The 72,089-nt window shown below is 34.9% G+C and overlaps 4 protein-coding genes, 1 long non-coding RNA gene and 1 pseudogene across 8 annotated transcripts; 2 read left to right on the top strand and 4 right to left on the bottom strand.

Annotated features, from left to right (window-relative positions):
• Positions 1-36,047: 36,047 nt before the first annotated feature.
• Positions 36,048-38,868, bottom strand: LOC147533768 (E3 ubiquitin-protein ligase UPL5-like). Its single transcript, XM_086650905.1, has 2 exons — positions 36,976-38,868; positions 36,048-36,801 (listed from the first exon to the last, which is right to left on the bottom strand). Exons 1-2 carry the CDS (start codon positions 38,450-38,452, stop codon positions 36,128-36,130), a joined length of 2,151 nt encoding a protein of 716 aa, XP_086507031.1. The 5' UTR covers positions 38,453-38,868; the 3' UTR covers positions 36,048-36,127.
• A 3,554-nt stretch (positions 38,869-42,422) lies between these two features.
• On the top strand, positions 42,423-44,950 carry LOC147533767 (cytochrome b561 and DOMON domain-containing protein At5g47530 pseudogene; annotated as a pseudogene). The gene has a single exon (XR_015228068.1). The product of XR_015228068.1 is annotated as a cytochrome b561 and DOMON domain-containing protein At5g47530 pseudogene (transcript).
• A 330-nt stretch (positions 44,951-45,280) lies between these two features.
• Positions 45,281-49,059, bottom strand: LOC147533766 (uncharacterized). The gene is made up of 2 exons (XR_015228069.1): positions 47,221-49,059; positions 45,281-45,806 (listed from the first exon to the last, which is right to left on the bottom strand). It is a non-coding gene; the product is annotated as an uncharacterized LOC147533766 (long non-coding RNA).
• A 7,201-nt stretch (positions 49,060-56,260) lies between these two features.
• Positions 56,261-57,879, top strand: LOC147533765 (NEP1-interacting protein 2-like). Its single transcript, XM_086647850.1, has 5 exons — positions 56,261-56,795; positions 56,910-57,088; positions 57,177-57,260; positions 57,353-57,520; positions 57,619-57,879. Exons 1-5 carry the CDS (start codon positions 56,639-56,641, stop codon positions 57,739-57,741), a joined length of 711 nt encoding a protein of 236 aa, XP_086503976.1. The 5' UTR covers positions 56,261-56,638; the 3' UTR covers positions 57,742-57,879.
• LOC147533764 (beta-adaptin-like protein B) lies at positions 57,849-64,644 on the bottom strand. The gene is made up of 15 exons (XM_086647846.1): positions 63,527-64,644; positions 62,565-62,762; positions 61,768-61,881; positions 61,386-61,636; positions 61,040-61,175; positions 60,710-60,889; positions 60,538-60,630; positions 60,240-60,451; positions 60,093-60,156; positions 59,826-60,005; positions 59,566-59,658; positions 59,092-59,489; positions 58,806-58,995; positions 58,520-58,723; positions 57,849-58,374 (listed from the first exon to the last, which is right to left on the bottom strand). Exons 1-15 carry the CDS (start codon positions 63,824-63,826, stop codon positions 58,075-58,077), a joined length of 2,913 nt encoding a protein of 970 aa, XP_086503972.1. The 5' UTR covers positions 63,827-64,644; the 3' UTR covers positions 57,849-58,074.
• A 1,023-nt stretch (positions 64,645-65,667) lies between these two features.
• On the bottom strand, positions 65,668-69,395 carry LOC147533763 (putative protein phosphatase 2C 60). 3 transcript variants are annotated; one of them, XM_086647848.1, is made up of 5 exons: positions 68,891-69,395; positions 68,013-68,445; positions 67,507-67,874; positions 66,942-67,178; positions 65,668-66,722 (listed from the first exon to the last, which is right to left on the bottom strand). In XM_086647848.1, the coding sequence occupies exons 2-5, from the start codon at positions 68,329-68,331 to the stop codon at positions 66,453-66,455; spliced, it is 1,194 nt and encodes a 397-aa protein (XP_086503974.1). In that variant the 5' UTR covers positions 68,332-68,445; positions 68,891-69,395; the 3' UTR covers positions 65,668-66,452. The 3 variants fall into 3 exon arrangements, with proteins under 3 accessions (XP_086503974.1, XP_086503975.1, XP_086503973.1); XM_086647849.1 differs by having other exon boundaries at positions 68,711-69,113; XM_086647847.1 differs by lacking the exon at positions 68,891-69,395 and having other exon boundaries at positions 68,013-68,463.
• Positions 69,396-72,089: the final 2,694 nt, after the last annotated feature.

Genomic DNA, 72,089 nt, shown 5'->3' with positions numbered 1-72,089 from the left:
AGTTTAATAAAATTTAAAAGTATTAAACTGAAAAGTATAAGAAATTAAAAGAATCCTATTCAAGAATAAGAAATTTACTTCTTATGCAATGGAATGAAACTGTGTTCGATTAAATCGATCAACCGAGCCGAACTAAACAGGATCGAACATGTCGGTCGACCAAATAATCGATTCAGTTTTGAACGGCGATGTAGTAAAACTGTCACTTATTGGTTCAACTTGGGCTGAAGGTAAAAAAAAAAAAAAAACTCATTGTTCCTCACTCCTAGGAATTAGTCCAAGCCTCCAAGATGACTTAACTAATGCATCGACGATTAAAGCTTCTAAACCTAACACTCACTTCACGTGGGTATACGAAACCTCTTCATCTATCGGTAGCTAAAAATACACCTGTAGTTAATACGGTGTCTTCATCACTATCATAGTAGCAGGTGTATAATATGGCGTATTTATCTTCTTCTTAATATTCGGGCCTTTCTGGGACTTCATTCTCGGAAAAGAGAAAGAGAAAGAGATTCCCCTTTTCTCACTTCTTCTCTCTCCATCTAGTTTATCTCTCTAAAACCTAGTTGGCACTGGTGAGTCGTAAGGTAGAGATTTTACAGTCATGTCGTCTCAAACTAGTATAGACAAGATGAAGATACGTCGAGATTACCAGAATCTTTGGCACACTGATCTGTTTGATACTTCTGATGAAGTTGAAACTCCTTGTAAGTTCGAGTTTTTTTTAGAATTGAGATTACCAAAATCTTTGGCACACTGAATGTTTAAAACTTATTAGGTTTAGAAACTTTAAAGTATTGAAACTTTTAAAGGTTTGGACATTAAAAGTCTTAGATCATTAAGTTGTTAAATCTTTTTATCAAGTTTTGAAAATCCTGAACTTTTTGTTAAGACTTTAAAAATTCCGTTTTAAATCTAAACCGTCCAAACTCATAGCTGAGATTAAAACGAAAGTAATATTATTTTAAATGTTAAACTTTAAATATTAGTTGTTTACTTCTCTTCTTTATCTTCACCGAACACAACCATTGTTTTAAGATTAAAACTTTAAATAATTCAAACGAAAATTAAATACTTTTAAGATTAATACTTTAACTATTAAAACTTTAAATATTAAATTTTTTAAGATTAAAACTTTAAATGTTAAAACTTTTAAGATTAAAATTTTAAATATTTAAACTTTTAAGAATAAAACTTTAAATAATTAAAACAAAAATTACGTTTGCTTAAAAACTTTAAATATTAAAACGAAAGTTATACTATTTTAAGATTAAAACTTTAATCTTACAAGGAGAAAGTCGATGTGGAGATGTGGAAAAAGTCGATGCCCTGAGTTTTGCCTTTGCACTGAGGTACGATGTCTCAGATTTTATACTTTATATCTTATTCGATGTCTTATTCGATGTCTCAGGTTTTCCCCTACTTTAGACATTCAGTTGCATCTACTCGATTTATGTTGCAAGATCAGTTCAATATACAGACGACACAATGCGATATTTGCATTATTGTACTCTCTCTATGACTCTCCCTCCATATATATATTTTCTTTTATATTTATTTTTTCCCCATCTCAATTCCCAAAGGTGTTTTTTAAGATTAAAATTTTAAAGATTTGAACTTTAAATATTAAAACTTTTAAGATTAAAACTTTTAAAATTAAAACTTTTAATCTTAAAATAGTATAACTTTCGTTTTAACATTTAAAGTTTTTAAGTAAACGTAACTTTCGTTTTAATTATTTAAAGTTTTAATCTTAAAAGTTTAAAATATTTAAAGTTTTAATTTTAAAAGTTTTAATCTTAAAAGTTTTAATCTTAAAAGTTTTAACATTTAAAGCTTTAATCTTTAAATAATTAAAACGAAAGTTACGTTTACTTAAAAACTTTAAGATTAAAACTTTAAATATTTTAAACTTTTAAGATTAAACTTTAAATATTTTAAACTTTTAAGATTAAAACTTTAAACAATTAAAACGAAAGTTACGTTTACTTAAAAACTTTAAATATTAAAACGAAAGTTATAAAAATTCCTATTCTTGTTGAGATGAGTTTTGTACATGATATTTGTCTAATTTAATCAAGTGACCCTATAAAATATTGTAGTGTGTTATTCGGCTTTGAAGTGTCTATTACATTAATAGATTATCCTCCACCAGGTGGCTACCTAACCCAAGTTACCCTCTTTGTGATTTCTACAATAACAAGATTCTATTCATGATTTCTCCATATGCTTAAGAACTAGTGGTTTTAGTGCGACTTTTCTTGTTGAGATTAATCCTTTAAATAATTAAAACGAAAATGAAATACTTTTAAGATTAATACATTTTAAGATTAATACTTTAAGTAATAAAACTTTTAAGATTAAAACTTTAAATATCAAAACTTTTAAGATTAAAATTTTAAATGTTAAAACTTTTAAGATTAAAACTTTATATATTAAAAATTTTAAGATTAAAACGAAAGTTACGTTTACTTAAAAACTTTAAATATTAAAACGAAAGTTATACTATTTTAAGATTAAAACTTTAATCTTACAAGGTGAAAGTCTATGTGGGGAAAGTTATACCCACCACCTCCTCAACCTCAAGGTTATCCTCCACCAAGCGGTTATCTATCAGCAGGTTATCTTTCTAGGTGATTTCTAGAATAACAAATTCCTATTCTTGTCAATGCAAAAAAAAAAAAAAAAAAAAAAAAATTCATATTCTTGTTGAGATGAGTTTTGTACATGATATTTGTCTAATTTAATCAAGTGACCCTATCAAATATCGTAGTGTGTTATTCGGCTTTGAAGTGTCCATTACATTAATATTCGGTTTTACTATATCTAATTGGAGATGTTCACTTTGTTATATTGTATTTTTTCTTTTGGATCTGTTTTTTTCTTCTCGACTATGTATGATATGCGAGTAATAATGAGGGAGCGGAAGATATATTAGAAAAAAAAAAAGAGAAAAGTGCACAAACTACACTAAACAGAAAAACAAAACTGTTATCGAATCATTGATAATAAAACGTTGTTAATGTGACTTACAATTTAATATTCATTGTCTTTTTCATGGATATTTAAAGAGATAGAGATCAAAATGCCATGATAATTTGAAAAACAAATAAGCTTTTTAAGTGAATTCTCCTATAAATTGAACCATTTGTAAGCATAAGCTTAACAGTTTGTAATGTTACATTGGTAATTTATAATCTGAATTAAGTAAACTGAAGGGTTATTTCTTAAATTGCCCCCAACTTTGTGACCAGCTTCCTGCCTAGCCCCTACTTTAACAAAAATACCTAGATGGCTCTTTTCAGTTACCGTTAATTCTCCGTTAACTAGTCATCACTTCTCTCTCTTCCATCTCACCACCTCTCTCTGCCACCTCATCGTCTTTACCGGCGAAGGTTGTCGACCAGCCAATTTCCAGCCAGCGACCTTCTAACATAATTTTTTTTCCTCTCTTCCTCTCTCTCTCTAAAAAAAATGTAAATTGAACAGACCTCCATTGGACGTCCGAACAGACCCATTGAAGGTCTGCTCGGACCTTCAATGGTGGTCTCCACTCTCTCTAGATCTGATCTAGAGAAACAGAGGAGAAGAAAAAAAATTACATTTTTTTAGAGAGAGGAATAAAGGAAAAAAAATTATGTTAAAAGGTCGCCGGCCGGTGAAGACGATGAGGTGGCGAGTACATGAGGTGGCAGAGAGAGGTGGTAAGATGGAGGAGAGAGAAATAATGACTGGTTAACGGATTTATAACAGGAAGTTGGTCACAAAGTTAGGAGCTATTTGGAAAATAACCCTAAACTAAATTGATGAATTGACTTAATTACTTTACAAGTTAGAATGTTTGTTTTTGGGATCTGAATAGTAATGTCTGAATTCTTCTTTTTGACATTTATGCCCTTATACATAAATAAAGTGTTGGGTTATCCTCGAATCTAACTCATTTCTTTCCTTGATTCTCTACCTGCCGCCTCTTCACCTCCCCATTCTCAAGATCCAACCATTTAAACCTGAAGAGGGTCTTTAAGTAGCAACAACTGTGAAAAATCAAGTTCGGATCGAAAAAGGTTCATTGAAAATACTTCACAACAAGGAAGTTTCTGTTCTTGAGAGAAGGCACCAGTGAATAAAATGAACATGTGATTGCGCACCATTCCATTTTTTACAAATAAATTTCCTTCTTTGATCTGAGAAGAAGAAAGGGTTGTTTTATACATACTAAAACTAGATCTATGTTTATTTAGATGTTCAAAAGTCACCATCCCAACCTTTGTCGATTTAACCTTGATCTTTGAACTTTACTCTGATTAATCTTTTATTTGGTGAAAGATATATTTGTTTTCTCCTCTTTCTGCATTACATTGTGTGAACTTTTCGAAAGATTGAAGCAAGTGTCGTCGGTGGTAGTGGTGATTGACGGTGGTTGTGGTCATTGATGATGGTGGTGGTCCGGGGTGGTGGTCTGTGGTGGGGGTAGTGGTGGTCTGTGGTGTCGTGGTGGTGGTGAGGTAAGAGATGAACATGGGGATAGGGGAGTAGGTTCCTAATATTCATGGGGGTATATAGGTCTTTTGGATGTTTTTCAGATCATGGGAGCCCATTCCGGACTTGTTTTGAAGTCTAAAAAAATTGGGCCCTTACTCAGCTCATTCAAACATGAAATCATTCAGTCTAAATTTCTAAATGAACAAAACAAACATTTGAAATCTGAACTACTCCTAATTCAGATTTTAGATCTGAAAAAAATTAAAAAACAAATAGTTGTAGTAAGAAAGACACTTAGTGTTGTTACAAAATCATTTACCCCAACAAAGAATAGATAAAAGAGAAAGAAAGACACTTAGTGTAGAAAATGATGTAACTATTTCATAAAATTTAATAACAAAATTGGAAGTATGCAAAAAACAATCATAAGTTGTACTCGCTTCTTTTATATACTTTTCTCTCTAATCAAGTGATTTTAAGTATGTTCCTACAATGGTTTATGTTTGTTCCTGCAATTTATTTGTTTTCGGTAAAGTACTTGTGTTTTCATTTAGTCAAATTTGGTTTTGCGCATTATGATAATGAGCATTTAACAATGACAAGAAAATTTATGTTGGTGTGTACTTTTGTTCTTGAATGCATAATTGTTTAAGAGTATCACATGACGTTTTAGATGACTAAGTTATGAAGACAGACCAAGCCATTTTTTTCTTCTCAAAAAAGTTACTCCCTCTGTCCCAAATTAAGAGTCCCGTATTCCTTTTTGGTCCGTCCCAAATTAAGAGTCTCATTTCTTTTTATATCATATTTAATCCCTACCTTTTTCAAGTATACCCTTGTATTGGATTTTAGAGTTATTATTAGCTAATTAGGATATTTCTTAGTAAAATGACACCAAAATCTAGCTCATTCCCGAATAAAATATCTCCCTTTCCATAATAACTTAAAACCAACAAAAAAAAATACCAAAACATAAAATACTGCCAATATTTGCTACCAATTTTAAATTTTAAGATTATCACATTTTATTGTGTTACTAATTTAGTGCTTCATTTTATTTTCAATAGTTGGTCACTTAGAGTAAGTGAAGTGAGAGAAATAATACCCTACCATAATTCCTTGAATTCTAAAAGAGATATATTAAAGGGTGCGTCTATAGGTGCCTCCCAAAACTACTGTAGGGGCCTCCCCTCTGTAGGCGCCTCCCTAACCGACTATAGGGGCCTCCCGAGCACCTCCCTCTTCTCCTCTTCTTCGTTTTCCTCTTCATCTCTCTTTACTTTCAATCTGAAAATTAATCCCAAATCTGAAAATCAACCAACTAAAACTCATTCATCTTCAAAAAGATTAAACACAAAACGATAATCCATTTTCTATCACCTTTGGCTTCTTCCTCTCTCTACTTCCTCTCTCTATTTCCTCTCTCTATCTTAAACCATCTTAAACACAAAACTGAAAACCCTAGATTGACCATCCAATTTCGAAAATTCGGTGAAAAAAACCCTAGATATGTTGTCCAATTTCAAAAATGTGAAGATTTAAAACAAAAATTAAGCAAAAAAAGATCCATTAATCTATAAAAAAGATCAAACCAACAATAAGAAATAACCAAATCTCTATATTTAAAAGTGTAAAAAAAAATGTAGATTTTGATTGATCTTAACCTAAACTGATTGTTGATGAATCAAAATGCTTTTTGATATTAGAAACAAGTTTTTGGAAGATGACGACTGTCGGACTCTCCAGTCCGATTTGTTTCGGGCTGGGCCAGTCCGAAACAAAGTTGTGGGCCTCGGACTGGTCTGCCCGAATGGGGGGCGCCTATAGGTGTCGGGTGTTGACTGCTGGTCAAACAGCTATGGGAGGCCCCTATAGCAATTCGGGGAGGCGCCTATAGAGGCGCCCTATATTAAATTAATATGGATAAAATTGGAAAAGCAAAACTTGTGAAAAAAAGTTATATTTTCAGAGTGGGACTCTTAATTTGGGACGGAGGGAGACCACTATACCAACAATACCAGTATACCAGTAAACCAGTGACAATTATTTTCCAACAAGCAAATCATTCTACCAGATAATTCATCTATTATACTTGAGATAAAAAAAAACACCTAAACAGAACCGTACAATATTTCTAATAATTGTCATAATCCAATTTAAAAAAAAAATAGAATTATTTGGAACCACTTGAGATTCTGAACCAAACAAGTACTAGCAGGCCCGTGTGGTGGGGGGTGCGGGCCGTGCGCCCGCACTGGCCCCCCACCACAAAGGGCCCATTTTTTTTATAAGCTCTTTAGCCATGTTTAGTATTAATTTATAAAAGTTGGAATTAACATCGAAAATCCATAGTAGCTTGGTGGAAAAAGTATTTACATTATAATCCTAAGGTAGTGGGTTCAATTCCTCTTGTTTGCATTTTTTTTGTATTGAGGGCAAATTACTCACCTTTCCCCTAGGATTCGTTTTAAATCTCATTTTTTTACTTTTACATTCAATTGGAAATAGTTTTTTTAGTGTCTAATAAATTTTTTTTGTTGAAAGGTAACGTCTAATAATTTAGTTATTACGTTTACAACAAAAAAATAGTTATTATGGTAAATCTCGTGTCTTGTTATTGTTGAAAGGTAGCGTCTAATAACTTAGTTATTACGTTTACGACAAAAAAAAATAGTTATTATGGTAAATCTCATGTCTAGTTTTTTCCCCTTTTCATGTCTCTTTAATATCTTCATTTCTCTTCATTATATATGTGTATACCAAATGTAAATCTGTAAACTTTATCTTTGAATTGTGTGAAAGGACAAACGTCAACATCTTAACATTTTAATTGTTGTTACATAGGGGAGTTTAAGTTTTCCAGTATTTTCTCATATGTTGATACTTGATTTCTCATCAAAACTTAATCTTGTTTTCATGGAAAATTGATTTTTCTATCCATTTTTTTTGGTGCGATCAAGATAACCTAATAGTTTCATTCTTTATTTCGAGATTTTTACTTACTTCTCTTAAATTCTAAAAATTATATTTTCTGAGGAAAATCTACAATAAAAAGTGTTTTATACTTTGAAAAACATTAGGTCAAGCATATAGCAACATCGCTGCATCCATACGAAATTTAATATATTTTTTATAATTGAAGTTTTTCAATTTTTAGTTAATTGCTCTACTTCAAAATAAATTTAAATCTTATGTTTTTCTCACAAAAGGGCCCTTATTGAAATTTGGCACTGGGCCCCTAATTTGTCAGGCACGGCCCTGAGTACTAGTATTTCTTTTAGTTGGTTCCACAACTTGTGCTTCTTCGCAATAAATTTAGCATTCTTTCTTGATCATAGCACAAGTAAACCCAAAGTGATACCAAAGTAATTTTTATTATTGTTTCCAACAACATCATATTTTTGGTGTTCATTACCTTGGCATGATTGGAATTGTGGCCGAAGAAATCACTAAAATTTTGGTCGATATAAAGTTGGTTAGTAAGTGCAATGATACCATATGCATACCGACTTAATACAAGTTCCTAACTATTGTTCGTATGAGCAAAGTTAGTGTGACTCGGAATTTAATTTTCTTTTTCTTTTATCATAGTTATTGAGAGAAAGAGAATAAAAATGTTACGAGAACTCAAAAACCAATCAAGCTTTTAAAAGAGTTATCCTACACATTTAATCATTTGCAGGTTCCTTTGGTATATGGTCACAAAGTAGTCAAATATAAATTTAGTCATTTGAGATGGTACATTGGTTTCTAATAATAGCTAGAAATGCTTAATTTATCAATAGTTATTTTTTCTTCATTGTATTTCAGTTCAATTAGCAAATTAGAGAAAAAATAGTTGAGATGATGGAGCAAATTGGATTCAAAATCTTAAAAAGATCCTCACCAGCGCTGCTACAAACACCCGACCAAAATGTTATAATCGAACGAAAACTTTCTTGAGTCGGGTCAATGATCATTGACAAATCAATTTCGTATTCATTTCTAATAAGATAAAATGATCATACTCATTTCTTTCTTTGAATTCGCTAGAGTTCACCAACTTCATCTCTATTTCCTGATTTATCATTCATGATAATGGAGATTGCAATGGATACTAGTTTGGTGGTAATATGTAATGTCTTTCGAATAAGAGATCATGATTCAAACTTAACCCTTTCTAAAATACAAATCCCTCTCAAATGTTGGTCAACTAGAGTAATTCGTGCCCGTCGAATACAGACAGTTCAGTTATGCACATTATGATAATGAGCATTTGCCATTGTCAAACAAATTTTACATTTGTGTGTATATTCTTCTTTGAATGTTTTACAAGAATGGGTAACTCTCTAGACAATCACATGACGCTTTAGATGAATAAGTTATTAATTTTGACCGAATTATTTTCTCGTCTGAAGGAAATTAAAATTCTTGGAATTTATATTGTGGTGATATTGAAAAGTGAGACCACTGTACCAATAAACCAATGACAATTTTTTCGCAACAAACACATCTTTCTGCTTAATGATTTCTCTATTATACTTGACTGGCAGGAAAAAAAAAAACACCCAAACAAAACTATACAAAATTCCTAATAATTCTCCCACCCAATCCTTCAAAAATAGGAAGAAATTGGAACTACAGCTTAAATTTTGCTTCTGCATCTTGTAACCCACCAACAAATTCAACAATGTCTTGATGGTTCTTGAATGAGTCTCTGTTAACCTTTTCTCATTTTGATTCTCCTTCCACTCTAAAACAAGTTTGTTTAGTTGAAGGTTAAGTATGAAAGAATCATGGGTTTAGAGAATGAAGAAGACAAGATGGGTTCCTTCTGAATTTCTCTATAAATTTAGAACTTGTTGAGTTTTTTTCTTTAGTTGCTAAACATTCAAGTTTGGTTCCACTGGTTTGGTATTTGTTTGTTGTTATTGGGTGATTGATTTGTGAGAGGATGGTCTTTTTTTTTTTCTTTTTCGTTTAAGAAGATTAATACAAAGAATGATATTGTTAAATTGTTCCTCCAAGGTTGTTTTTTTAACTGATATGCCAGTCACATGCCGGTGGGGCACCGGGTAACATTGTAATTTGACAAAAAATGAAAGTATAATTCATCAATTACAAAATCATTTGACGATGATAAAAACACACAATGTCGTTTTTAGAGATGGATAGTTAGGATTTTTCAAAATAGAGTGTTAGATAAGCAAACGATTCAACAGAGTTGTTGGGTTGTTATTGGTGGTTTGTTTATCTGTTCTTGGGTTGTTTATCTGTGACACAGAAGGCAAGTTTGAGAAGGAAAGGAATGATTCGTTTTTAGAGATGTGCCTAATCAAGGTCACAACAACCCATCTTTCGGGTAAAGAGAGAGAGAGAGAGAGATAACGGTAGAATGCTTCTGACGGTAAAACGAATCATTCCTAACTTTCCTTATCTTGGTGCTTTGTTTATCTGTTCTTGGGTTGTTGTTGTTGTTGTTCTCTTTGACGAGTTCGGATAGTGGTGACTAGGAGGAGAACTTTCTGGTGAAGAAGAGATTGGAATATCATGTGATCTAGTAAAGCAAATACCCATTTTGAAAGCAAACACAATTTGTTGGTGTAAGATATCCCATACTAGAATTTACAATGATACAAAAACCCCTCCTCTAGGTGATCGCTCCGCTTACGTGCCGAATAGGTCTAATTACGATGGGTGATGCTTGAACGAAATTCAAAGAGGTTATTGACATGTTTAGTACCAGTGAGATTAAAGGATTATCGTGAGGCCCAGTCGAGAAGATACCAAATACAGTACTAAAGTCACAAATAATAACAATGTGAATGGCTTAGTCACAAGACTTGGATATCTTGTTCAGCATTCTTCCAAGTTCAACCTCAACTCATTTTTACTAGATAGACTAAAATTCTGACTAAGTCACAAATAATAACAAGGTGACCTATGTTTTTCTAGTTATAAAATTCTGAGCCGACTAAAATTGACTTGTTTGAATCTAGTGATGCTTAAAAGACCGGTCGGGTCGGGCCAGTAACCGGGCCGGGCCTAGCCAACCCGGGTTGAAAGTGTCCCGGGCCGGGCTCACCCCGGGTTGGCTATACAAGGGCCCAGCCCGGGACTGGGTATCAAGGAATGAAACTTCGGTTTCGGTAGAAGTTTCGGTAAGTCCAAAAGTGGAAACGTTTCGGTCAGTGTGAAAATGTTACAAATTTTTGGAAGTGATAGAAATATGATTTAGTTGTTTACAAGACTCTTTAACCATTATTAAGCACATATGGGTCAACAATAACAAAAAAGTAGTGGATTTGTAACATAAGTTGTTAGTTGGAGAAGTAATCTTCAATTTCACACTTAGATCGGGGGGTGGAGTTGAATATATTTGACTTCCACAGTTATTTTAGGGGGTAAATTACTATACTAAACAATTATGTTGACTTTAAAATAAAAAATGACGGACCAGAATACAAAAGATAGTTATATAGGCACTCCGCATAAGTGTTAAAAGCACCTCTTTCCTACACCCACGAAAATGTCTTGATGGGCGTTTTTAACACTTCAAGTGGGTGCTTTTAAAGTTCCTGTAGAAAACATAACATTAGGGTTTCACAGAGACCCTTCTTCCTTCTTCTCTTCCGCTCTTTCTCTCTCTAAGATTTCTGAAGTGATGAAGAACACGAATCTCTTTAATTTTTTTGCCGTTCCAATCAAGGAGATGACAAGTATAGTAACCAAATGAAGAAGGAAGGGAATCGACCAAAATTGTTACTTTTGTTGAACGGATTTGGTATTTTTCGGTCTGATTTCGAATATTTCGAAGTTCCAACCGAAATTTCGGTTAATGTCGGACGATATCTTGCTCGAAACATCTGTAAGTAGGGTTTCGTCTACCTAATTTGAAAAACCGAAATATTTCGACCATTTCGGTCGAAATATTTCGACATTTCATTCCTTGCTGGGTATAGACCCAGGCCTGGCCGGGCCGGGTTGAATCCGGGCCGGACCAGCCAGAATTTTCTATAATATATATATATATATATATATATATATATATATATATATATATTTTTATTTGAAAAACCAAAATTTAAATTAAAAAAATACAAATCTATTGTTTATTTTGAATATAAAAAATTAAAACTTTAGAAAGGATTTTCTATAAATAATGACATGATTTAGAAATGACTTTTGGAAAGATTTTAGAAATAGTTATTAGTTAATAGGATATAATTTTCATAAATAAGTATAGAAAATATTTTTAGAAAGAGTTTTTTGAATTGATTTTAGAAATTACTTTGTGAAAATAATTTTAGAAATTAGTTAATGAGAAATGATAAAGAACAAGAAAATTCAGACATACTCTAGACATACATCCTATGTGGCTTGCCGTGATTCGTTGTGTAGTGAATTAGAATCATCAAAAACACGAATCACAGCAAACCACATAGGATGTATGTCTAGAGTATGTCTGGATTTTCTTGTTCTCTATCATTTTTCTAAATAAATAAAGAGAAATGATAAAGAACAAGAAAATTCAGACATACTCTAGACATACATCCTATGTGGCTTGCCGTGATTCGTTGTGTAGTGAATTAGAATCATCAAAAACACGAATCACAGCAAACCACATAGGATGTATGTCTAGAGTATGTCTGGATTTTCTTGTTCTCTATCATTTTTCTAAATAAATTAATAAGTTTAGGAAAGATTCTATGAAAAGATTTTTGGGAAATGATTTTAGAAATTATATTTTGAAACTAATTAGTAGAGGATGATTTATATAAATAGAAGATGATTTACATAAATAGGTTAAGAAGTTTAAGAAAGATTTTTGAAAAGATTTCGTGAAAGTGATTTTAGAAATTACGTTTTGGTATAGAGGATGATTTAAATAGATAAATTAACAAGTTAGGAAAGATTTTTCGAAAATATTTTATGGAAATGAATCTTTTAGGAACGATTTTGTTGGATAGATCTTTTCGAAAAGGAATGTTTTCAAATTCTCTATGCAATTTTTAAAATAAGGCATGAAAAAAAAAACAGGTTTTGACGGGTCAGGCCTGACCCGTCGAGCCCAAACCATAGGCCCAGCCCGGGACCGGAATAGAACCCGGGTTAGCCAGGAAAGATTAAAAAAGATTTCTAAAATAGGTTAAGAAAGATTTTTGAAAAGATTTCGTGAAAGTGATTTTAGAAATTACGTTTTGGTATAGAGGATGATTTAAATAGATAAATTAACAAGTTAGGAAAGATTTTTCGAAAATATTTTATGGAAATGAATCTTTTAGGAACGATTTTGTTGGATAGATCTTTTCGAAAAGGAATGTTTTCAAACTCTCTATGCAATTTTTAAAATAAGACATGAAAAAAAAAAAAAAAGTTTTGATGGGCCGGGCCTGGCCTGGCCCGTCGAGCCCAAACCATAGGCCCAGCCCGGGCCCGGAATAGAACCCGGATTAGCCAGGCCCGTTTTCCGTACGGGCCGGTCCCGGGCCGGCCTGGCCTTCATAACAACACTATTTGAATCTAATCATTTGATTAGTTACATTCACAATAGTCATTTTAAGTCATTCTAGATAAACAGATTATGTTAGACTCTAATAGACTAAACCAATCCGAGTCCGACAACATAAACACACGAGTCAGACGAGAAAGGACATTTTAGTGAAACTAGAATTTGTTTGGACTTCATAATCTATATTTGGCATTGAAAAACACCAGGTAGTTTATTGTAATTCAATATAGTCTACCCTCGCACACAATTTTTTGTTTTGGGTTCCCATTTTAATTCCTTCCGGTGGGCGAGACACTCAGATGACCACAATCACTTAAATGCTTTCTCAAAGTATGTTTATATTTCGAAAATCTATGATATAAGGGTGTATGTGATTTTATTTATAAGGGGGTATATATTTCATGGTATACTAGTATTAGGAAAACCCAAAGTCAGATGATCCTATCCACAGAACTGGATGTTCTTTTTCTTTTTATTTATGTTTCGTAGTTAATTAGAATTAATTTGATCCATCTTAATGGCATGAGGTCTATTTCTCTAAAATCAATAAAACTAGATGTTTTTTTGTAACTTAAGATACCTTTTATCTTAATATGTCAACAATGAAAATGTATGTTTTACTATTTTCAGGGTTAAATTTTGTGGCCTTTGATTTGTGATCAAACTTACTACTTTTACCTCCATGTTTAGGTTTACATTTTGATCCCTGTTAAGTGGTTGGATTTTATTTTGGCCCTCAAATTTTGTCTCATTTTTTCCAACAAAGTTATTTTTTCTCAACAAAGAAACAAAACAATTCATTTATCTTTCTTTTTGTTTCTTCTAACACAACTATCTCTAACAGAGAGAGAAAGTTGACAAGTTTTTAGTCAATTGATCGTCATCGTCACGTTTTTGGTCTGCCATTTGACGACTCTTTGTTGATGGTGGTGGCGGATGTGTGATGAAGGAGGGGGAATAAAAATAAAAATAAATTATTAAAAAGAGGGAGATTAGAAATACAAAAAAGGAAATATGAATTACAAAAATTGATCAACCACTTGTCATGTGGCCGGACAAAATCAATAGTGCATACTATGGGAGAATCCACATATAGTTTTGTTATTTTCATAGGCAACTAATAGTTTCTACAACTCCCCTAGAATTTGGTAAAAGGATATTTTAGTATGAGCTTATAGAACTCACCACTCTTTCTATTTTGAAAGAGCACTATTTTTTTTTACCAACTTGATAAATGTTTTCCGCCAACGGGAAAAAACTTGATAAATGTTTACCAAACAATCGTATTCACGACCATTTCAAGACACATAAGACAATGTTCAACAAAAAAAACACACATATGACAGATGTGGGTCCATGTATCCCTTATATTGAATACGCTCAATATAAAGACCCCTAAGCAAATTCTACGAGAAATAAGAGCTCACATGTTCATCCTTAGATCTTATTTGGAGATTTAGACATTCACCCCAATTCTTTGAGGGGTTGACCCAACACTCCAAAAATTGGGAGTTAAAGAGAAAGAGATCCATGACAGTGAAAAAATTAGTTGCAGGTCCACAAATCAGTTCCTTGTCAGTTTAGAAATGGAAAGTACAAAATTATTTGTACTTTACACGATTTTTACGGATTTGCCATTAGAAAAATTCCGTGTTTCTATTGTGTTTCTGGTAAAATTACATATTTGCCATCCACTAGAATAATGACACGTCATTTTTTCTTTTTCCAAGCTGAAATCTTTTCTCTTTCCAAAATTACTTTTTATTTTTTCTCATTCTAGCTATTTTCTTTCACTTTCTTGGAAGAAAGTATAGGGAAATTTCTTAGGTACAGTACACAATCGAATGTCCTATACATTCCTTCCAAAATGTAACTTAGTTTAATAAAAGTTTACAAGACATTTTATTATGTAAAATACATAACCAAAAATATTAATGTACATATGATTAGAAAGTATGGGAAATTTTGTTCTGTACTGGACATTTTTATATGTACTGGGAATTTTGTTAGTACTGAACACTTACTGATAAGAAAGTGTAGGAAATTTTGTTATGTACAGTACATAATAAAATTTCCTATGCATTCCTTTCAAAAGGTAAACTATTTCATTGAAAATTCATGACATTTGTTATGTACTAGACATATTTTTATGTGCTGGTCATTTTGTTATGTATTAGACACTTCTTGAATAGAAAGTAAAGAAAATTTTGTTATGTACAGTACACAATCCAATGTCCAGTACTGTACATTACATTTTAAAAAAAAATTATTCACAAATTCAAAGGAACTAAATATGATAAACCATATTCAAACAATTTCATGAAATATAGTGAAATAAATTTGATTTCATTCTCCTCTAAACCCAACTTTCCGCTTTGTACACAATTTTCCCCCTGTACCCGAACATATTTTCTGTACACAAATTTCTTTCTTGTACACAAATCTATTTCCTAGACAATTCTAATTGTAGTAGGGGCAGTTCGATAGTAATACAAGTATGTTACATTCTAATTGTTCTTCAGTAACCTTCCTCTTCGATATATCTTGTTGGCTCTAATCTACTTGGGCTTCTTGTAACGAATGAATCTGGTGTACATGGAACAAAATTTTGTAAACATTAAAACACAGTAAGTTCATGGGCATATGTATAGGGATGCCTAAATCATATAACATTTTCAAGTGAACAATGTACAAAGAACCAAATGGCACATTTAGTACATGTTGTAATGTTCTCCGAACAGTTGGGTGGATAGAAAAAAAATCAATGATAAACTACTAAACAAGTCAGATGCCAGAATGCTCCAGTACGTCCATTTATGTACTGTAAACTTATTTATTAGAGGTACACGATATTATGTACTGTAATCGAGATATAATCTAAGTTAATGGATACTTGTACATGAAATTATTTACCAAAAAAAAAATAGTTTACAGAATCAGAAACTATGTACATAAACGATCATACCAAAAAGCTTTGGCGGATCTAGGTTTCTTCAATAAAAATAAAAAAAAGTTTGAAAGAGGAAAGTTTTTTCAGATTTAAAAAAAATCAAAATGAAAAGTTTTTAAGTTTCAGAGTTCTTGAATAAAAATAAAACAAAAAGTTTCTTCGATTTAGGGTTTTTAAATAACAATCAACACGGGAAAGATTCTCAAATCAAACGAGAAAGTTGACATGATTTAGGTTATGTTGACGAGAGAGAAGGATAATCCATTTTTAACAAACTCAAAACCCCATCTGAAAGTTTCTTCAACAAATCAACAAAATATTTTCTTTTCAAGTTATGAAGAAAAATAAGAAAGATGCTTAAGATCTAAGTGGATACTTACAATTCTATCTTTTTCTTCCCCAAATCCAAACCTCTTTAATCTTCACCCAGAGAAAAAAATTAAACTGTATGGTTATCAATCTTCATAAAAAAAATTTAAATATAAACTTTATGCCATGAAATCTTGATGGGAGCAGTTGCTTTCTTGAAGAAAAATCAAACACCCAAAAATCTAGATCTGAAGATTTGTTTACTGGAATTTGGAAAGTTAGAGTAGAGAGATAAAGAGAGATAAAAGCGTAGAGAGAGGAACAAAAATTAAAAGAGAGAAGAGGGTAGATAAATAAGCTTAAAGGGTGTTTAGGGTAAAAGAAAAAATGGACTGTCATTATTTTCTTGGGCCCAACAAATCTGAGTGTTTGGACCTGCGCCTTATTTTTTCCTGGGCTTGGACGGTTAGCCTATTAAGGGATGGTTTTATGGATCTTTGACTCATTCTTCCTTATTTATCCATATTAGGACTATATCTAAAATGATAATCATTTGATCAGGAACTCCCAATAGCTTATTTCGCCAGAATTTTTCATTCAACTCGAACGGAGTGTAAGACAATTATTTAACCGATTACGTCTATCTAGTTGGGTCAACTTAGGGATCTCTGGAGTCGTCTATCTCTCCGGCCGGACACTATTAAGTGTTTGGGGGCTCATTAAGTTTTAGTCGGGCCTATCCAACCCCTAAAATTGGTGGTCCAGACACTGGTAGGTTCCTTTACCAAAGTCCGACAAAAAATCCCCGAACAACAAAGGTTAAATAGATCTAACGACTTAGATTACGTGCCACTTCAAGAGTGAATCGTAGTTGTTGATTAAGAACGTGCCTTAGGTTTAGAATGTGTTTGATCAAAGAGATCAGTTCATCTTCAATTATTACTAATGATGTTTATGTTCTTTCCTCTCTCATATCTTCGAACAAAGACAATAAAATGTGCAAACAAAATTTCTTTCTTCACAAGAGAAATCAAAAAATATTTTATTTAAACTGTTAGTTTCAGCTAATGTGTTTGTCAAATACAAAATATTTTTGCAAAACAATTTTGAGTAAAAACGAATTTGTTTAGAAATTTATAAAATTATTGAGAGAATTAAAATTAGTTCAGAAATAGTCACAAACGTTTTCAAGTTGAATGAGATGAAAATTATACTAGGTACGAATTCGATCATAAGTTTTATTGCGGATGCATAACTGTAGTTTTACAAAATAGATTTTTTCAAACAACACTCTAGAGTGGACATGGTTCTTACTATCTCCAATTAATTTTAAATTCTTTAATTATTCTTCCATTTCTGTCTTCGTGCAAGCCTAAAATCTTACATATATAGGAGGTCTATTTACATCTTTTTTTTTTGTGTTTTTTGTTGAAAGTCTATTTACATCCTAGAATCAATTCTCATCAGAAGTGATACGGTATTTTTTTTTTCTTTTCTTTTGAGTAAGTTCAAAATACCATAAATGAAATTGGTTCCAATTACAAGGAATAAAAGTAAAGGAACAAAACAAAATTAACCATAAGGTGTAACACAGCAATAGCCCGTTAATGAGGGACTAAAGCGAGAGACGTCAGATCGTGTGCTCGGTTCTTCTGCAACACGTGTAAGAAACCGAAAATCCGGATGCATACCGTTGGATTCGGATCCACCAGTAACTCCCATGAAACCAAAGTGATATGGTAATGAAATACACTTTTGATTTCTAACAAAGAACTAGTGGGCCCCACATAATCATAATCATAAGCCCTTTAAGTTAACCTTGGTAGCCCAAGTGGTTTCAAGGTGTTGACATGAACTCCATAAATCCCCGGAGGTCTCATGTTCGAATCTCAAAGAAGGTGGAATATTTGGTTATTTGATTTGGGCTTATTTGGCTGTAAATAATGTAGTTGGGCTTTAGGCCATTGTCATGTTGGGTTATAGGCCCGGTCTTGTTTCAGTTTGAGTGGGCAGTTATTGAGCGTATCACATCTTTGATGTATCAATGTCAAATGTAACGACATACGTAGATCGTAGTAGACTTCCAAAAAAAAATAAGCCCTTTAAGTTATACAGTACAAACGACCACGTGGACCCTGTAAACTGTACGGATACATCCTAACAGTACGCTAATGTCAGTTAAGATACTTTTTTCTGAAGCTTCGGTAATAAAACTTACATCGGCCAAGTTGCCACCAATTGTTGTTTTGGTTAATTTTTTTAGTCTCCTAAGATATACTATTAAGAATGAAAATAGAAATATTTTGAAATTTGAAATATTCGATATATATTTGTCGAAAATACTTAGACAGATCTTCTTTTCTCGTTACTGTCACACGTTCGAAAGTAATTAGGTACACGTTCTTACCTTTGAAACTAAGAACGCCCAACTTTGGACTCTTTGTGAGGCAATTGGATGTGTGTTTAAGAAATTGCAGTTAGATGTTAAACAAGATAGAATTCAACTAATCTTGTCTTGAAAAATGCGTTGCCTTATTGCTACACCAAAGTGTGATTAACACACTCTTGTCTGATTGCTCACCCCCTTTTGTTTATTTGACGATGGCTAGCAACAAACGGGTTTGCTTTCTAGGAGGCGTTCTCTGATGCAACCAACTCTATTATGGAGATGATTATGTTACTTTCAGTTCAGTTGTTGAATATAAGGTTGATACCGGAATTGTATTTCTTGGTTATCGACATGATCTTATGTTTTCCGAGATTATTTCGTCGCTGGAAGCTAAAGTTTGCAAGTATTGGTGAGAGGTCGTCGGTCTTGTTTGGTATTACATGCATTTTTTATTCTCGATCAAGACAAAAGTTGACATGCTCCTCGCCAAATTTAAGTTGCTTCAAAACGTTGTCACATGTCATCATATGTTCGTCATCTCAAGCTTTCAATAGTAGGCAAGTTCTTCGAGTTGTTACCTCTGTACACTTCTGCTTTGAACATTGATGCTCCCCAATCTAGCTCATTTGTTGTTGGTCCCTCTGAGACTTTTGAGTCTTTCAACCGTAGAACATTTAGAGAAGTATCCATACAGCTTGAAGGGACCCTTATGCATTAGCACTTCTGGGGAGATTTCTCGATATGAATTTGAGCCTGAGCCTACTGTTGATGATCTTGAAAAATCCGATATTTGGTTGGCGAAGTGAAAATGAGAAAAGGTACCCTATTTTATCTCAGACCCATGATGTTCTAGTTGTCCCTGTTTACACCGTTGCATTGGTATCTGCATTCTTTTTACTCGAGAAACATTGTAGTGTTATGTGTGCCTCAGAGACTAGCGGAAGAACCGACTTAAGTTAAGTATGTTGCAGTTTGATCCCTTGAACGGTGGATTTCATGAGCCCATCATCATCTTGTTCCTGCCAGGCATAGCCAACTAACCACATGGCTCTCCCTAGCCTCAATCCGGTCAAGTTCCTCGCGTTGAGTCTCTTGATTGATATTATGTTACTTAATTCTTGTTTATTTATTAATAAGTCATTTCTACATTGATTAACTTTTTTTTTGTTATTTTTATAATCTGAAAGAAATAAGTGTCTTTGTTGATTTTTCTTCATAGAATTACTTTTTGAAGTATGGTTGACATATTTTTGTTCTTTTCGTATTTATTTTACTTATGTTTTTCTTTTTTTTAGAGATTCTATCATTTTTTTAGAAACAAATAACTTCATTAATAGCCAAAGCTTAATAAGTACCCGACCCGATCGATCAGATGAGCTCAATTGGTCTTATAATTTGTTAGTGCCGGACCGGCCAAATCCAACTAGGTTAGTGGGGGAGCTTGAAGGGGCTTGTCTCTTTCCCGTCTCCATGGCAATTCAGTAATACTAGTTTGTTTTTGTTGAAAAAGAAATACTAGTTTTTTTTTTTTTTTGTTGAACTAAGTAATACTAGTTGTTGGAAAAAAAAAAAGTAATACTAGTTGTTAATAGGGTGGTATTTGAGGCTTCATGGCAATTCAGTAATACTAGTTGTTAATAAGGTGGTATTTTGGGGTTCCATTTAATTGAAGTAATTGGATCGTTGTGGCTCCTTTTTTAGGTGTCGTAATTTCAGTAGAGGCAATAAGTTCGTACACAGTAAGGCTGTGGCTGTGTTGTTATTATTCTTTACACTGAGAACAGTACTAGGATGTCAGTCATCTTCTTCTACACACATTAAGAACTGTACGATCATGTCAGTCAGCTTATTATTCTTAAGCCCAGGATTTGACTTCTTTTTTTTTGTTGTTGTTGAAGGACGATTTGACTACTTGAGTTTTATTGGGCATTATAAAATTCTGGAAAGTGGTAACGGGGGACCCTATAAGTGTTATACGTGTTAAAGGTCACACAAATTTTCATGAGAAAGGCACCTTCTTCTAGAGGGTGCCTTTAAAACCCTATATGTTTTGCTAGGGGTTGGAATTGGTCTTGACGGGCAAGAAACGAAAACTAATTCAACCGGTCCGAGCAGAACGTGCACATGTCTAAAGTGTCCTATGCGGACAAAACGGGCTGACATCTCGATTTTTTCTCTAACAAAGTACCCGTACGTGTCCGTTTTGATAGTCGGACAAAACGGGTATCGGTCGGTCGGGCGCTGGGTAATTAATGAAGAAATAAAAAAAATTATTCGAAATTAAAACTGTTTAATAGCTACACGCAACTTTCTAAACTCACACTTTACAATTCCAAAGAGTGAATGAATACAAAATTAAAAGATATCGTTGAGATTTCTTATGGACTAGGATCGGTTCTATACTTCTTCTCATGGATTCGATAAGTGTATTGTGGATTCTAGGATTACTGATTAGAATATATTGAGATTTTGGAGGAGACAGACTAGAGAAGTAGAGAGGCGAAGACAATATTACGAAAAGTGATTTTATAAGGTTATATATTTTTACTCTTGAATGTAAAAGTTGTAGCTAACCCTACAAATCTAAAGGTTCAACAAATGATCTTATGTTCTCTGAGATTATTTTGTCGCTGGAAGCTCCAATTATAATACTTACAGCACGACGATGTCAAATATTATAATACTTTTTTCTGAAGCTCCAGTAATAGTCGGTGTTACGGGGAAATAAAGAAATTTTCCGGGGTGTGAAGTTTTGGGTGGAAACAAAAAAAAAATAGAATTTTTTTTTACCCCAAACAACCAACTACTTATACTTTTTCAGCTTCTTCTTCCTTTCACCTACCACCACCATCTCCAGCAACTTCCACCATCTCCGGCAAAGTCCACCATTTCTGGCGAAACCCACCATTTTCGGTGACAATTTTTTTTTGTTCTCCTCTCCATCTCCGACGAAGGGGAGGAGTCCCTTCGCCGGAGCTCTAGTTTCATCTGGAAACTAGACGAGATCCGGCGAAGGGGCTCCTCCCCTCGAGTCGTAACTAACAGAGCTCACCACTTGAGCTAGTATACTTTATATGTTTAAAGGGCTGTCTTTACACATAATATATAAATTTGACTTGAACTTTTTTAGCAATTGGGCCCCTTGGTGGTGGGGGCCCAGTGCGGGCGCCCTGCCTGCACCCCCCAGTCCCACCACACGACCCTGCCTCTTTTTAGTTAGCAACTTAAAGTTATAGATCTTGTATTCGCACTTCTATTTTTTTTTGTAAAAGTGGAAAAGTATGATGAATTTTTAATCAGTATATATCGAACGTCATGATCATTCCATTATTTGTAAACGGTTCATAATTTTCCCAAGGTTAAAGCTAGGTCAATTTGGAGCAAGTACTTTGAAGTCGGCGGTTATGATTGTCGTCTTCTTGTTTATCCTAAAGGTGATTCTCAAGCTTTACCTGGTTATTTCTCTATTTATCTTCAAATCATGGATCCTCGTGGTTCTTCATCTTCTAAATAGGATTGTTTCGCTAGTTATAAGCTTTCTATTGTTAATCATTTGGACGAGTATAAATCAGTACATAGATATTCTTGGCACCGATTTTCTAGTAAAAATAAATCTCATGGATGGTGTGATTTCACTCCTTCACCCACAATTTTGGATCACAAATTAGGTTTTCTATCAAGTAATGATTCAGTTCTAATCACAGCTGATATTCTTATTTTAAATGAATCTGTTTCGTTTTCTCGTGAAAACAATGAGATATAGTGCATTTCTATAAGAATTGTTCGTGAGAACAAACCCTCCCTCTAGATCTGTTCTAGAGAGAGAAAAAAGAAAAAAAAAATAGAGAGAGATAGAAAATATTTTTTTTTAATGTTTGAAGGTCGCAGGGCGGAAAATTGGCCGACCGACGACCTTCGCCGGAGAAGATGATGAGGTGGCGAGATGATGAGGTGGCAGAGAGAAGAGATGATGTGGCAAAGAGAAGAGATGAGATGGAGGAGAGAGAATATGACTAGTTAACGGAATGTTAAAAATAACGGAAAAAGGGGGGCGATATGGGTATTTTTGCTAAAGTAGGGGGCTAGGCAGGAAGCTGGTCACAAAGTTGGGGGTCATTTGGAAAATAATTTACATTTTTTTTTGTTGTTATTGAAAAAAAATATTCTGTTCTTTAGACAACTCGGTGTCCACGACGCGTGGATGCCTACCGGATTCGTGGTCACTTTCGGGCAATCCAAACTTGGCAATTACTCGGTCTACCAGATGAGCTCAATTGGTCTTATAGTTTGTGTGTCCGACTGGCCCATCCAAGTTCCAACTAGGTTAGTGCCAGACCGGCCCAATCCAACTAGGTTAGTGCCGGAGCTTGAACGGGCTTGTCAGTTTCCCGTCTCCATGGCAATTCAGTAATACTAGTTTTTAGTAGGGTGGTATTTCGGGGCTCCATTTCTTTGCATTGATTATATTGTTGTGGCCCCCTCCACAGCCGTAATTCAGTAGGAGCCTAGGAGGAGGCAATAAATTTGTGAGATTAAGTATGGCACAGAGTAGGTCTGTATTCTCATTATTGTTAAAGATACGCACTGACAACCGTACCACCATGTCAGTCATCTTATTATTCCTTTAGGAAATAAAAAGATACCAAGAACAGTAAGTCGAAGTCGCCCACTATTTGACTATTTGAGTTTTTTGGCATTACAAATTTGTAGAAAGTTGTAAGAGGGGGACCCTATAAGTGCTATACGTGTTAAAGGTCACACCAAATTTCACCGTGAGAGAGGCACCTTCTTTTAGAGGGAGTTAATTCAATCGGTCCGAGAAGAACAACCACATGTCCTAAGTATTTATTCAGACATGCAGATAAAACGCGCGGACATTTCGAATTTTTCGCAACTTAAGTGTTCGTCTGTGGCCGTTTTGATAGTCGCGCTAATCGGATATCGGTAGATCGAGTGCCGGTCATTAATGAACGAATGAAGATTTTTTTATTCGAAATTAAAATTGTTTAGTAACAACACACAACTTTCTAAACTCTCACTTTACATTTTCAAAAAGGAAATAAATACATAATTAAAAGATAATCATTGAGATTTCTCATAGATTAGGATCGATTCTATTATTCTTCTCGTGGATTCAATAGGTGTATTGTGGAATTTAGGGTTACCGATGAAATATTGAGATTTCGGAGAAGAGAGAGACTAGAGAAGTAGAGAGTGAAGACAAGATTAAAAAAATTATTTACAAGATTATATATTTCTACTCTTGAAATCTAATGGTTTTAGCTAACCCTACAAATCTAAATACTTAAAATTAATTATATAAGCGGGTGAGAATAACGGGCAGGATAAACGGACGGAAATGAACGGGTTTGGCTGGGCGGACTATATAAGCGGGGCGGACTTGAACGATTGACCGGTAAGGACCTATGCCCGCTTTCGCCCGCTTAAGCTCTTTCGGTCGGACGGATATGGACCGATTCGATCATCACACGGTCACGGACCCTTTGGACTCGGACGATCGTGGACATGTTTCGGATTTCCGGGTCAAAATCCCCATCCCCATGTTTTGGCCGAGACATCTAATTCCACATGTTCCTCGTTAATTAAAAGTGTATTCATGAAGTAAAATATTCTGAATAATATCATATACTACATGTTTAAGAGCTATTGGAATCTTTGTTTTTCTATAAGTAGTTGCTTTTTACAAGTACTTGAGATGGAGTTTTGAGGCTCATAAATTGAGATGGTATTTGAGGGAATGATATGACCTTTAAATGTCTATAATATGGAATTATGGATTAAAGTAGTTTATCACTGTATATACTTGTCCCCAGGGCCGTGTGGTGGGGGGTGCGGGCCGTGCGCCCGCACAGGGCCCCCCACCACACGGGGGTCCAATTTCTATCTCCTAAGACAAGTATAAATAAAATCAGAACACAATCACTAGAGATGTTCCAGCTCTACTGGTGAGTTTAGTTAGGTCGCGTACGAGAGGTCCCGAGTTCGAAATCAAGTATTGGCAATTTACCTTCATCTTTTTCAGAGCCATGTTACTTATTCCTTGCTATCTATTAAATTTTATAGTTTGATTTTACTACCTTAAACTTTCATTTCTATACTACTTGCAATCAAATAACAATTTGCTTTTGTTTTTTTAGAGCATAATACTTACTCCTTGCTAGCTAAATGGGCCATATTAAATTTTAGTTTGATTTTAATACCTTAAATTTTGATTTCTATAGTATTTGCACATCAAATAACAATTAAAGACGACAAATCACAAGCCCCCGTTCACTCTACCGCATATCTCTTTCCAAAACTTGTCTTGTTTTTTTTCTTGGATGTCCTCTGTCTTTCAAATTCATTCTAAGTTAAAATCATAATTTTGGAGAGTCACACATTGAGTAGATGATAGTTAAATCTATCTAATTAACATTTGGCTATTTAAAAAAAAATTTGTCATACAAAAGGGCCCGTTTGAAATTAGCACTGGGCCCCTAAATTCTCAGGCACGGCCCTGCTTGTCCCGGGTCGTCGTACTATATTATGACCAGCATGATCCAACTATGTTACTGACCGAGGTCTCCAATGGCAATAGAGAAGTTATTGTTTGGGAGTGGGGGCTGCATGGTCATTTGAACCATGTAGGCCCCACAGTGGCTACTTCTCCATCCTTAAATAACATACTCTTCTAAGAGAGCAACACCACCAGAAGTCCAGAACAGAAACTGAGCAAAATCAAGAGAGAGAGAGAGAGAGAGAGAGAGAGAGAGAGAGAGAGAGAGAGAGAGCAAGATCAAGAAGGAAATTAATGGCGGACGAGATTCGAGAAGCGATTGATGATCTGCAAGAACAAATTGAAAATTTGGAGCTCACATCAAAAAATGTCCAGCTGCTCAATTCCACAAGTCTTACTGTAAAATATATATATACTTGTTCAATTTTTATTATAGTTTTTTTTTTCTTAAGTATGATCTAACATTTAGTTTTTTGTAGGCTTCAACAGCAGAAAAAGAAATGAAGAGTTGCAAACAGAAAAATGAGAAAAAAAAACTCCGTAAGGAGCATGAGTTGGCTACCGATAGCTTGGAGATTCAGATGGAAAAACTTTCAGAAGCTGACAAAGATTTAATGGAACGGGTTAGAGGGTTGAAGAGGATTAAGAGTGACCTTGAAAAAGAAGAAGAAAATGCTAGGAAGTTTGGCTAGGTGATCTTCGTCTTGTTAATGGATTTTCGATACAAAAGTTTGGATTTGGATATGTAGGAGTTTGTTCATCTTAGTTAGTTCAAGTTGTGTGTTAATCTTCTATGTCAAAAACTTCTAATGGTTAGTTTTAGTTTGGATTTGGATATGTGGGAGTCTGTCATAGTTAGTTCAAGTTGTGTGTTAATCTTGTGGGGTCGGCAATACTATTACCGACGGATTTTACGACGGTTTTCTGGATGCCGTCACTGATATGATGAACATTTATGACGGTTTTGTAGTAAATGTCCGTCGTTAAACTTTTACAATAGCGCTTTGCTCCTTATTATGACGGTTTATAAACCGACACTAATAGGTATATTGACGGATTGTTTCCGTGACTAATGTTGAATTTTTTTTTTCAATACGGTCCCTGTTTTTGAACTGGCAGAATGCTTAACCCTTAAAAATAATTCCTTCGAACACGCAAAAAAAAAGCAAAAATTCACATTTATTCAACCAAACAAATATTAACATTTACATTAAAACAAACACATCTTAAAATGTCAAACGTGAAACAGAAACATTTTAAATTGTATTCAAAGATAAGAAACATGTAAAAAAATGTATACTATAGTGTCTACTACTTGATGGCCCTAAATCTTCATCCAAATAGTCCTTGTCCTCTCAAAACTCCATGTATAACCTGCATAACAAGGTTTATCAACGTAAGAGTACTAAAAAAAACAAAAAATAAACAAATTATACAAACGTATAAATTTCCATTCATGATAATTAACTCGTTACGGTGTTGCATTAAACTATTTCCTTAACAAACCCATTAGCGAATGCATAATTTAAGAACGCGAGCACTTTACCGTCATACTCTTTTGAAACTCTACTCTTGGAAACCCAACTGTTATCAATTTTTCTTAATTTGGTTTTAATTGAATCATAAGTTGAAACATAAATTAGTTATTAGTAAACTAAATAGATAATGAACACCAAAAGACTTTCAAATAAAGACACCATTAAAGAGAAAGAGGACCCTTCACTTATCTATTAAGTTATGAGTTTACAAATGAAAGGTTTACAAGTTTGTGCTACATATGGGTTTTGGTCAAGCTTGTGTACCCCTAGTATCATGTGTTGATAACAAACTACCTCAATTCAGATTCAAACTGGTAGGAGCAAAGGTAAGAATGAAGAAGTTTCCAGAGTTCTTTTTTCAAGTTCAAAGGAAGAAGAGTAATACCTGAGCACCGAAAATCCGAATAGCCTTTGAAAGATTTCAATATGAAAACCCCCTGTGAGGAAAAATTTAAAAGTTGAGTTTATTTGAGGTTGTAAAGAACTTAACAAAATTCAGAAGTGCAAACCAATAATTAACCGCAACAACTTCATAGAACAAAAATTACCGCCGAACTTATACAACCTCGGAACTCTTACTAATGTTACAATCAACCATTTAGTAACCAAAAAAGCAAACTCAAAGTTCAAAGTGTGTGAGTAAGCTGTTAAACCCAAATTCAGCTTAAAATCGGCTAAGTCAAAGCCGAGTGAGGGAAGTTTAACAGCTTAGCTGCGGAAGCTATGATAGATAACAACAACTAAACGTTCATTTTGTGATACCAACAAGTATGCAAACTTGCTAAAGCAACAAAGTAGAGTAACCCTTTTCATTAGTATGGAGTAATTCAAAAGCGAAAAACTGTATAAACAATTAATGACCCATAGAATTAATGTATTGAGAATCTCATAAAGAAAGAGTGTTGGAGATTAGAGGTATAGATACTTCAATACACTCAAATAAACTCAAAAGATTCACATCAACATACTTTCATATAATAAAGCTTCTTTAGATCTACACAATCTCATAAAACAAGAGACACAAAGTTTTGTCACAATATTAAACTAGATATTGAAATTAGTTCTTACCTTAAACACAATATTCATACTAGATCTATGTCTTCTTCTACAAGTTTCTTGTATACTATTCTCCTTTTACTTTATCTCTCTAGATTGTTCTTGAACTTGACTAAGAAAAGAACTCTCTACACCCTTTTAATTAATTTCATGAGGCTTTTACTTTTTTACCCCTTCTAGTTTGGTAAACCATTTACTCAAACCCACACTTTTATATTGGGCCCAAACCCAAATTTGGTTTAAAAGCCCCCTTTTCAACATCCCCCCTTAAACCAAATTTCCATAACTTCTCATACCTAACATCCACTTCAATCTCTCAAAGACATCATGCTTCAAGGGCTTCGTAAATATATCCGCTATTTGATCTTGAGACTTGCAATACATCACTTCAATATCACCTTCCTTAACATGTTCACGAATAAAATGGTAGCGTGTATCAATGTGCTTGCTTCTTTCATGACAAACGGGATTCTTGGCTAAAGCAATAGCCGATTTGTTATCAAGGAACACTTCGGTTGGACCAACTTGAGGGCATTGAAGATGCTTCAACATATTTCTTAACCAAATTGCATGACAAACCATAGAGCTATCGGCTACATATTCTGCCTCACAAGTAGATAAAGTCACAATGGGTTGTTTTTTAGAAAACCAAGTAAATGCCGTGTAACCCATAAAAAATACAAACCCCGATGTACTCTTTCTTTCATCTAAGTCTCTACCCCAATCACTATCGGAATAACCGATAAGCTTAAAATCTTGTTCACAAGAGAAAAATAAACCATCATTGAGCGTACCTTTAATATATCGAAGGAGCCTTTTTGCAACATTAAGATGAGATTCATCCGGTGTCTCCATGTACCTACTCACTAGCCCAACTCCATAAAGAATATCCGGTCTTGTACATGTAAGATAACGTAGACTTCCTATCAAACTTTTGAAATATGTAGGATCGACATCACTTCTTCTTGAGCATTTTCTCAACTCCACTCCACTTTCAAGAGGAGTGTTTACCGGATTACATGACTCCATTTTAAACCTTCTAAGAACTTCCTTAGCATATCCACTTTGAGAAATAAATATGCCATTTTCCATTTGCTTCACTTCAATACCAAGGAAATGACCTTAATCATGCTCTTCTTGAACTCATCAAATAGTCTTGAATCATTACCGGTGAATATCAAATCATCAACATAGAGACAAACAAATAACATACCTCCACCTTCTTTCACTTTCATATATAAAGTGTGCTCATGAGGACACTTTTCAAATCCATTTTCTTGAAAATACTTATCAATTCTTGCATTCCATGCACGTGGAGCTTGCTTTAACCCATAAAGGGCCTTCTTCAACTTATAAACTTTATCTTCTTTGCCCTTTCTAATATACCCTAAAGGTTGTTCAACATATATCTCCTCCTCAAGGATACCATTCAAAAATGCCGACTTGACATCAAGTTGATAAATTTTCCATGAATATTGAGCCGCTATAGAGATTAACAATCTAATTGTTTCCATACGAGCAACGGGAGCAAATACCTCACTATAATCAATGCCGGCTCTTTGCTTGTAACCTTTAGCTACAAGTCTTGCTTTGTATCTTTGGACTTCTCCACTTGCATTCTTCTTTGTCTTATACACCCACTTCACACCAATAGGTTTGTATCCTTTTGGCAAATTTGTCAACTCCCAAGTATCATTTTTTTCAATTGCATTAATTTCTTCATTCATAGCATTTTCCCATTTTTCTTCTTGGATGGCTTCTTCATAACTAATAGGATCACAATCCATGAGAAAACAAAACAAGTTTAATTCTTCTTCATTATCCACAACTTCATATATCTCTCTCAAACTTCTTGTTTTCATTGGCCCTTCATTAGAACTTCCCCCCGATGATGAGGATGATGGAGATGAGGACGATGGTGTTTGTGGGTCTCTTTGAAATTCTCTTGGTGGCACATCTTCTTCTTCTTCTCCTTCAAGTCTAAGTTCAACTTGAACAATTTCTTTTCCTTTCCATTCCCATGCCAAATCTTCTTCAAATACCACATCCCTACTAAATAGAACTTTATTGACAATTGGATTAAACAACTTGTAACATTTCATTTGCTCATTATACCCAAGAAAGATACATTTCTCACCTTTGTCATCAAGTTTTGTTCTTCTTGCTTCCGGTATCTTTGCATAAGCAATACATCCAAATATCTTTAAATGAGATACACTAGGCTTGTAATAACCCCATGCCTCTTGTGGGGTCTTCATATAGACACTTTTAGTGGGACATCTATTTAACAAGTATACGGCACATGCAACGGCTTCACCCCAAAATTCTCTAGGCAAACTTTTTTCTTTTAACATGCTTCTTGCCATGTCTAATATGGTGCGATTTTTCCTTTCGGCAACTCCATTTAGTTGTGGTGTGTATGACGGAGTAAGTTCATGAACAATCCCATGTTCTCTACAAAACATATCAAATGCTCTTGAGGTGTATTCTCCACCTCTATCGGACCTTAGTTTCTTTATCATAAAACCACTTTGTTTCTCAACCATGTTCTTGAACTCTTTGAATGCCTCAAATACTTCGGATTTATTTTTTAAGAAATAAACCCATGTTTTTCTACTAAAATCATCAATAAAAGTAAGAAAGTAATTGTTACCTCCATTTGTCATTGGCTTCAATGGACCACAAACATCGGTATGCACAAGCTCCAATATATTAGATGCTCTCCACCTCCCTTCTTTAGAAAAACTTGTGCGATGATGCTTGCCAAAGATACACCCTTCACACACTTTGTTTGGGTGATCAATACATGGTAAACCCCTTACCATATTCTTGCTTGCCAAGGTCTTCATCCCATCAAAGTTTAGATGCCCAAGTCTCAAGTGCCACAACCAAGATTCATCTTTCACAATAGAGTTTAAGCATTTTGCATCACCATGTTGAATGTTCAAGGGAAATAATCTATTCTTTGCCATCTTTACCTTAGCAATTAGAGTTCCACTTCTATCTCTTAATGTGAGATGAAGATCCTTCAATCTTATATCATAACCTTTTTCTAAAAGTTGTCCCAAACTCAAAATATTATTTTTCATTGCGGGAACATAATAGACATCGGAAATATAGTTATGTTTTCCATTTTTTAGTTGAATGAGGATATTACCTTTCCCTAGCACCAGGGGCGTGGGTGAGGGGGTGCGAGCGGTGCGATCGCACCGGGCCCCCCTCTCCCTAAGGGCCCCTAATATGAAAAAATTAAACAAAGAACAGTATAATATGGAAGTTACTAATCTAAGACACTTGAAAATGTTAGCTCAGTTGGTGATCTACTGACCTCAAAACGTAGAGGTTGCGTGTTCGAAACCGCCAAGCTACGTGAAATATAGATTTTTGGTGTTTTTGTGGGCAATTGAGACCTGATTTTGGCTATGACGGCCTTAAGGTCCAAAGTAAAAAAAAATTTCTGATTTAGGCTAAATGGTTGAAGGTCCAATTTTTATTTTGTAGGCCGCCATTAGTAGTTAGTAGGTTGGTTCAACCATGACTCATTTTATTTCGTAGGTCTGGGGATTTATTTGAACAACTTATATGTCAATACGAAGCCAAAATAACAAAACTAAAATTTGACGTTTCAATTTTCTTACTCTCCATTCTCTTATCTTTCTTTCTCCTTCGCTTTTTTAATTTAATAGGTTTTGACTTTCTTATCCGTTGAATTAGTTGTTTCTTCTATTTCCAATAGTCTTTTAGGCAAAAATAATTAATATTTACTGTTATAGATTCTTTAATCATATACTTAGTTTGTTCTACGGAACTATTATAGTTCGTATTATGAAATTGTGACTTAGATTCATTACTTACAATAAATACATCATAGTTAATTTGAGTATTTATTTTGAATAATTATTTGCGGTGTATGATTTCATTAATACTGTCTTATTGCGACATAAGGGGCCCCAATTAAGATTTCGCACCGGGCCCCCAATATCTCAGCCACGCCACTGCCTAGCACCGGTATCTTTGAGGAGTCACCGAACTTTACACACCCTTTCACACTTTCATTCACTTCAACAAACAATTCTCTTTTTCCACAAATATGATTACTTGCACCGGTGTCGAAATACCAAGTGTTTGTTTGTGATTCGTCAAAACCATCACAAGAAAATAACAATGTAGGATCAACATTAATTTCTACTTCATCTTCAACAAGGTTTGATTCTTCCTTAACTTGATTTTTATACCAACATTCATTACTATAATGCCCGAGCTTGTGACAATTATAACATTCAATATCCCTTTTGTCTCTACCTTGGCTATTATAAGCTCTAGTAAAGTTTCCTCTACCTCTTCCTCTTGGTTCATTTGTTCTTCCTCTATTAAAAAAATTTCTTCCTCTTTGGTTTCCAGAGCCTCTTCTACCATTATCATAACCTCTACCATAACTCTCATAGCCTCTTTCTTTTTGGGGTGTATATTGTTTTTCTTCTAAAGTGAGTTTTGCTTGAAGTACTTGATCAACCGAACAATTTGAAGAGGTTGCGACATTTCTATTCACCCTTTGCTCATGGATTTGCAATGTTCCCATCAATTCATCTACCGTCATGGATTCCAAATCTTTTGATTCTTCAACGACAATAACCACATTATCAAATTTAGGTGTCAAAGACCGTAAAATCTTCTCCATCACCCGAACATCATCACATTTTTCACCACACCTTTTCATTTCGTTAACATTAGACAATACTCTTGAAACATAATCGGAGACAAGTTCTCCTTCATTCATACTCAATCTTTCAAATTCACCACACAAAATTTGGAGACGAACCTTTACCACTTTATCAACTCCTCTAAATGAATTCTTGAGAATATTCCAAGCCTCTTTTGATGATTTTGCTTCGGACACTTTTTCAAATGTAGGACTATCAATTCCTTGATAGATAAGAAATAAGGCTTTTTTATCCATCTTTCTTGAGTCTTTAAGAACACACTTTTGTACATCATTCATAAAACTCTCTTCTTCTTGAGTTGGTTCTACATAACCATTTTGAACAATATCCCACAAATCTTGAGATCCCAATAATACACTCATTTGAATACACCAATGTTCATAATTCTCTTTAGTTAACCTAGGTATTTGAGGTTGTATCATATTTGACATTTTCTTAAAAGATCCCCAAAAATTTCACAAACCCTAGATCTCAAAAAAGTTGAAAAAGCTTGAATTGATAAACTAATATGGCTCTGATACCAATTTGTTGGAGATTAGAGGTATAGATACTTCAATACACTCAAATAAACTCAAAAGATTCACATCAACATACTTTCATATAATAAAGCTTCTTTAGATCTACACAATCTCATAAAACAAGAGACACAAAGTTTTGTCACAATATTAAACTAGATATTGAAATTAGTTCTTACCTTAAACACAATATTCATACTAGATCTATGTCTTCTTCTACAAGTTTCTTGTATACTATTCTCCTTTTACTTTCTCTCTCTAGATTGTTCTTGAACTTGACTAAGAAAATAACTCTCTACACCCTTTTAATTAATTTCATGAGGCTTTTACTTTTTTACCCCTTCTAGTTTGGTAAACCATTTACTCAAACCCACACTTTTATATTGGGCCCAAACCCAAATTTGGTTTAAAAGCCCTCTTTTCAACAAAGAGTACTTTCTATAGACTTGAAAACGTAAGCAAATGAATTTTGATTAAATACAATAAGACGAATTGGTAAAATTATATTAAGAGATGAAGAAGATATCGAGCTGATGGAATGAAACAGCAAGTGGGAGAAATAGAAGAAGTACCTAGTCTGGACATCCTCCTTGCCTCTAATTCTCTTCATAACACTTAAATACCAGCATTCACGCCGGTCATCACTGCAAAATTCCGAGCTTGAACCAACAGACAACCGCTCAGTGTCTTTTTAATTAAAAAAAATCAAATCAGACATATCACTAAACCCAGACATACATAAGAGAATTGAAACTTGAAAGATGTAAGAAAAAGATACCTGAGCTTGCTTAAGGGAAGCCATGGCTTGGGGGTTAAGGGAAGCAGAAGGAGGAGAGAATGCAGAGGTGGAGGCGTCGTTGGTGAGAGTACCCATGAACCCACCTATGGCTGCGCCTTGGAGGGAGCTGGTGGCTGTCACGATGGCTGCCTCCACGGGTAAGGATTGCTTCGACAGCCATACACGGAAATTGCTCTCCAACTCTTTGAACTTGGTTTGAAGCTGAGTTATGGGGTTCGAATTCGGAGCAACACTAGCTTTCGACATCTCCATGACCGACCGACCAACCTTTCTCTATGCCCTAGCTCACAAGATAGAAACACAAAAGAACAGTAATTATCATCTTATAAGTAATGAAATTAGGTGAGGAGCAGCTCAAGTGCAATTAGAGACTTTATATTTAAGAATTAAGATCATAAACAAATAGAGCCACAGATGGATCTTAGAAATCGAGAACCAAAATTTTGGAAAACAATAACCCGGTACTCTAAACACCCTCCTTAGATTTGACTATATCCATTCACATAAGAAAAAGATACAATTCTCACAAACCTCAATCAAAAACATTACCAATTTGATTCATTTAGCAAGTTCACAAAAATCATAACCTACAAGAACCCAAAAAAAAGAAAACCCTAATAGGATAATAAACTACAACCCTTTCATCTAAAACTCAAATAAACTTAAATATATATCCCAAATCACTTTAACAACCACAAAATAAGAAACCACACAACACCCACTTCGTAAAAGAGAATTTCAATAGTATAAACTAGTATTCCTAAATTGGAATGTGACATTGATAAAATGGATAAACCCTAAGTCTTTTAATAAAAAATCTCAATCCAAACCTTCCTAATAAACTTAATTTTTGATGCATAAATTTATGAACAGTTAAAAATGTTAGGAAAAAGCGGTTGAAACACTTGAAATTAAAACCCTAGATCTTGTCGGCACGATGACATGAATTGATCGCAAACAAGTCTGAAAATATAACCATTCTCAAACAGTGTGCACCTTAGATTTAACTAAAGAGGGGGTACAATTACCTGAATTGCTCTATGGAAATATCGCCAAGCTTAGAGCATCAAACACCTAATAGAGAACCTATATTTCCACGATCAATGAGAAACCAGGAGGAAATCACACCAACAATGAGACTAAACATTAAAAGAAAGAAAACTTCTATTGAAATACCATGAGAATGGGAACTATAAATCCTCTCAATTTCATTGCTTTGAAAGCATTTTCAGCATTAACTAAGACTTTTCATGGTTTTGAAAATTGTGGTATTTGATAAAATTGATAAACCCTAAATCTTTTAATAAAACCTTAACAGTCATTCAGCAGCTCTAAAACCTCAAGAGCGAGAGAAATGGAGACAGTAGAGAGAGGGAGATGTTATTGTAAACAAAAGAATCACAAGAATAAAGCATAGGATTTGCCTTGAAGATTAATGAAAACAAATATATAAAAAAAATTGAGTACTTACATTAAACTGTTTTGGGCAATCGAGATGGAGAAGGAGGGCTGGAGATGGAGAAGAAGAGGGAGAGATAGAGCGATTGAGATTGAGAAATTGGAGAAGAGAATGAGCGAGGGAGAGACGGCGTTGCAGCAATACGTGGAGACAGAACGTGAAGGATTGTTTTGGGAATTTTTTGCAAATGGGAACTGATTAGGGCAAATTTGGAGAAACCGCGGGTTTTGTGAAATTTCCGCGGGCAATTGTTTTCCCACTATCGAGCCGTCGGTATTAAGATATAACGACGGTTTTTTAAACCGTCGCTAAGAGACAGACAAATTTTTTTGTTTTCTCGTGTGATTCCGTCGTTAACAGTCCTTTTCCAAGACGGATTATGGGTGAACAACTGTGAAAAAGACCATCACCGACGGTTTAACTAAAAACCGTCAGTAATAGTGAGAAATACCGACGGTTTTGCAAAAACCGTCGTTATTATGCCGTCGCTAAAAACCTATTTTTTTTGTAGTGTTGTCTTAATTAGTTCTAGTTGTGTGTTAATCTTCTGTGTCAAAGCCTTCTAATGGTTACTTTTAGTTTGGATTTGGCTATGTAGAAGTCTGTCTTTGTTCAAGTTGTGTGTTGATCTTCTGTGTTAAAGCCTTCTAATAATTACTTTTAGTTTGGATTTGGATTTTAGTAAAAATTTTTTTTTTTAACTACTACTACTAACTTATCTACATGGTACTAGTGATAAAAAAACATAAAACAACTCATTCCCATGGGCATCAAGTAACCTGTGAAATGCATTTGAATTTAATTAAGGTTTCAAGACAGGCTAGAACTGGTATTTACTTAATAACGAACAACTTAAATGCTTACAATCAAAACAATAAATAAACTGAAAAACAATAAATCAATGTAAAAACATCCGGCTGTACTGTTGTTTACATTTTAATGGCCGATAAATAGGTTTACGGGTCCATAAGGTGGTTCTAATTATTCTCTCAAAAGGAGTATGGGTACTATCATTAGCAACTTCAGTGCAGTTGTTATCTTCTTTTGAATCCATTTCACAAATCGGTCTTTCCAACAGTATGTCATCGAGATCTTCCAACTCCACACTCTCGAAAAAGATTTTTCGACGCCTTCGAGTAAGAACATCATCAAGTCCTTGAATAAATAGCTTTACCTTTTCTTCAATAGATTTCACGAAGCAATGTCGAATGACAAGTTCTATGTACTCTTCTTTGTTCAGGCTATTCACAACCATTGTATTTCCACCGGGACACAACTCAACAATTTTCCTCCCTGACCCAGACTCATCTACTTCTTCAATTTCCCAGACAAATGTTAATCCTAAACCATCCGAATCTATGAACTCATTATCCATCTCTAGTATATCTTTGCAGCTTTTATACATGTATGGATCTGCATCACGTGTATCTTCCAAGGTAATATTAGATCCGGCCAATTGCAAGAAAAATAAACGATCAAATCCAATGCCCATTTGCACGTCTTGCATCAACGCTAATGCGATCATCCGGCCACAAAACCTATAGTATTTGAGTTGTTGAGGATCCAATTTTGCTGCGAACAAAAAAAAAAATATGATGGAATTGTTAGAGAGATTGACTGAAGTTCTAAGAAAACTGTTGAAGTTGTAAAATATAAGATGACCAAAACATAAACAGCTGAGAACTAATCTAACAAGGGCCTTATGTCGACGGGGGACAAGAAAGTTGAGGAGTGAGGACATGATACCTGGATTAAGATAAAACCTCTCATGGTCGTGTGGACATGATAGGAAAAGTGAAGTTTGTGGAGTGAATAGACGTCGGCATACTAAGACGAGCCACTCCCTGAAAACACCCGGACCTGCTTCATAAGCTACCTCGTTTTTGAAATGTGGGATAATTCCATTCCTTAACAAAATGGGGTCTACAAGCCCAAGAAGTTCAAATGAATCACCCAATAAATTTGACTTATCAATGATCACCTTCATCTTCTTTTCTAGGTGGTCACTACCATTCTTAACCCGGTCCGGAAACATCATGGTGATCAAATGTCTTCTTGATTCATTATTGAGTAAACTTCTATGCCTGAGAAGCCATTGGTGATCGTCGCCTCTCTTTGATTTCATAATTAGTTTATTTATTGAATCTCGGTGAGAATTCAAGCAAGAAGAGAGTTTTTTTTCTGCAGGATGATAAAGTTTAGAGATCATGTCTAATTCCTTGAGAATCGAAAGATAATAAGACCACCCATAATTAAATTCACATTCAGTACACCTTGTGTATTCAACTCCGTCGTCCATATAAGTCAAACCAACATCAATACTGTTCAACAAACTATCAAAATCATCGTAAAATAAACTGAGTTGTTTCACATAATAGGAATAATTGCCACTGTGAAAACAAGTGAATACACACGCCGCCATAGGAAGTGAGTCAAGTGATAGACCAATTGATCTCATATGTTCAACAATGTTTGTGCACATATGAAGTGTCCATAAAGAGAACTCACCAATATCACTCTCAAACCGTAATCTTATCCCAAGCGGAACTCTGCAGAAGCACGACTGCCTGATCAACTTCATATTCACAAGCAACTGTTCTATGAACTCCTTGATGTACCGGTATAACTTACGGATAAAATACTTTGGAGGTGAATGATGAAAAAATCTTGAAGTGTTTGAAGGACCAATTGATTTCAATATACGTCCAAACGTTTGTCGACACGAGTAGTATAAAAGATTAGGAGATTTTGTTTTGTCACAATGAAGAAGATAACAAAACCGTGAAGCTAAAATACCAAATAAATGTTGAATGTATATAGGAAACGACTCGATATTTGGATATAGAAATAGACGAATTGCTTCTTCGGCAATCTCTTTATTATTTCTAATAGGAGATTTGTATAGACATACAAGATAATCTGGAATTTCGCAGTACTCAAACATTTTGAGATGATCAAGTTTCTTAGGATTTGTAGGCATAATCTTTAAATAACTATTAAGACCATCATATAAACATTTTCCTCTGAATTCCTTATCATCATCACCACCATTAATAAGGCATGAAATTGTTGAAGTCAATTTTATAATAATCCGTGCTGCTGGAAGATTGTATTTTCTACTTACAAAAAGTCTTGTAAGATAGTCAAAGTCTTTTGACTGCATGAATTCCATAATGTCTTTGGGTACATATTTGAAATTTTCTTTCTCATCATCGTTCATCATGTTGTTAGGGTTGAAGGAAAAGATCAAATTTGTATCCAACTAAACCCTAGACTGATTTTCCCCGTCTATAGTATAAGTATAAGTAAGGACACCAATCACAATAGGTAATTGGGGGAATAATTATTGATATTCATACCTCATAAAAGATTTCTTCTAAATTGATGCTTCTATCTTTTTCTCTCTACTTGATTAGAGTAGTAGCATCACTCTATCTCTCTCTTCCTAATTTTCTTTATCTCTCTAGCATCTCTAGGTCTGAAGAAAAAGCCCTGTACTCGGCTGAACTTATATCTCTCTTAGGTTTCCTAAATTAGCATGGAAGGGTTTCAAGGCAACTTCTTAATTTCTTCATTAAAAAAAAGGCAACTTCTTAATAGTTATTGAACAATTGGGACCCCATGGCAATACAGTAATTAATAGTTCTGAGGGGTCCCCATGGCAATAAAGTTATTGGACTATTGGTTTCGCTTTCAGACCCTAGACTGATTTGCCCTATAGTAACTAACTAGCAAGGCTTTCAACATAAAAAAAAAAAAAAAAAAAAAAAAAAAGTTTCCAATTTTTTTTTTTTGATGAGTGAATAATGTTTCCAACTTGGCATGCAGAATTGCATAGCAAGTTGTAATATGATTTCTCATCAAAAAAAAAAAAAGTTGTAATATGATTTTGATACATAAAATAATTTGTCTTCAAGTTATTTATAGTGTTGACATGTAAATCTAAAAATTGGATAAAATACCTTGTTATATATATAAATAAAAACATGTTTATACGATTTTTTTTTTTTTTTTTTTGTTGAAAGATGTTTAAACGGGCTTTAAACTCTTTATATGTTGTTAGGCTTTAGGTCAATTTAATTTAGTCCATTTCCAAAAAAGTTTAGATAAAATAACTTCTAATATGTAAACAAATAGAATTGTTGTTAATATGGATTTAATAGATATAGTCCACCACCCTTTCGTGTAACGGTTGGACACCTCTCTTAAGACCATGAGGTCGTGGGATCGAGTCTCGGTGGAAGCATTTGCCGTCAAGATTTATCCTATGTAATTTAGGCTATGAATAATGTAATAATTTGTCGGACTTTGGGCCTCCTCGTTGTCCGGCTTTAGGCCTCTTTCATTCTCAGTTTATATTAAGCGGTTATCGTGTGCTCATTACATCTCCATGATGCATCAATGCCTTGTAACGACTAACGTAGACCGTAGTCGAATTCTCAAAACAAAAAGATATAATAGCTTTTAATATGTAGACAAATAGAATTGTTGCAAGCATCCTTCGGATATCTTCCTAATTATTTGTTAGAATTAGTTTTTACAAGAAAGTTAATGTAGCAAACAAAAAATTAATTGATAAAGGCGATCCATTGTTTGAAGAAATGAAAGCTATTTTTAATTTTTCTGAAACGACACTTCTTTTTTGGATAAAATAAGCAGTTAAGACAAAAATACCTTTTTTTTTTACGAAGGAAGACAAAAATACTTACCCGTTCAAAAGAAAGAAAGTGGTCACCCTTCAACCAAAAAAAAAAATGGTCACGAAGCAAGATGCGAATATAAAAAAAAAAAAATACGCCATCACTTTTGGGAAATAAAAGAAATTCTCAAGTACAAAATTCTGCTTTTGGTTCTTATTTATTTCACCCAAAGTTTCCCCGCCATTCTTGTCTAAACTTCGACAAAGTCTCTGACAAACTTCCATTGCCAACGACCTTAAAGTTATTTTCTTTTTCGTCTGTCTCTCCTCCCACCAATAGTACGGGCCAACACTACCACCACCTCATCTTGTTCTTTCTCTTTCTCAATCTCTTTTTCCTTTTGTCTCTCTCTCTCTCCCTCATTTCCCCGCTCTCTTGTCTACTATATCTCCTTCAGAGCTTGGAACTCCGAGAAAGGGGAATTTTCATCTACACGAAAGATTTCTGATCTGGAACTCGTGTAGAGGAAGGGTTTTCGACTGGAACTCTTCTTCTCCCCAATGGGTTTTCAGATCATAAACTCTTTTATCCATACGAAGGTCCCGTTCACCGGATGTTTTTGCCCACGAAGGGAACTTAAGTGTCAAAAAAGAGTGAGAGAAAGATGGAAGTGGTGGCCCGGCCACCATTGTTTTCCGTCCAGTAGTGGAAGAAGGAGAGGAGAAGAAGAACACCGTTTGAGGAACCAAAATTTTCCCACCCAAGTAACCTTTCGTGTAACGGTTGGACACCTCTCTTAAGACCATGAGGTCGTGGGATCGAGTCTCGGTGGAAGCAGTTGCCGTCAAGATTTATCCTATGTAATTTAGGCTATGAATAATGTAATAATTTGTCGGGCTTTGGGCCTCCTCGTTGTCCGACTTTAAGCCTCTTTCATTCTCAGTTTATACTAAGCGGTTATCGTGCTCATTACATCTCCATGATGCATCAATGCCTTGTAACGACTAACGTAGACCGTAGTCGAATTCTCAAAACAAAAAAAGATATAATAGCTTTTAATATGTAGACAAATAGAATTGTTGCAAGCATCCTTCGGATATCTTCCCAATTATTTGTTAGAATTAGTTTTTACAAGAAAGTTAATGTAGCAAACAAAAAATTAATTGATAAAGGCGATCCATTGTTTGAAGAAATGAAAGCTATTTTTAATTTTTCGGAAACGACACTTCTTTTTTGGATAAAATAAGCAGTTAAGACAAAAATACCTTTTTTTTTTACGAAGGAAGACAAAAATACTTACCCGTTCAAAAGAAAGAAAGTGGTCACCCTTCAACCAAAAAAAAAAATGGTCACGAAGCAAGATGCGAATATAAAAAAATGGTCACGAAGCAAGATGGTCACGAAGCAAGAAGTTCAAATGAATCACCCAATAAATTTGACTTATCAGTGATCACCTTCATCTTCTTTTCTAGGTGGTCACTACCATTCTTAACCCGGTCCGGAAACATCATGGTGATCAAATGTCTTCTTGATTCATTATTGAGTAAACTTCTATGCCTGAGAAGCCATTGGTGATCGTCGCCTCTCTTTGATTTCATAATTAGTATATTTATTGAATCTCGGTGAGAATTCAAGCAAGAAGAGAGTTTTTTTTCTGCAGGATGATAAAGTTTAGAGATCATGTCTAATTCCTTGAGAATCGAAAGATAATAAGACCACCCATAATTAAATTCACATTCAGTACACCTTGTGTATTCAACTCCGTCGTCCATATAAGTCAAACCAACATCAATACTGTTCAACAAACTATCAAAATCATCGTAAAATAAACTGAGTTGTTTCACATAATAGGAATAATTGCCCGTGCGAAGACAAGTGAATGGACACGCCACCATTGGAAGTGAGTCAAGTGATAGACCTAGTGATCTCATATGTTCAACAATTTTTGTACGCATATGAAGTATCCACAGAGAGAACTCACCAATATCACTCTCAAACCGTGATTTTAACGCAGGCGGAACTCTGCAGAAGCACGACTGCCTGATCAACTTCATATTCACAAGCAACTGTTCTATGAACTCCTTGATGTACCGGTATAACGTACGGATAAAATACTTTGGAGGTGAATGATGAAGAAATCTTGAAGTGTTTGAGAGGAGAAGAAGAACACCGTTTGAGGAACCAAAATTTTCCCACCCAACTAATCTTGTTTGTGTATGTATGCGAAATTTATTTTGTTTTGGGCCTGCGTGGAGGTGGCTTCGCCATAACCAACAACACTTGACCTGTGCTCGACCTGAAACGGATCCAGTGCATATCCATTCAAACCCATCCAGCCAGGGGCGTGGTCCAAAAGAATTGACCACAGTCAAAGGAGACCGGAGACGCTTAATAACTCAAACGTGGGGCGCCAATAAAACTTCCTTCCCCACAAAATTTGACTGGAGGGAAGTTTCCTTTTTAACTATTTTTACTACTGGAATTAGAACAAACAACATTAAGTAAGTTTCTCTTTTACTGGTGGTAATTAAAAATGGAAATTCCATTAGGGGCTCTTATTAGAACTAACAACATTAAGTTCTCATTGCTTCTTCTTTGATTATCACCACCATCCGTCAATACTATTAACATGTCTTCTTCTCTGTTTAAATCTCCTGCTAATTTGTTCTCATCTTTCTTTCTCACTTTCATTTTTCTTCTCACCTTTTCATCTTCTGCTCAACTACTTCAACATAATACATGCTCTAACTATTTGTTTTCCGATGCAAACCGTGTTTACAACGTTTGCAATGACCTTCCTGTTCTCAACTCTTTTCTTTACTGGAATTTCAACCCATCTACTCGAATTGTCGAAATCGCTTACCGACATACAAACATCACTTCTTCAACATGGGTTGCATGGGCAATCAATCCAACTTCAACTGGTATGATTGGAGCCCAAGCTTTTGTTGCTTTTCAAACTCTCGATGGTTTGATTACTGCCTACACTTCTCCATTGACTAGCTATAAAACCCAACTCCAAAAGGGAACTCTTAGTTTCCCCGTCCTTGATGTTTCTGCAACTTACACCAGTAATGAGATTATTATATTTGCCACTTTCCAACTTCAGAACGATAACATCACCATGCTGAATCACGTATGGCAAGATGGACTTATTATTGATGGTACCACTCTCGCGATGCACCGTGTTTCTGGACCCAATGTTCAATCCTTTGGGTCTCTTGATTTACTATCAGGATGTGTATCGAATCCCACAAAAAGAGGAGCAAGACCAAAACATATAATACTCAAGAACGTTCATGGCCTGTTGAATGCAGTAAGTTGGGGAATCTTAATACCGGCGGGTGGGATAATAGCAAGGTGTGTGGATATAGTTGATTTGGAAGGGAAGCCGCAGTATTCCTTCCACATAGCCTGCCAGGTATCAGCTTATGTAGTTGGAGTTGGTGGATGGGTGTGTGGGCTGGTGTTGGGTAATCTGTCTTCAGGCGTTCAACACAGCACTCACAGGAGCTTAGGTATTGTTCTCTTTGTTCTCGCTACATTGCAGGTACTTGCGACATTTGCAAGGCATGGCAAGTACAGATTCCACTGGAATAGCTGTCATCACTTGACGGGTTATGTGGTGATTGTGCTGAGTATCATTAACGTTCTTAAAGGCATTGCGATACTAGAGCCTGAGAAGATATGGAAGATTGTCTACATCTTAGTTATTTCCATCTTGGGTATAATAGCAGCTGCCCGAGAGCTCTACTTCGCGCCCCTTGACAAAAAGAAGAAAGAGACATCCGCCGCCCAGCCACCTCCTCCCTGAAATAATGTTCTATATCTCACTGTTACTTTGGAAATTCTGATGTAACAAATCTGTCTTTCTCGCCTAGCTTTTTCGGTTAGACGTTGTGTGCTCAAGCATATTCTCTTACCTCTATTAATACTTGAAGGCCCTTCGAATTATGAACAAAGTATAATATATATATATATATATATATATATATATATATATATTTAGTTTTCTGGTATTTCTATAGATATATCCTTCAATTAATGATATTCGTATTTCTTATGCTAACCAACAACTCTTAGCTATTGTCTCAAAAAAACAACTCTTGGCTAGAATAGTTAAAAGTTGGTTTTCACCCTCTAGGTCTGGTGTTCTTGATACGGATGCATAGATTACCGTTCGAAAAAAGAAAAAAAAAACGTGCGTACGGACACATTTCATAACCATGGGATTAGGAGGTGATGGTTGCCTTAATTTCATGACCACCTTCATCCAAGTCGACAATGCAAAGATCAGATGAATCACAGACAGGAAGAGGAATTACTGTCTCGAGAGAGAAGGGGGTCATCGTCCTTATTGTACCAATGTAGCCAAATTGGCCACTCCCTATCAGTCGACCATGTTCATTACATTCCTAGTTTCAAATTTAATTTGACTTATTTTGCACCTGCAAAGCTTTTCACAATAATTAATACTGAACAGGGCCAATACCATTGGTTTTTCGCCAGTCTTTTTCGAAGGAAAGTAACCACCATCTTATAATTCAGTACTGCATCAATTCACATTATAACACCTCCATTGAAGGAGATAAACTCGGCAATTCCTTTTGTTTCCAACGAGATAAATTTCGGAGCGTAAAGCATAATGTGCTATGCCTGATGAGAGTAACATTTGAAATTTCCACTGGAAAGAGACCGACTCGATTAATAGCAAGAAACAGCAAATAAGTTCCCAATGTTGGTGTTCAGCAATCGCTAATTTAGTAGGCGTAAAATCTCCATTGGATGTTATAATTCAAGAAACTTCACTTTCTTAGAGATTATTTTTAATGTAACTATAAAATGGAGAGATTTTAGTTTGATGAAGTTGTTCAATAGTATCTGTTTGCAACGAAGCAGAAGAAAAACTTTGCCCAACCAAATTGACCCTAAACCACCATCTCTTGAGTCGCTGATATCACATATAAACCTGTCATGACAAATGTGACAGGCGATCTCAATTAAAAATCAAGCATCTCCAAACATCACATACATGATGATCTACTAGTTCATTACGACTGCCGCCTGATCAGTTCGGAATAGATCCCACGTTAACCCACCTTGCTTGATAACATATTGTAATGTTTGCAATGCAACATATTCCTGAAAAACACACTTATCTTGCCGGTATAAACTGTACAAAGATGAAGTGTTGTCCATTACAAATGTGAGATTATGTCCACTCATTCAGCAGCTACCACCACGATACAAGTAATGTCTAGTACAATCTGAATAGAGTCAACTGCCAAACTAACCTACATTAGCACACATCTTTAGGTGTCTTTCGTTATTGTGTACGCCATTACTTCTCCAAAATCTTACAACAACATATATCTAAGCATAAACCTCCAAACCAATGATCTCAAATAAAATTCTAAACCCCTATCATATATTTGCTTAGAACAGTGGATCTGAATTTATTCTGTAAGGGAAAACCTTACGCTCTTTCATGGCCACAGGCTACTTCAAGATCAATAAAAGAAACAATGGCTAGTAATCACATCTAAATAACTACATACAGCAGTACTGCATTAGATAGAATGAACTAAGAAATAGATAAACTAAAGCCTTATGCGTCGGTCACATAACAATTACCGGTAATGAGGTTAATATGCATACTCTTGATGTGAAGAAAAACAACACCAGCAGTATCCACCGTTTTCCTCACTGATAAAGTTATAAAGAGCATCCATCCACCAATTTCCTCGCTGATAAAGTCATAAAGAGATCCTGCTACGCCTATAAAGACAATGATTAAGGATCAACGCACCAAATCCGAACAAAAAGAATTTAGATGTTCATTATTGTCAGTTTGGAAGGAAGCGCAATAAATCTTTGCCCAACCAAAGTACCCTAAACCACCATCCATCTCTTGAGTCGCTAACATCACATAAAAACCTGTCAGAACAAGGGTGACATCCAACCTTAAGTATGAAACATATCTTGAAAAGCAAACATATCTTGCTAGTATAAACTGTGAGGAGATGCAGAACGAGACTTAACCCTAAAACTTTTAAAATATTACAAACATAAGAGAGGAAGATAAAAGAAGAACGTTTCCATACATCATAGGTGAAGTATAAAACCACAAAGGTTAATCATTTGCCATCCATTATTTTAGCTTAATCTGTAGTCTTTACCAAGTAAATCTCGAACGAATCTACATTTCTTGGCGTCAACTTTGATGTATGAAGATACTTAAAAAAGAACCTACTTCACCAATATAAATTATTAATGTAAACCTCTTTGAGCATCACATGCATAAGCAGAAAAAGCATACCAATTGCCAGCCATTATCTTGAGTAAACCCAGGGCCTATATCTCAAGTGAACCCCACAATTGTTGGTAGACAAAATTTGTATTTCCTTGACCAAACTAGAATGCCAAGTCTCAGCATACAACACTAAAAACAAATTTCAACCAATTTTAAGTATTTCCTTGACCAAACTAGAACGGATTTCGCTGCCATCATTCCCTATAGCTCATTAGTCATTACATACAATCAGAGATGACCAACATAAATCATAGTCTAAGTGGTTAGCCACACAAAGGTACATAAACTGTACATCAACATTGCAGAAACTCCCACTAAACTTTAAAACTTCTAAAATGCGGTTAGAAGAAAACAAATTAAGCTATCTCCATATTTTGCATGTACTAAGTGTTTAGCCACACAAAGGTATATAAACTGTCATCCATTATTTGTAATCCAAACAGAAACTCAAACTTTATTGGGTTTCAAACCATGACATATGAATATGCTTACAAAAATTATAAACTAGTAAACATTATTACAAAAATTAATTATAAGCAAATATTCAAAATAGTCTCTGAGTTCAACTCAAGAGAACATTAACAAACAATGCAGATTGTTGCCCAATTACAATCTTTATGATCTTTTTGTGTTCTTTTTCTCCTTAATTCAATCAAATTGTTCAAGAAAAAAGAACTGTACAGTCATATGAAAAGCTTAACTGCTAATATCAAGTATTCGCATATCACAAATGTACAGGAAAAGCTTAACTGCTAATGTCAAGCTAAACAGGCAACCTTTATTTTACATGAGCCCCCAATTTCGCAACTTACCTTTGCATGATCTCAAATAATATTCTAAGTACCCGCATTATAAGCTTCTTATAACAATGGATCAGAATCAGGTTTGTAAAGAATAACCTTAAATGACATTTTGCTCTCTCATGGGCTACTTCGAGATCGATGAAGGAAACAACGGCTATTACTAAATTACTGTAAGCAGCATTAGATAGGGTGAACTGAGTAATAGCATGAGAAACCAAAAAGCTTTGAGAATTACCAGAAATGAGATACACGGATATCTATGCTTTTGATGCGGAGGAGAACAGTTCCGGGCTTCCAGCAATATCCACTGTTTTCACTCACTGATAGGTGCAAGTATAAAACAAATAAGGTTAACCAGTTTAAGTATATCCATGAGCAAACCAGATTGGATCTCGCAGCCATTATTTATCCCCCATAAGCTCACTAAATACAATCAGAGACCACCAACATAAATCATAGTCTACAAAAAGAACCCATTTATCATGGTTATATACATTGTATGTCGACAAATGCAGAGACTCCCACTAAACTTCAGAACTGTTGCTAGAAACAAAAGCATAAGCATCCCCATGTATTGCATGTATAAGGGGTGTTTAGCCACACAAAGGTATATAGACTGCCGGCCATTATTTGTAATCCAATTGATAGCAATCCCAAGAAACTCAAATTTTTGGGTGTCAAACCATGACACATGAAGATGCTTAAAAGAATTACAAACTAGTCAATATTATCAGTCTCCTTATGCTGTGAGTTCTGTACATCATGTGTACAAGCACAAGCGTAAACCAACTCCCAGGCAGTATTTGTATTTTTCCAACCTTTTCTCCAACAGAACTCACGTCTCCTTATGCCGTATGACAATGCATGGAGATACAAACTTAACTAAGACTAGTGACTATTATCACTAAAAGGATACAATAAGTAAAAAAGAAAGAAAACTTTGTTTGCATACAACAACTGCCACCAAGATACATGTATTGCTTTGTGCAATCTGAATAGAGTCAACTGCCAAACATAATCTGCAGAAGCCCACATCTCAAAGTGCCTTTCGGTAATTTGTACTTCGACTTCTCGAAAACCATACCTCATATATGTCACTACCAATATAAATATATCGGAAACGATATTCTCGAATAATGGTCATGTATCTTGGTGGTGAACTATAGTGGTATATGATCCGACTTAAGTTTAAAACTTGTAAAATGAAACTAAAGTTTAAATATAAAATAAACAACATAATAAGCATCTCCATACATCATACATATAAGCACAAGAGAAGGCAAAGGCAATATTTGCATTTGCATCGATTCCAACCTTCATCTCTTATAATACCCACATCTCTTGGTGCCATATGACGATGCATAAGGAAACTCACATCTCTTTATATCGTGTGACGATGCAAGGAGATACTTACGTAACTACAAACTAGTAACAATTATCACTAAAAGAATAAAATATGTACGAAAAACATTGTTTGCATGCAGCAGCTACCACCAAGATACATGTATTGCTTTGTGCAATCTGAATAGAATCAACTGCCAAGGAGAAGCACACATTTCTAAGTGTCTTGCGATAATTTGTACACCGACTTCTCGAAAACCATACCTCATATACGTAACTACCAATATAAATATATTGAAAACGATACTCTCGAATAATGCCCATGTATCCTGGTGGTGAACTATGGCGTACGATCCGACTTAACTTTAAAACTTATAAAATGAAACTAACTTTGAAATATAAAATAAAAATAATAATAAGCATCTCCACACATCATACGTATATAAGCGCAAGAGAAGTCATAGCCAATATTTGTATTTGCTTCGATTCCAGGCTTCATCTCTTATAATACCCACATCTCTTGGTGACATATGACGATGAAAATACTCGCGTCTCTTTATGCCATATGACGATGCATGGAGATACTTACGTAACTAAGAAACTAGTAACTATTATCACAAAAGAATAAAATAAGTAGACAAGAAAGAAAACTTTATTTGCATACAGCAGCTACCACCAAGATACATGTATTGCTTTAAGCAATCTGAATGGAGTCAACTGCCAAATGTAATCCGCAGAACCGCACATTTCTAAGTGTCTTTCAGTGATTTGTACACCGACTTCTCGAAAACCATACCCCATACATGTACCCACCAATATAAATATACATGAAAAGATATTCTCGAACAGTTCCCATGTATCTTGGTGGTGAACTATGGCGTACGATCCGACTTAACTTTAAAACTTGTAAAAATCAAACTAAAATTAAAATGTAAAATAAACAACATAATAAGCATCTCCACACATCATACATATAAGCACAAGAGAAGGCAAAGCCAATATTTGCATTTGCATCGACTCCGACCTTCATCTCTTATAATACCCACATCTCTTGGTGCCATATGATGATGCATAAGGATACTCACATCTCTTTATGTCGTATGACGATGCACGGAGATACTTAAGTAACTAAAAACTAGTAACGATTATCACTAAAAGAATAAAATATGTACGAAAAACTTTGTTTGCATGCAGCAGCTACCACCAAGATACATGTATTGCTTTGCGTAATCTGAATAGAGTCAACTGCCAAGGAGAAGCACACATTTCTAAGTTTCTTGCGATAATTTGTACACCGACTTCTCGGAAACCATACCTGAAATATGTAACTACCAATATAAATATATTGGAAACGATACTCTCGCATAATGCCCATGTATCCTGGTGGTGAACTATGGCGTACGATCCGACTTAACTTAGAAACTTATAAAAAATAAAATGAAACTAAATTTGAAATATAAAATAAAAAAAATAATAAGCATCTCCACACATCATACGTATATAAGCGCAAGAGAAGTCATAGCCAATATTTGTATTTGCATCGATTCCAGGCTTCATCTCTTATAATACCCACATCTCTTGGTGACATATGACGATGCAAATACTCGTGTCTCTTTATGCCATATGACGATGCATGGAGACACTTGCGTAATGAAAAAAACTAGTAACTATTATCACTAAAAGAATAAAATAAGTAAAAAAAAGAAAGAAAACTTTGTTTGCATACAGCAGCTACCACCAAGATACATGTATTGCTTTATGCAATCTGAATAGAGTCAACTGTCAAACGTAATCTGCAGTAGCGCACATTTCTAAGTGCCTTCCAATAATTTGTACACCGACCTCAAAAACCATGCCTCATAGATGTAACAACCAATATAAACATACTGGAAACGATTCTCGAATAATGCCCATGTATCTTGGTGGTGAACTATGGCGTATGATCTGACATAACTTTAAAACTTGTAAAATGGAACTAAAGTCAAAATAAAAAATAAACAACATAATAAGCATCTCCACACATCATACGTATAAGCACAAGAGAAGTCATAGCCAATATTTGTATTTGTATCGATTCCAGCCTTCATCTCTTATAATACCCACATTTCTTGGTGACATATGACGATGCAAATACTCGCGTCTCTTTATGCCATATGACGATGCATGGAGATACTTGTGTAATGAAAAAACTAGTAACTATTATCACTAAAAGAATAAAATAAGTAAAAAAGAAAGAACACTTTGTTTGCATACAGCAGCCACCACCAAGATACATGTATTGCTTTATGCAATCTGAATAGAGTCAACTGTCAAACGTAATCTGCAGAAGCGCACATTTCTAAGTGCCTTCCAGTAATTTGTACACCGACCTCAAAAACCATGCCTCATAGATTCAACAACCAATATAAATATATTGGAAACGATTCTCGAATAATGCCTATGTATCTTGGTGGTGAACTATGGCGTATGATCCGACATAACTTTAAAACTTGTAAATGGAACTAAAGTCAAAATAAAAAATAAACAACATAATAAGCATCTCCACACATCGTAAATATAAGCACAAGAGAAGTCAGAGCCAATATTTGTATTTTCATCAATTCCAGCCTTCATCTCTTATAATACCCACGTCTCTTGGTGCCATATGACAATGCACAAGGATACTCGCGTCTCTTTATGCCATATGACGACGCATGAAGATACTTACGTAACTAAAAAACTAGTAACTATTATCACTAAAAGAACAAAATAAGTAAAAAAAGGAAAAAAAAAAAAAAAACTTTGTTTGCATACAGCAGCTACCACCAAGATACATGTATGGCTTTATGCAATCTGAATAGAGTCAACTGTCAAACGTAATCTGCAGAAGCGCACATTTCTAAGTGCCTTCCAATAATTTGTACACCGACCTCAAAAACCATGCCCCATAGATGTAACAACCAATATAAATATATTGGAAACGATTCTCGAATAATGCCCATGTATCTTGGTGGTGAACTATGGCGTATGATCCGACATAACTTTAAAACTTGTAAAATGGAACTAAAGTCAAAATAAAAAATAAACAACATAATAAGCATCTCCACACATCGCCACATATAAGCACAAGAGAAGTCAGAACCAATATTTGTATTTTCATCAATTCCAGCCTTCATCTCTTATAATACCCACGTCTCTTGGTGCCATATGACGATGCACAAGGATACTCGCGTCTCTTTATGCCATATGACGACGCATGGAGATACTTACGTAACTAAAAAACTAGTAACTATTATCACTAAAAGAATAAAATAAGTAAAAAAGGAAAAAAAAAAAAACTTTGTTTGCATACAGCAGCTACCACCAAGATACACATGTATTGCTTTATGCAATCTGAATAGAGTCAACTGTCAAACGTAATCTGCAGAAGCGCACATTTCTAAGTGCCTTCCAATAATTTTTACACCGACCTCAAAAACCATGCCCCATAGATGTAACAACCAATATAAATATATTGGAAATGATTCTCGAATAATGCCCATGTATCTTGGTGATGAACTATGGCGTATGATGCGACATAACTTTAAAACTTGTAAAATGGAACTAAAGTCAAAATAAAAAATAAACAACATAATAAGCATCTCCACACATCGTACATATAGGCACAAGAGAAGTCAGAGCCAATATTTGTATTTTCATCAATTGCAGCCTTCATCTCTTATAATACCCACGTCTCTTGGTGCCATATGACAATGCACAAGGATACTCGCGTCTCTTTATGCCATACGACGACGCATGGAGATACTTACGTAACTAAAAAACTAGTAACTATTATCACTAAAAGAATAAAAAAAAAAAAAAAAAAAAAAAAAAAAACTTTGTTTGCATACAGCAGCTACCACCAAGATACATGTATTGCTTTATGCAATCTGAATAGAGTCAACTGTCAAACGTAATCTGCAGAAGCGCACATTTCTAAGTGCCTTCCAATAATTTTTACCCCGACCTCAAAAACCATGCCCCATAGATGTAACAACCAATATAAATATATTGGAAACGATTCTCGAATAATGCCCATGTATCTTGGTGGTGAACTATGGCGTATGATCCGACATAACTTTAAAACTTGTAAAATGGAACTAATGTCAAAATAAAAAATAAACAACATAATAAGCATCTCCACACATCGCACATATAAGCACAAGAGAAGTCAGAGCCAATATTTGTATTTTCATCGATTCCAGCCTTCATCTCTTATAAAACCCACATCTGTTGGTGCCATATGACGATGCACAAGGATACTCGCGTCTCTTTATGCCATATGACGACGCATGGAGATACTTACGTAACTAAAAAACTAGTAACTATTATCACTAAAAGAATAAAATAAGTAGAAAAGAAAGAAAACTTTATTTGCATACAACAGCTACCACCAAGATACATGTATTGCTTTGTCCAATCTGAAATCTGAATAGAGTCAACTGCCAAACGTCTCTTTATAGTTTATACCAACTTCTCAGAAACCACACCACTACATATTGTTATTACCAATGTAAATATGTTGGAAACGATGTTCACAAATAATACCATGTATCTTGGTGGTGAATTGTTGCAGACTTAAATTAATATAAAATATGTTGGAGACTTAAATTAAAACTTGTAAAATATAACTAAATTTAAAATATAAAATAAACAACATAACAAAATCAATACATACGTCATGTAAAAACTACAACCACAAAAGTGAACCAAGAAACTGACATTGTTCACCTAATATAAAGCGTATATTTGATGCATATAAGCAATTAACCTTAACTTGTAACTTGTAAGAGCTATTGAATCAATCAAGTATAGGCACATGTTGTTTGGAATATAACCCAACGCCAACTTTAATTTTCCATGAAACCCTAAAAGTGATCTCAAATAATATACTGTTAGCTTATAATAATGGATCGCAGTTGCTTGTGTAAAGGGGGGAAACCTTAAATGAGATGCACGGATCATTAGACAAAGTGGAACTTGTAAAAGCTACTACTGTATATCCTTGTATAGGACCCTGGTCTCTTTGTATTCTATTTCTTCCTTACACAACCAAATTGTAAGAAAAAACTTTTATATATCACATGAAGAGCCAGACTGTCAATATCAAGTATTCGTAAGTTCGCATCTACTGTTTTGTATATCAGTCACAGGAAAAGCTATTGTTTTTTCTTTTGAAACCCAGGAAAAGCCAAAAAGATCATTTCTTTAAACACTACGATTTAGGGTTTTGTGAATTCAAGATTTAAGATCATAATACTGCAATCAGATGAGAGTTATCGTTAAACCAATCGGTAGATCGGAAAGGAATGAGAGAGAGATTCGTATAGTAGGGTCCACTTCGGGTGAAAATAAACATAAACAGTGATTATCACCCCGATCAGTGTCGTCCCTATGAGCAAGATTGTCGTTCTTGATTTCCTCTCACTAAAGCATACTATAGAGATACCAAAAAGATCGTTTCATTGAACCATAAAAATTTAGGGTTTTCTGAGTTCAAGATTTGAAGATTACAATACCTGTCAGATAAGAGAAAGAAAGATCAGGAAACGAAACCCGTGAACAGTGATTATCACCCGAGCAGCGTCGTCTCTATGAACAAGATTGTTGTTCTTCAACCCTCATCCTAATATCCATCGCTTCCTCTTGTTCAGCAATTAGGGTTTTATTTTCAAGAACACAAGACAAATTCTTGATTTGGGTTTCTAGATATTTTTGGTGGACAGCTGTGGCAACGGCTAAAAGTCCGAGCAAGACCTGGTTAGTTCCGCGCTTTGGTGGGTTAGTGGGTATATAATCACCACCGAAAGTGCGAGGGAAATGGACGCGTCATTGCGCCCTCTTAGGGAACACAAAGAAATATTAGGAAGCTTAAAAAAAAAGGCCGTGCAAAAATAGTATTAACTCAACTGGTAGTCCACTTGGTATAACATTTGGATCTGTCAACAACGGGTAGTCCACTTGGTAAGTGCATATACTTTGGAATGCGGAGATCTCCAGTTCGACCCCATGAAAGTGCAAATCCAAAAATATTGAGAGCTCGAGTACAAATAAAATAGTTTATGTGAGTTTAGGTCATTTAATTCGTCGGGCTTTGGCCCATTTAGTTTCGTCGGACTTTAGGTCAGTAGTAATTCGGCAGTTATCATGTTTAATCATATCGATGTAGCAATACCTTTGTAATGAACATTGTAGTCAACATTCAAAAAAAAAATATTTGGGGCGACTTAATAAGTCAAGATTGACTTAAGAGCATAAGAGTAAAGGTTAAAAGATAAACAGAATTATTTTTTATGTTGAAAGATAAATATGTCTCCTAAGTCAATCTTCATCGACTGAATCTTTATTCTTTAAAGACCTTTTTTGTGCCCAAAATCATCGCCTCTAAAAAAAAGGGAATGATAGGGTAAAAAAATAATTGCAACTCGTGAAGCCCGAATACAAACTACTCAAACTATTGCCTATAAACCATCCAAATAAAACATCTACTTGGGTATTTTATAATAGATAACTGCATCTTGGACAATTCTTGGTAGTTATCCTAGATAAACTAAGGAGAAATCCTAAAACTTGGTTTTCAATGGCCCCTTGATCACATCCTCAGCCCTTTATGCATCATATTTTTCCCTCCGGAGCACAAAAAGAAATGTTTATCGCCCTTTCGTTGAAATTAGTGTCCCTCGAGTAATGAATAGGAATGACGACAAAACCATGCGAATGTGTGTTTGACGGAAGGATTGAATTCTCTTCGTTATACGTATGAATTTCCTTAACTTCTTGAGTGTGTGTTCTCAAAATAATCGGAAATAGGGTTTTCTTGCCTTAAGCCCTTAACCATGTAAAAATATAATCGTCTGCAAATATTCTGACTTTTTCTTGATCGTCGGATCTCGACTTTTCGATATGTCACGTACATACACGTGTTACACACATATCTCAATTCTTGGACTCGTCTTGATTGTCGGATCTCTTCATTTCGATTCTCTTATGTCACGTATCCTATTAAAAGGGAGAGCCATAGTGGTGATCTGAATAGTGGTCGTGAAGACCAAGAGAAGAGAAGATGAAAACAAATAATAATAAAAAATTAACCTTATACTTCTTTTATCTTAAAATCAAAAGGCACTCCAAAGTCAATGGGGTCAATTTTGCAGATAGGATTGACTTAAGTTTCTAATGCCCCAACTATAATTGTATACCCAAATTACCGGCCAAAAAAGAAACTGATTACCAACTTCACAGGCACATACCAACTTTTTGTTCCTATCATTGTTACACATCTATTGTGTATTAGTTAAGATGCCCCTCTTGCCAACAACTCTTGGTTGGAGTGGTAAGAGGTATAGTCTTCCACCAATCATTGTTACTAATCATTGTTACTACGTACTTTCTTTTTCCTTGTACACCGTGTGCCCGTGCACTTTCAATTTTTAACGTAAAATCTTTAGTTAACTCAAAATCTGTAATAACATTGTGTGAAATTCATTACGCCATCTAGGTTTGGGTTCATAATATCATCGAGTTTGTAGGTTTGTTTAAACCAGCTCACCAATTCCAAACAAATTTTGAGGTAAGAGAATCTACAAAACTACCATGTGTTAATTTTCTTTTACAATTCGCAAGCTAAATCAACTTACCATTATGTATTTATGTTACTTTGAAAATTCAATCTAGTTGCAATTTTATTTTAGTTAAAGATGGTATGAATTTTGAAATGAAAGACCTAGAACCAAATCTCCCCCAATACTAACTTTCCGCGAAAGTATTATATATATGCGTATATAATAACCCTCATTTAATGTATGTTACCTTATGTTGAAAGGATGGCTAAACAATACACGTATTATTCAGCTATTAATGTTTGTGGTAGACAAATTGGAATACCTTTAAAAGAATAGTTCTCCAATATAATTTTTGAAGACTAATAGATGGATGAATCATATACTAGATCGTGAAGGGAAGGTTCTAAGCCTTAGAAAATGAACTTTGTCAACAGAAAAAGAAGCTTCTTTTATCAGTTTCTCTCTCCATATTTTGAATTGACAATTGTAGGACAATAATAGATCCACAATTTATAGAGAGAGATTTGAAAAAAAAAAGATGAAGCATTAAATGCAATGGGGTTTTTGTGACTTTACGTGGTATCCTGTTCCTCCAGTCTTCTTCATCTCTTTTTTCCTTAAATCTTAACAACTAAGTAATTACTCTTCTCTATATATCCATTCCTTTTCAATTGTCTTTTAATCATCAAAACTTCTTTCATTTCTCATCAGTATTCTTAAACCTGACCCAGGATGAATTTCTGCACCCACCCATCTTCATCTTCTTCATATTCATCTTCTGCATCTTTTGGGATTTGGGTTTGCAGATTAAAAAACATATGCAGTTCTGTTGTTTCTGCTGCTCTTGGAGACCTTCTTTCTGCAATCTTCATCTTCTTTTTCGCTGTGGGTTAGTCTTTTACTCTTCATTCCTCTATTAATGTTCATTGTTCTTAACATTTAAAACACTCTATCAAACATGGGTTCTTGAATCTTAACCTTCTCTCTCTCTGAGATTTTGCAGTGGGTTCTACGTTAGGAGCCATAACGGGAGCTATGATAGGCCAAGAAACCGAAAGTGGTTTCTTTCGAGGAGCTTCAATTGGAGCAATCTCTGGAGCAGTTTTCTCTATCCAGGTCTTCGAATCTTCTCTTGATCTCTGGCATTCTGATGATACTGGAATCGGATGTCTCCTATATTTGGTAAGTACAAAAGGAACACGTCTACTTGATACCAGTATCTTCTTCAGATCTCTAACATCGTTTTTGATATGTTTCACTTCTTATCCAGATCGATGTTATTGCAAATCTTTTAAATGGGAGATTAGTTCGCGAACAAGTAGGTCCAGCAATGCTAAGTGCAGTAAATAGTCAGGTATACTACTGAAATTCATTGACTGAATAGTTCGAAAGATATTGATGTTCATACCCAACTAGAATTCTAACTTCTGACAAATGTATTATCAGATGAGTGAAACAGAGATAAACTTCGACGAGGTCAGTGACATGTTTGGTACAGCTGGGGTTAAAGGATTATCAGGAGACTCAGTTGAGAAGATACCAAAGATCAATATCACAAACAAGAACAATGTGGATGCATCAGGAGACTGGGTCTCCTGTTCCGTTTGCCTTCAGGTTCAACCCTAATTCTCTTTACAAAACTAACTTGTTTAGTTCAACTTGATTCACGAAGAAACTAACATACGTGTTCTTTTTTGGGCTTATGTTTTCAGGACCTTCAGATCGGTGAGACAGTTCGACAACTGCCTGACTGTCATCATATGTTTCATCTATCTTGTATCGATAAGTGGCTCATCAAGCATGGTTCATGTCCATTATGCAGAAGGGACTTGTAGATTTAGTCACTCTTCATTGATTTTAACATTCAAATCTCTTCATTTTGTGTTTGTAAATATCTTGTTATGAGTAATCTATACTACTGTTTCACGTAAAATAATTCTGATTTTCGGAGTGATAATGTTTTCTCAAGACCTCAATCGTAAAGTGGACAACTCAAAACCTAAAATTTATAAGAATTCTCACGAATATAACAAAAGATTGCAACAAAACTCGAACAACTTCGATAACATGAACAACGAAAAAAACGTAAAATAGGAGGAAAATATGAAAACAGAATTCTCGAAAAATCCAAGTATTTTACAACTTACATAAGCATGGATCAATAAGTATCAACCTTTGAGCAGAACTTCCAAGTCTTCGAAGAAGAGTGGAGCCATTTCAGGGCTTGGTGTCTTGATTGCACATTTGAGACCAGGGATGCCGATGGTAGCAGTAAGTTCGATGAGGAATGGAATTCCTCGTGGGGTCTTGGCAGATAGATACAACACGTCCTGATTGGCATGCCTCCTCTTTGCGATAAAGAACATGTTGGATGCAGCAAGGCGATCGAGAGTTGCTTCAACGCTGTTCACTACAATGCCTGGAAGGTCCTTCGTAACTTCATTTGAATCAGGGAGAGACTTCCATGTCTGTAAGGAGGAGAGAGAAAATCAGAATGGAATTGTAAACAGGAAAAGATAAAGATGTTATGACAATAATGATTACTTCGCAAAATTTTGTACTGAGGTTGTCAGATCACTTTAGGAATTTATAGAGAAAAAGTTAATCGATTACCTCAAGGAAGTGTGCACGTTCCATTCTACCGTCCTCGGAGAATAATACGAGTAAAGAAACTTTGTCATTGAAGTACCAGACAGGTTGTTGATTGTTTTTTACTGCAACCTGCAAGACGTTGTTTGGAGGACCAGTGGACAAATTTTGGAACAATACCATCGGCAGAAGGACTGATGCTGATGTGCCAGGTTGAAGTTGAGGGACCTATAGTGAAAGAGTATATTCGAACTCAAGATAGGTTTGGCATATGAAGATGAAAGCAACGCATATGAGAATCTATAACTACCTGTAACGGACTAGCAGCTGCAAGACCAAATGTATTTTTGTTGAATTGAATCATGAACCCATCTAGAGGAACTTGCGTGTTGTTCTCAAACAACATACTGTAAAATACTTGTCCATCACGTCTTGTAAGTTGGGCATTTATCTGCAGACCTTGACCAGTTGCTGCTGGAAGTACAACAGGTAAAGGAGGGCTGCAGAGATACGGGTAAAATGTTAGTATTGCAAACTTGTAAGTTGGGCATTTATCTAGATGTTCAATCTTTAAGTAAAATTACAAACTTGCTTACCCAGTAGGTGTAGTAGGCTGATCAGCAGGGACAAGAGCATTGTCGAGGCCTATCAAATCACCAAGTAAGTCAGGCACTGGCGCAGGAGGTGGTGGTGCTGGTGCTGCTTGCCTAGAAGCAGTATAGGAAGCATTGCTCGAACTAGCTGCTGAAGAACTGATCTCAGACGCATGAGCAGGGGACTCGGAATATCCGGATTCACCAGCTTCGGGGTATTCTTCATCTTCTGTTCTCTGGATTGCAGTTTTAACACGAGTAACAAAAGCCTCTGGAGGCTTATGATAGACAGAAGAAAGAGTTGCAATGTTTGCTAGAAGCTCATCAAGAAGTGAAGAATCAAGTTGGTTTGAATCATCACTTATCACAGGCTTCTCGGCTAATACCACGTCTTTTGCTGCCTGGAATAAAAGTTGTGATCCTTGAATTAATAAAGAGTATATGACCTATTTAGTGGAAGAGTTGAACTTCACATACCTCAGGGTCAGTTGAAAGAAGACGCCAATATATGTACGCACGATCACGCAGATCAGGATTGTCCGTCTCGACGGTGGCATTGTTCAAAACAACCTGTAACATTGCAGTTGAAGCAGCAATAAAGATTATTAAGAAAGCTTAAAGATCATTTGCAACTGTCCAAGAACCAAAACGTACTAAAATTAACTTAAATATAATATAAGTAAATGAAGGGATATGTTCAAATGCAACTAAGACCTGGCGTGATGGAAGTAACATACCTGAATCATTTGTTGGGGCCCTTCCGTTGGCTTCTTAAGGAACAGTTTAACAGTTGCTGTAAGCAATTGCAATTGGACAAGAGCAGGCTCTTCTGGGAAAGTCTCTAAAAAGCTTTCCAAGAGTTCGTCGGCATTGTCAATTCTTTCTGCATATTCACCAATAATCCAGATCATGGATGCCTATGGTCGAAACAGAAAAGCAAACGTATAAGTAAACAAGCTAACAAAATGGACTCTTCTTTGTATATTATAATAAAGAATGATAACCTTTGCTTCTGGCTCATCTAAGGTGTCTAAGCTCTCACAGAGTGTGGCAATGATGGACTCATAACTACAGGGAAATAGTATTGATTGATTAGTATTGAAAGAAGTGATTTATCAACAACAGAAAAATCATGCAATTCAGAAACTTACGTGTTGGGATAACGTCTAAATATGTCTTTGATGACTATAATAGCTTCCTGAACAACGTAGTTTACTTTTATCTTTATCAGCTCCAGCAAAACGCTTATGCAACGTTCAGCTGCTCTCTCTAACTTGATGGCACATCGACCTATAGCACGGACAGCTTTTCTGACAAAGTCAACATCTACTTCAGTGGCATACTCCTTGAACTCCAGTAGAACCTGCAGAAAGTACGCACACCAAGCATATAAGCAACCCATAGAACCACATAGACATGCTTTTTAAGATTAAGAATGTTAATATATACCTGGTCTATATTCCGATCCGATGCGAGCTTAATCATAATCTCTAACTTCTCCATCTTCACATAAATTGGGTCGTTGTACTTGCAGAAGAAAACCTAAAAAGTGGAATTGCAGGTAATCATTCAAAGTCACACTAACCATGTGGAAAGGAGATAATAATGATTTACTAAATACCTTAATTTCATGAGCAAGGATTGTAGGCCGTCTTTGAACAATAAGATTTATGTTACGCAGTGCAACGTACTGTATCTCAGGTTCAGCAGAAAGCAGTGTTACAAGAGGAGGGGCCATTTTCTTGCATAGATTCCGAACAACATCGGTACTGGTAATGAGTTCCATTTGTTGAAGAATCATCTACAATCAAATGAGGACATTATTTGACGCACCATTGAGAAGAAATTGGAAATTGATGAATTATCGAATGTGTCTTCAATCAGAGCACATTGAAAACAGTACGCAAACTATAAATACCATTTAAATCAATTAAGAGGAACAATGTCTAACCTTAACAGCTGAAAGCACTACCGCACAATTTGCATGTTGCAACCGTGGAGTAACTCGCTCCACTATATTTTCAGCTTCACGAGCATCAGCTGCCTTGTATTTGGAAAGAGCATCCAATATAAAAACTTGACCCCATCTGCACAACGTGAAGTTCGACTTAGATAGCATTGTTAGTGGTAAAGCGAACAGTAATAATAACATATGACAGCAACGATATCTAGAATGGTAGCTGGGGTAACCTAAGCTTGCAGGTAAACTACTCTCCCAAATTGCATGTGGCATATGCAATTACCATGATTAGAGAAAACTCAATAAAATGCTACTTGGATGACAATTAGAAACTTACTCGGTACACTCATTAAGAGCTGTCAAGAGCTTTGAGAGCGTGTGACTAGTGATTTCAAAGATAGGTGTACTACTGTTCTCTTGGATTTCTGCAAGAGCTGCGACAGCATTTGCTACAACCATAGGATTGTTGTCCGAAATCAAATCTTTGAGAGTATCCAAGAATCCCCTATCTTCCACTAGCTCGGCATTAATATCATAAAGTTTAGCTACACAAATAGATGCTGTCTTCCGAACATAGGGATCATCATCCTGTAAGAGAATGAAAGTTGTAACTTGTAAGTTTAACTTGATCCCCCAAATTTTTGACAAGTACTGCATTTAAGCAACAGGAAATGGATTACATGCAATTTCAATAACTTTTACAAAGAAAATAATTCAACCTTAAGACATCTTTGAAGAGGATCGCAGAGATACTCTGTGATTTTATCAACACGGATGCATCCCATTGTCCTTACAGCTAAAGCACGAATTAAGGGATTCGGATCTTGTGAGTCCTGCCAAACCAAAAAGCAATATTTAAGCGATAGAATAATGAAAACATTGACATATTTAAGCTGACGAAAAAAATTCGTAAAAATACAAGTCCCGTCTTAAAAAGAAGTAAGATGCACATATGTCAATGAGAAGATGACGCTCAACTTGCGTTTCATGTTACTTAATAGATTGTCCAATAAACAAGACAGCTTGTAGCCAATTGTAACTGATACACTGTTGCAAAGTTCATGTACACAAAAACATACAAAAGTTGACTTCGATGTAGCAAAACCTCATAGACAAGGATGGTAAGCTCAGCCATCAACGGCAACCCTTTTCTATGGGGAAAAATATCATTGAAGGTAGTGTGGGCTAAATTATTATCTCAAGCAAAGAACCAAACACAATAATGAATATCCAAAACACATTCTGCTGTGTGATTAAGAAGTTTTTGAAACAAATTTGTGCTACAAGTAACATTGTCAGCTAGCAGCTTAACGTTAACTCCTATACACATGAACATATGAATGTGAGATCCAAGACATAAGTTTTCATTACTTCATTAGCAGCAAATAATTCCCAATTGCTAAATGCACTTAAAGAGTGAATGAAGAAGAAAAGGTGGTTGGTAAATGATGCTTCTGTACAAGCGAATATGGTGATAAGGAAGTTCTACTATAGTATTCATTTATTGAATCCATACCTTGACAAAAGTATTTACAGCAAGAATTGCAAGGTCAGGCTGACTTTTAGCATAATTAATAAGATACAAATAAACAAGCTTCTTAAGCTCCAAATTCTCTGTTTGCATGCAATTCACCACATCTGTGAAAAGCGAGGACACATCTTTCCCAACAGTCATTGCAGCAATCACCTTCTTTACTGCATCTTTTTTCTTATCCTATAATGCATATTAAAAAAATTAAACTTCCTATCAAATATCAATCACTTCCAGAGAACGCATACCAAATATTTATTTGCTAACATTTCAATTGGTATAAAAGAAAAATGGAGAAATGAGTAAATTTTCAATTTGGTGGCTTCAACTTTCAAGCAAAAGGTATAAAACCACTCATACATATTCCATCCCACATATAGAAAAGATTTCGACGTGAAATGCAAATGAACCTGAGAAAAGACTCTCCATCGAGCGAGTCCCACTACATTGAAGAAACTTGTAAAAAGTACATTGGGTTTGAAACTTTGAACATCAACTAGTTTTACCTCTACCCTACTATATTTCCTTTAATTCAAACCTAGTCTACAAGTATCTCCAAAATCCTCCTCAATTATTCATCCACTTAGTATTTTTTCATGTAAATTTCAGTTTATAGTTCAATAGTTGGTAACATATCACCTATACAAACAACCTAAATTCCCAATCTCATAAGAGAGCTTCTAATACTCAATATATTAGGGTAAATTCCATGCCCTAGATATCTACATGTGTTCCATAGACATCCTTTAACTTCAGCTCAACCAAATAATAAACAGATCTTTCATTCGTTCAATACGATCAATTTGACTAGACTCAAATACACAGATCTGGTAACAATACCGGTTAATTGATGAATTAATAAACAAAGATCCATAAAAATAAATGTTATTTGAATCAGATCTAAGATGATGAAGTTATGATAAAAATGAGGTTGAAATTAGAAATACCTTATATTGAGAATTGAGTTCATCTTTGAGTTCAGGGATTTCTCCCTTTTTGGTAGTGGAGAAGTATTTAGAGTCGTGCCCACTCATCTCTCTTCGTCTTCGTTCTCGTCGGTTTTTCTCTGAATCGAGCAAGCAAAGGAAGAAGAAGAGAAGAAAAAAAAAAATAGACCGGCAAAGCGAAAAACCCAATATAAAAGTACCGTTTTTTATAAATCGAACCTGGTATTTTGTGAATCGGTTTTTATTTTGGGCTTTGTTGGATTGAACCAAGCCAACCGGAATGTGTACGTGTTGGCCCATTTATTTTTGGGTTCACAAGGGGAATTTTGAGGCCTTTAAGGCCCAAAGATGAGGGCACCCCACACCCAAGGGAAGGTCCATATGCTCCTCCCTATTAATGCTTAAGCACATTCTACAAACCAATTTTGGGGATTCATTAGGGGACACCTTTAGCAATAACGTGGTGTGCCGCCAACAATTGGCTGTGTGTCTACTCTGAAAACGTGGAGGTCAAAGGATCCATTACTATCGAGGCAGAATTCATCATTTATTGAGTTGCGTTAAAAGTATAAATAAAATTAAGATAGAAACGAGCTTTTCATGCTCTCATTGTAGCCTTAAAAGATCTTTATATGGTCATTAAGATTTGAGATGTCGTTGATTATAAACAAAGTTAAGATAGAAATGAGCTTTCATGCTCGTATAATTAGGATTTGAGATGTCTTTGATGGTGGTTATCGGACTTGTTCAATTTATGTATTTTTTTTTTTTTTTTGAATTGTTCAATTTATGTATTTATTTATGATGTAATCATATGATACTGAATGTAATGTCTCTTGAAGTCCATGTCAAGAAAATAAAATATTCCACGGGACTTTTCTACCCAATAGGCCAAGTGACCTTTCTTTCTCGGTGTTTGTCTGTGTATCTCTTTCTCTGTGGTAGTCTCGTTGGCAAGAGAGAGAAGAAAGCGAGAAAGAAAGAGGATGCAGAGAAAGAGAAATGTCAAGGTTAAGAAAAGTTACAGCCAAGTGGTTGAAGTCAGTTTTTTTGGCATACAGGAGAAGGAAGACACACTATATATATACATCAACAACCCAATTGTAAGTAGAAGAGTCAATAGTTCTTATTGTTCCAAACCTTAAATAGTTCATAGTGGATACTGTCCCACTGATATGCAATACCATCAAACACGTTTAGCGAGCATTCTGGCAACTACTAAAAAATATTTGTCTTCTTTATGTCACACGATAAGTATGCCTACACGATAAGTTAGCTGATTGTGCTTGCTTGATGGATATTCTATAATTATATGTATCGTAATACGAGCTTATATTGGCGCTATCATGATATTTTCACAACTTGTTATTAAAATTGAAAAAGTCATCTCTAGGAATATAAAATACATGGTGAAATGAAGAGAGCCCAACACTTTCTCAAGTGGAGCCCAATCCATTTCTTCTTTTATTCCTTCTTCTTCTTTTTTTGTTGATGGCATTCATGATCAAAACACTGAGAGTAAGAAGAACCTTCCTAGTTCTTGCATCCTGAGACCATAATTATTATCATTATCTTTTGCCCACAAAACACATAGAATCTCAACTTCTAAAAAGATAGGGTTGGGGAAGCTAGGAAACTTCCTTCCTGCTTCAATTACATGTGAAATAGTACTTTTAGACCTAAACTTTTGGGTTATATTATTGTCTAAGGGTGTATTTTTGTGATAAGATGGTTTGAATTTTAAATTGAAATTTTATAATCATCTTGTGTCAAAAGGACTTATCAAACTTGACCCAAATCAAACTAATTTAATGTGATTCTAAGTTCGAGTTAATAACAACCATAGATAGATTTTCACATCACATGCACAAGTTGTCATTTAAAAAGGAGTGACAATGTGCAAATCACAACTCATACATTCAGACGTATTTGACTCATGAAACTCAAAGACGATTCACATTCAGACGAGTCAGATTCTTCGATGAGAGAAACACGCTTCTGCACCAATTTGTGTTCTATATGGAGTAGGTTTTTTGTTAGGTATTATGCCTTAGTATTGAGGACTACAGCGACAACCTCTTGTGATCAATTTAGTTCAGAATTAGCATTGAAGAAGTTTTCACACCTTCATACACCACTTATACAATTCAAGAATTCAAATTCATTGTCATACTAATTCTTTTTACATAAATCTGTTTGCAGAAAAAGGTATTTCTGACCCATTCACAGGTGCAACCAACCAGCACATCTAGACGAACAAAAATAATGCCAAATAACAGTAGTCAGCAACTCATTTCAGATCCTGGTTTATGTCTGCAATCTTCAATGGTAATGAATAATTCAGTTCTGATTCAGTACATGACATTTGCCTGCTTGAAACCTCTGATAAGTAAACCAACGTACTTTCCGAAGATCTATCATTAAACTTCAGCCATTCAAAGAAAGGTAGGTTTCATTCTTTTGATCGGTTTCATTCTTTTGATCGCCTATGAAGCTACCAATCGAGTGCTTGAGTTTAGTTGAATAAGAATCATCCTTCCTGTACTAAGTTCGACACTGTCACAAGTCTTGTAATTGAAAAGTCGAATAGAAAGAGAAACTTAGATTGCCAAGGATGTTTCACACAATTTACAAAGGCTTGAAGACCATTTGAAAAAAAAAAAAGCAAAAGAGAAGAGAATAGAGAAGAAAATGAATAGTAAGAAACTAAGAACTCTCCTTGAAGTTATCTCTCCTTTCTCTCTCTCTTTTCTTCTTCCTTTTGCTTGGAACTCAAAGTCCCTCTTCTCCCAATTAGATTGTTACAGTTTTGTCCTCCGTCAGTAACTATCCCGATACCACTCTCTGGGCATAGACTCCAAAAGGATATCCAATCTGCCCCCTGTATCGATCCAGCCGAAAAATATAAGTATACGTTTCTTCAGGTTCATGTTGTACCAATATCGACGGGTGTCGCACAAGGAGCAAGATTGTTTGCGGGTATGTTAATTCCGCCCCCTCTTACAGAAACTGTTGGACCCTTTATTGAGCTGGCCCGACTAATCAGATTTGAATCGAGGAAAACTACTACGACTGTAATATCATCATGGAAATGTCGACGAACTCCACGATCAATCTTCTTTAAATCCGAGTATCTCATTTCTCTCTTCTTCGCCGCTTCTTGTAGTGCAATTTTCACAAGCCTCTTAGCACTTCCCTGCATTAACAACACCGAGCCATTTAGTTCGAGTGGATAAAGATACATGTTAAGTAGAGATGTACAAGGCTTATTAGTAACGACAAATATCTTACATCTCCACCTGTATCTAGGTCCACAGGTGTATCTAGGTCCATTTCCACAGTATCTAGACTAAAGTTCAGAAATTAGGCTATCTAGGTCCATATAAGAACTCTTGAAATGAGATAAAAATCTTACATTATGTGGGTGATTTTGAACTATATCTACTGCTTCCTGACTGGTCAGGTGCTCCCAAAGCCCATCAGAAGCAAATATGAGAAACTGATCGAGTGGCTGCAATTGCTGAACGTAAATCGCTGGTTCGGCACTTAATATTGGTCTTTTGATAGGATCTCGAAGACGAAACTTAGCATATAAAGGTTCCCTATTGAACTCAGCCTTCTTCAGATATACATCTCCAATCGATCTGGAAATCTGCAAGAAAAGGAACAACCATTAGAAGCCAAGAACAAATTGAAGAGGGCATAGGACCATCTATGGGTAGACTACAGAAGGCATATAATCGCCATACTCCAAAGACAAGTAAACAAACATCTTCCTTTTAAATCCTTTAACTTATCTTAATATACAACCTAAATTGCAGTAGTATACTGATAACCCAAATATGAAGACATCAGCTCTAGCCGAAAAGGACTCGGAAAGCATAGCTAAACTAACCATCAAGGCAACAAAGCAAACAAGTATAACACGGGCCACTATAAGTCACTTGGCGTTCAACTTCAACTTCTAGTGGACATAATACCTGTATGATACCCTTTACACGCCAGACATTGTGCTTCAAAACTACAATATGAGGGTCATCAGGGTGTAAAGCATGCAACTCCCGTCTTACTGACTCTATACTCGCATTATGCTCTGTTGATAGCTGAACAGCCAAAACCTCCCCAGTTGCTTTCACAAGCTTTCCCAGAACAGCGCGAGAGTCACCGGCGTTGGCAATGTAGAGAGTCCCTCCACAGATGACACCAACGAGGCAGCAGGACCCAACCGCTGCAATCTGGGGTTTCACTGGCCATTGTTTTGTAACTAGAGAGAGAAACCCCTCTTCAGTTGCTTGAAACGCCTTCCTTAACACATCCGCAGACATAGAACGTTGCTCTGCAGTAAACCCTGTACATCAACAGACCAACGGCACATAAACACATCGCGGAGTAAAGACAAGTAGATTCGCTGTGAGAAATAGATTTGAAAGTTTAAACATAATATATGTAATCACAATTAGACCCAGATGTCGAGTGAAGTTCTTACTCTTGAGATGGTGGAAGAGGTGATCATTGACGAAGCGTGAGGTCTCAGGTCCACCATGGCCATCATATACCCCAATAAATGTCCCATAAGGACCAGAATCATGAGAGCTCAAAGACCCAGATTCAACCTGGCTCTGATCTTCAAGCAAGTTATTAGCTTGAACAACTGCCATTGAGAATTCTCCATTCCAGTGTTGTCCTCTATCTTTATACCAAAGAAGTCCGTCTTGCCGACCAACTGAATCTAAACCAGTATGAACATAATTATCCGATGATGGCCGCCAACAGGCCCTCAGAAGATTCATCAACACAGATAACATCCCTCATTTCACCCAACCCAAACTCCAATTTAAACACATCCAATAAAGGATGCAAAAGTAGTTCAATTCACACAGAAACTTGGAACTTTACCCACCTCCAATAGTTCAATTCTCCTGCATAAAAACACAAATAACCCCACACGAAAAGGAAAGAAAATTATTAAACAGTAAAAGTCAGAGAATTAAAACAAAAAAAAAGAGATCATTAAATGAAGAAAAGACTAAACTTTTTTTCATCAAACTTAAGAAAAGTATAGCATATGAGACCAAAAAGTCCTACAATCAAAAACCCTTTTCTTTTCTCTATGAACAGAAATTCATAACCACAAAATAGGAAATCCAAATAGAAAGCCCAGAAAATGAAATAGGTCAAGTTTACCTTTTCCATTACTTTTTATCAAAGACAAATTGTTTGGTAAGCTACCCAAGTTCATAATCAAGTTCTATTACAAATCTAAAAACAAACCCAAATACAAAAAAAAAAAAACAATCTTCATTTTAACACTAAGATCAAACCCTAGAAAACAAAATACAAAAAAAAAAACCATTAAATACTCACAATTTTGTGTTTTTTTCTTCCCTAATTTCAGGTTTAGTCGGCTAGACTCCACTGTTTGAAAAGCTGGGAACGATTGAGATCTAGTGAGAGAGAAGGGTAAACAGAAAGAACAAAGTATGACCACGTGATTGTTTGAGACGTTAGATCTGGAGATCCATCGAATGAGATGGAAATAGAGGAAGCTATCTGGGTTTTTGTTTCTTTTACCTAATTCCTCTCACTTGTTTTTGGGTTCTGTTGAGATACAGAGAGATAACAGAGTAGAAGAGAGAGAGAGAGAGAGAGAGAGGGTTTTTTGTCTTGAAAGCTTGAATGGAAGTGATATAGTCAGGACCACTTATCTAATAAGCATGTACCGTGCCAACTGCAAAATAAGGTATTTTCTCTAGTAAGTATCATGTTTTAAAAATAAATCCAAATATGCTCCAATGACACTCGCAGACATCATCTTGTACATACATGGAAGAAAAATGTGCTCTAGTCTTTGGTGCATTGGTTGTCCTCTCTTAAGTCTACGAGGTCGTGGGATCGTGTTTCGGTGAAAGTTGTTTGCTATTAAGATTTCTCGCTTGTAATTTACGCTATAAATAATGTAATAATTTACTGTCAAGATTCCTGTAAATATTGATATTGTACGAATTATTGAAAGATACACTCATACAAGTCACATTAAATTTATGCCTAAAGTCTCCCTGAAATTTTGTTCTCTACATTATTTTAAATCGAATTAAGACGCTACTTCCCCCGGTAACCAGGTCCACGAGATAGCTTTTGTTCTTGGCAGAGACTCCACACCGATACAACATCGACAATGACATGATTCTTTCTGTCTATCAGAGTACACAGTGTCATCGTGAACCCTCCACCACATTGGATTTTGTCGTCACTTGACCACCACATGTCATAGTGTGAAGTTTTATGTCACCAAGTTATTAAGTTTGAGCACATACCTATATACGAGATTTTGGACGCTCTACTAAGTGATGTAGAAGTATTACACTAAGGCCATTTTTGACGCGCAGGAATGGCGTGGGAATGGAATGTGATTTCCGGGAATCACATTCCAGATCATTTGTTGGGCTTGCGGGAATGGTATGGGTCCGGGAATGTGATTCCCCCAAAAAGGGGTGATAACAAACCCCGGAGGAGGTGGGTTTGTGATTCCCATTCCCCCGGAATCACATATATTAATATTTATTGACAAATATATTCTTAACAAAATATTGAATTACCAACTTTATTTTTTTTGTAGGATTTGGTATTAATAAGTATTATTTATGTTTATGAACAAAATTTAATTTAGATAAATTTCTATTTAGGTTTACGAACAAAATTTTATTTTAGATAAATTTTTATTAAGATATTTATTTATTATCTTTAAATTCTAACCCTTTGATGTATCGTGTTATTATTTCATCTCTACGAATTTGAAAAAATAATCCTGATTTTAATATATTACAAAGTTGATTTGTATATTTTATGCTAAAAAAAAGTTGATGTGTATTTTATGTAGTTTAAGTAAGGGTAAAAGTGAACTTTTACAAATATTTACATTCATATCCTATACGAACCAAATACCTAATTAGGAATATGTCAAGAATCAAATTCCCATTCCTGGTCGAACCAAACATCAAACTACAGTAATCTACCCAAGAATCACGTTATGAGAATGTGATTCCTGAGAATCACATTCCATTCCCGCACCCCAAACATGACCTAAGAGTGTCGTTGTAGTATTTCACATATTTGTATTACGAATTTTTTTACTTTTTAAAACTTATGTCTGATTGTCGTAAATTCTTGTTCATAATTTCACATATCTCTACTCTATAGTAGTTACAACCGTGCAATTTAAGACTAATTTTTGTTGTTAAACAATTGTTTGGATGCTACTATACGCAACTCTGAATTTACTAAAGACAACTATTAGACAAAATAACTAAATAAAACTAATTAAAATATTGTCTTAAATTGCTAACCAACACCAAAAACAAAAATCAAGTATAATCGAATTTCTCCTCCATGCTATACACAACTCTATTTTACTCAAAAAAAACTATTAAACAAAAGTAACTAAATAAAACTAAATAAATATTGTCCTAAATTGCTAAACTAACACCACAAACAAAAAATCAAATATAACATAATTTTTTCTCTAGAAATCTTGGGGTTCAAATTTCTATTATCATAATTAATTGTTCATAAATAAAATTGCTCAATTCACAATACTGAATACTCTCCCTCTCTAACACATGTGACTAAAATTCCATAATATATTTCTAACGTATATCTTCACTCTTTGATTAATAGCTTATTTCTTTAAGTTAAATTATGTATTTTTTTCTTCACATATAAAGAGAATGTATGTTTTCTTAAAAGTAAAAGAGAAATACTCGTCCAACAAGTTCTTCAATGATTTTTCTAGAATAGTTTTTGTACAATGTTAAGGTTATAAAGAAAAAAATGCGTTAGAGTCAAATCAATAATTATTTTAAAAAAGAATTTCTTAAATAGAGTGTGTTATAATCAAATTAGTAATCTTTTTAAAAAGAAATTATAAGACAGATTGTATTAGAGTCAAATTAGTAATATTTTCTTAAAAAAAATTCAATCTATTTTATATTTATTTTTTTTTGGGGCTCAATTTGGAGTAATGTTTCTTTTTGTTGAGATTCTCAATATAATATTTGCTAATTAACACCAATAAAATAAAATTTATTTTTGTTTATAATTTAAAAAAAGAAAAAGTTGTGTCTAGTAAAAAAAATTTGTAGAGTTAAAACATAGTTGTATTTTACAATTTAAGATTCAACAAAATATTTAAAACCAATAAACCAACTATTGGTGTTTTGTAGCAATTTGATTTGTATCTAGCAAATAGCTAAATGGAGCAATTATACAACTTCATTTAACATTTGTCAATTGTTTTATCATTATAGTTTAGAGATGAGATGTTACAAATGACGATACATTGTTATTTAACTATTTCAAATGAATCTTCACAAGATAATTTTCATTTTCAACAAGAAAAAATAATTCTTCATTACTAAGGAATTGTTATCTATTCTAATTTTTTCCTTTTCAAGTTTCTTGTGTTTTCTATTTCGTGTGGGTTCTTTTTTTTTTACAATTTTAATAAGTCTCTTTGATTTGTTAACTTTCTGAAAAATAAAAAAGAAATATCACGGATGATTTTTAT

The sequence above is a fragment of the Eschscholzia californica genome, unplaced genomic scaffold (genome assembly GCF_041429995.1).
Source record: "Eschscholzia californica isolate CP2 unplaced genomic scaffold, dmEscCali1.0.p SCAF_6, whole genome shotgun sequence".
In the NCBI taxonomy this organism is placed as follows: domain Eukaryota; kingdom Viridiplantae; phylum Streptophyta; class Magnoliopsida; order Ranunculales; family Papaveraceae; genus Eschscholzia; species Eschscholzia californica.
The sequence above is the reverse complement of the archived record's forward strand: the minus strand, read 5'-3'. Positions and strand labels throughout refer to the sequence as shown.

What these genes read in the sequence shown, in the direction of transcription:
- LOC147533768 (XM_086650905.1), bottom strand. Translation starts at nt 38,452, where the DNA reads ATGATGAACGATGATGAGAAAGAAAATTTCAAATATGTACCCAAAGAC. An exon ending in GAGGTTTTATCTTAATCCAG is followed by an intron (nt 36,802 to 36,975) that starts GTATCATGTCCT and finishes TTTTGTTCGCAG; the next exon opens with CAAAATTGGATCCTCAACAA.
- LOC147533765 (XM_086647850.1), top strand. Translation starts at nt 56,639, where the DNA reads ATGAATTTCTGCACCCACCCATCTTCATCTTCTTCATATTCATCTTCT. An exon ending in CATCTTCTTTTTCGCTGTGG is followed by an intron (nt 56,796 to 56,909) that starts GTTAGTCTTTTA and finishes GAGATTTTGCAG; the next exon opens with TGGGTTCTACGTTAGGAGCC. An exon ending in TAAGTGCAGTAAATAGTCAG is followed by an intron (nt 57,261 to 57,352) that starts GTATACTACTGA and finishes ATGTATTATCAG; the next exon opens with ATGAGTGAAACAGAGATAAA.
- LOC147533764 (XM_086647846.1), bottom strand. Translation starts at nt 63,826, where the DNA reads ATGGGCCAACACGTACACATTCCGGTTGGCTTGGTTCAATCCAACAAA. An exon ending in TAGTGCTTTCAGCTGTTAAG is followed by an intron (nt 60,890 to 61,039) that starts GTTAGACATTGT and finishes ATTTGATTGTAG; the next exon opens with ATGATTCTTCAACAAATGGA. An exon ending in TCCTTGCTCATGAAATTAAG is followed by an intron (nt 60,631 to 60,709) that starts GTATTTAGTAAA and finishes TCCACTTTTTAG; the next exon opens with GTTTTCTTCTGCAAGTACAA.
- LOC147533763 (XM_086647848.1), bottom strand. Translation starts at nt 68,331, where the DNA reads ATGTTATCTGTGTTGATGAATCTTCTGAGGGCCTGTTGGCGGCCATCA. An exon ending in GTGTAAAGGGTATCATACAG is followed by an intron (nt 67,179 to 67,506) that starts GTATTATGTCCA and finishes CTTTTCTTGCAG; the next exon opens with ATTTCCAGATCGATTGGAGA. An exon ending in TTCAAAATCACCCACATAAT is followed by an intron (nt 66,723 to 66,941) that starts GTAAGATTTTTA and finishes TTGTTAATGCAG; the next exon opens with GGAAGTGCTAAGAGGCTTGT.